This window comes from Antechinus flavipes, chromosome 3 (genome assembly GCF_016432865.1).
Source record: "Antechinus flavipes isolate AdamAnt ecotype Samford, QLD, Australia chromosome 3, AdamAnt_v2, whole genome shotgun sequence".
NCBI classification, from domain to species: domain Eukaryota; kingdom Metazoa; phylum Chordata; class Mammalia; order Dasyuromorphia; family Dasyuridae; genus Antechinus; species Antechinus flavipes.
Genome location: NC_067400.1, coordinates 151,243,406 through 151,315,494, shown reverse-complemented (window position 1 = coordinate 151,315,494; position 72,089 = coordinate 151,243,406). Strand labels below are relative to the sequence as shown.

General features: G+C 35.0%; 1 protein-coding gene across 1 annotated transcript; it reads right to left on the bottom strand.

The window, feature by feature from the left end:
• Positions 1–48,059: 48,059 nt before the first annotated feature.
• LOC127553391 (single-stranded DNA cytosine deaminase-like) lies at positions 48,060–68,655 on the bottom strand. The gene is made up of 4 exons (XM_051984039.1): positions 68,541–68,655; positions 63,757–64,313; positions 62,717–62,768; positions 48,060–49,158 (listed from the first exon to the last, which is right to left on the bottom strand). Exons 2-4 carry the CDS (start codon positions 64,303–64,305, stop codon positions 48,977–48,979), a joined length of 783 nt encoding a protein of 260 aa, XP_051839999.1. The 5' UTR covers positions 64,306–64,313; positions 68,541–68,655; the 3' UTR covers positions 48,060–48,976.
• Between the last annotated feature and the right edge of the window lie 3,434 nt (positions 68,656–72,089).

Here is a 72,089-nt window from a genome sequence, read left to right as displayed (position 1 = left end):
TGTTGTGATCCACACTTAGTCCCCATAGTCCTCTCTCTGGATACAGATGGCTTTTCCCATCACAATACCATTAGAAATACAATAGGTGATTAGAATCACCTCACTGTTGAAAAGAGCCATGTCCATCAGAAGTGATCATTGTATAATCTTGCTGTTGTTGTGGACAATGTTCTCCTAATTCTACTCATTTCACAGCATCAGTTCATGTAAGTCTCTGACATCATCTGGCTGATCGTTTCTTATAGAATAATAATATTCCATAACATTCATATACCATAACTTATTCAGCCATTTCTCAACTGATGAGCATCTACTCAGTTTCCAGTTTCTTGCCAGTACAAAAATAGCTACCACAAACACATGTGGGTCCTTTCCCCTCCTTTATGATTTCTCTAGTTTACAGACCCAGTAGGAACTTTGCTGGTCAAAGGATATGCATAGTTTGATAACCCTTTGGGCATAGTTCCATATTGTTCTCCAGAATGGTTGAATCAGTTCACAACTCCACCAACAATGTATTAGTGTTCCAGTTTTCGCACATTCCTTCCAACATTTATCATTATATTTTCCTGTCATCTTAGCCAATCTGAAAGGTATCTTAATTTGCATTTCTCTGATCAATAGTGATTTAGAGCAATTTTTCATATGATGAGAAATGGTTTTAATTTCTTCATCTGAAAAATTGTCTATTCATATACTTTGACCATTTATCAATTGGAGAATGACTTATATTCTTATAAATTTGAGTCAGTTCTCTATATAGTTTAAAAATGAGGCCTTTATCAGAAACTTTGGATGTAAAGATTTTTCCCAGTTTATTGCTTCCCTTTCCAATCCTATCTGCACTGGTTTTATTTGTACAAAACCTTTTTAATTTAATAGAATCAAAATTATCCATTTTGCATTCAATAATGTACTCTAGTTCTTCTTTTGCCACAAATTCCTTCCTTCTCCATAGATAAGAGAAGTACACTATCCTTTGTTTTTCTAATTTGCTTATAATATCATTATGTCTAAATCATGAACCCATTTCAATCTTACCTTGGTATAGGGTGTTAGGTTGTGGGTCAATGCCTACTTTCTGCCATACTAATTTCCAATTTTCCCAGCAATTTTTGTCAAATAGTGAGTTCCCCCCCCCCCCAGAAGCTGGGGTCTTTGGATTTATCAAACACTAGATTACTATAGTCATTTGCTATTGTGTCTTGTAAACCTAATGTATTCCACTGAATAACTATTCTATTTCTTAGCCAGTAGAGAATAGTTTTGATAACCACTGCTTTATAATATAATTTTAGGCCTGGTGTAGCTAGGCTCCCTTCATTTGCATTTTTTCATTAATTCCCTAATCTTTTGTTCTTCCAGATGAATATTGTTATTATTTTTCTAGCTCTGTAAAATAATTTCTTAGGAGTTTAATTGCTATGGCACTAAGTAGATTTATTTGAGTAGAACTGTCATTTTTATTATATTAGCTTGATCTATCCATAAGCACTTGATATTCTTCCACTGATTTGTCTTCTTAAGTTATCATTACTGCTTTGTCACATGATATAATGAGCACCGAATAAAGTCTAGAGTTCAAATATGGCAATACTACAGTTATGAAAGGGGTAGTTAGGTAGCACAGAGACAGAGTGCTGGACCTAGAGCCAAAAAGACCTAAGTTTTAATATGACTTTAGATACTTACTTTTTATATGACAGCTTCTGTTTGCTTCAATTTCCTCCTTTGTAAAATGGAGGTAATAATAATAATAATGCTAATGTCTTCTATATTTAATGACTTTTAAAAACTTTGTTGTTTTGGAGAGATGTTTTCCCCTACCATTATAAAATTAAAGGAAAATATAGTTAAATTAGTTTTTTTTTATTTTGATATGTGGTTTTTAGGAAGCTTTTAATTCTCTTTTTGTGTTATCTTTATTTGATGTTTGTTCATGTTCATTGATATTAACAGTGGTTACAGATTATACAAATTGTCGATGATTATCAATTAATTAAATAATATTTAAATCAATAAAAAATTAAATCAATATCTGTTGATGTCACAATTTAGAGAGGCTAAGAATTAATACCATTAGGTAAATGGATTTGTAACCATTCATTCTTTGAAGAAATAATATAAATATATGAGGGGGTGCCCAGATTATAAAATTAATAATTGTTAGAGAGGGTATTTGAACTGATATTCTCTAACTCCAGAACAGAAAATTTTCCAGTATCACAGTGGATAATCATAACTACAAAACTCAGATTAAAATTATGAGACATTGACATACTTGTTAAAATAAAGCACATAGCCTTCCAGTCTTTTAACAAATTGTAAATATTGTAACAGAAATATAGAGTTCAATGTCCAGTTGGTCACAATCACTCCTTTGTATTGTTTTGCTTAACTTTTTATTTTCTAGAAATAGTAATTTGTTTCTTGTCTGTATTTACTGAATTCTTGTTTGTTTAGTTAAAACAAAATAACAATTACAATATTGCATATTCTTTAACTCTGAAGTGAGAAAACAGAATATAGTTTGCCACTATTTTTAAAGGAGTATTTTAATTAGCTAGTTGATTTTATAATTTGTGGATGATTTCTCTAACGTAGAAATTTCATTAGGGTGACAAGGAGGAACAAGACTTACATCCCCTTTCCCAAGCCGAGATAAGCATACCTTAGTGATGGAACTACTGCTGATGTAAATCTCCTCAAGCTTTGCAAAGTACCCTAAGATTAAGGATTCAGAATTTGAGTGAGATTCAGCCAAGTCAATTTGATTTGGCTATGAAAAATAAACATTCCTAGACTGCTTGGTGGACAATTTGAACATAGATAAGATTATATTTCAGTTAATAATGCTTCGAGATTATTAAATGGAAGAAGACTTTAGAAACAATCCAGAATCAGTCTGATATAAGTTTTCAGTGGAGCATAAAGAACACATAAGACTAAGAGAAGTAACACACGTTGGGGGGGAGGGAGAGAGGGAAGGAAAGAGAAAAAGAGAAAGAAGGGGTGGGGGGAGGAGGTTGAGATCTGTTGCTAGGGAGAAGTGGGACAAAGCACAATGGCTTTTCAGGATTCTTCAGCCAGCACAACCGCTGCTATTTTCAAAGAACAGAGGGGCTGAGGGAGTGAGCTGAAAACCATTTCTTGAGACCAGGGTCCCTAAAAAGGTTTTATTCCCTTTCCATTTGAGGAAGCAAACTCTGGGGAAATTTCCTTTAGATAGGGTGTTTGAAAGCTCTACCAACTCAAATGGTTTTCTATGATTGGAAACAATTGAATTACTTGGGAAACTGTAGAAAATAAAATAAGGAAAAAATCCATCAGTGTAACTATGTATGTCATTTGAATTTACTTCTCTGTGTACATGTCTGCTTTTCCCAAGCCTCCCCCCACCCCCCAAGTGTGATGTAAATTGCTTGACTGCAGGGATTATTTCCCCTTTGTCTCTTTGCAGCACTGAACACTGTGTCTGCCACATTGTAGAGCTTTAATAAATGTTAGTTAAATTGAATTGAAACAATTCTAAGAGGAGTTCAAAAGGCAGCTTAGGCTTCTGTCCCTCCTGATACAGTCTAGCTAAGAGGAGAATTTCAAGGCCAATAATTGAGATTGGCTGAGAAAACCAAAGAAAATTTCATAGTTGTTAAATGAAGAAAACTTAGTAATTATTGGCTGTTATTTCTGGCTGAAAATGGGAGATTTTTGTTGTTGTTGTTTTCAAGATAGACACTTTCTAATTGTAGCACTCTAGTAGATAGATGACTAGAAAATAGCACCTCAAATGAGGATTATAGTTGAGGCATAAAAAGAGCCTGAAAAAGTGAGCTGACAGAGGCAGGATGAAAGACCCTTAAATGTTTCTGTGTAGCAGAGAAGTGTAGGAACATAGTAATCTTACTCCACCCCAGTGGATGGTAGAAATCAGGGAAAGAGTGGAAATGAAATATCTGACTCTGTCATCAGTTGGTGGGAAACAGGATTATTCAAGAACAGGGGCACTGATATTAGGAGAGGACTTCAGCAACTTTGCACTTGCAGGGGATACCAGGAGTCTCACTTTGGTCCTGGTCATTCATAGTCTCTGCTTGGGTCTTTTCATGCAGGTATCTTGGCCATGTGTGTTACCTATATGTGGATGTTTGACATTAGGGAGGTGATACCATGACATGATCTTAGTCCATTCACTGTGTATATACTTGTTGGAAAAACCAGCTCAAATTGGAGTGTGTATGTGTGTGTGTGTGTGTGTGTGTGTGTGTGTGTGTGTGTGTGTGTGTGAGAGAGAGAGAGAGAGAGAGAGAGAGAGAGAGAGAGAGAGAGAGAGAGAGAGAGAGAGATCTTTTATTGTTAGTTTATTTATATTGCCATTAAATTAAATTACTTTATTATGCTGTAAGTAAATCTTATGGTTGAGTGGTATAAAACATATCCATTGGTATGCTAAAGGTACTATGAATCTGGGAATAAGAAAGGGGAGTAGGACATGGAGCAAGTAGTAGAAAAATGTGGATAGATTCCAAGTTATACTTGATAAAATTTTAGCAAAACAGAAGTTTGGCTATAAGTCACAGGGAAGAAAAACAGCTGAAGAAAAGATAGCTAGGTTTGTCCCTAAAGAGAAAACTTTGTGACCCACAAAATAATTAATCTGGGGTAGTTATTGATTTTTTATAATAGCTTTTTATTTTCAAAATACATGCAAACATAGTTTTCAACATTCACCTTTGCAAAACCTTGAATTTTTCTCCCTCCCTTCCCCTCACTCTCCTCCCCTAGAAAGCAAGCAAACCAATATAGTTAACCTGGGATAGTTAACTTAGGATTTACAAAGGTGGAGTATATACACATAACTGAAAACTTAATTTTCAATAGTGCTGTTCTAGTAGGAGGTTGAAAAGAAAAATTGTACCAGAGAACCTTATTTGATAGCAATAGAATAAAATGACAAGAATAAAAAAATATATATAAAACAAAATATGGAATCAAATTGACATTTGATTATAACCATTATAACTGCCATTTCCAGAATGGCAACACTTGTGTAATTTCAGGGAAGTAACAATACTTTATGCCCTTGTTCTAAAGGAATATATACTTTTCAAAAGGGGGCAGTAGGACAAAAAAGGTGCAGTTACTTTTATCATTTATATCTAAACATGACTGATGTGACCTGGTTGGAAATGTTAAACTTAGAGATTCATAGAATATTTTAAAACCTTGCTCTTAAAGCACCTCCCTATTTCAAGAATTCAGGTCAGACTTACTTTATCACTGAAAGCCTCTGATGTAGGTTTCATCCTTTTCCTGAGCTCAACTTCAGGGTAGTAATGCATTTATATTCTACAGAGCAAAAATTTCACAGGAAAAGGTGAGCAGAAGATATAGGTTGAGCCAATCTAGAGATCAAAGTAAGATTTGGCTTGTTTGATAGGGTAGCCTACGATAGGCTTTATATTGTATTTGCGCATTACTGTGGATAAATGGTAGAAATGAAAATTTACTATAGCTCTAAAAACTACCTTGAAGAGGGATCCAGAAATGATAAAGAAATTTTCCCCAAAAAAGGAGATGGTTTATTTGTGAATATGCCTGTAGAAGGCTAAGAATCTTCACTCTTTAAAGACCCCCTCCCCCAATGTTCTCAAAAAGGGAAAGCTGAGATTTATTTAGTTAAATTTCCTCTTTAGGGGCAAACCTGCCTATCTTTTTTACAGATATTTTTCTTCCCTATGACTAGTAGCCAAGCTTTTGTTTTGCTAAAATTTTATCAAGTATAACTTGGAATCTGTCCACATTTTTCTATTACTTGTTACATGGCCTATTCCCCTTTCTTACCCCCAGACTCATAGTGCCCCTAGCATTTCAGACTCCATCTAGAAGTCAAGATATATCTTAGGGTTTCTGGACTTGCACATTTTTGAGTAATTCACTATAATTTCTTGATGTAGTGAGATTATATAGGCAAGATCTGTTTTTTCCCCAAGTGACAGATCTCTTTCACTACTCCCCACACAGGAGTCAATCACCAATGCTTTTTTCCTCTAAGAGATACACAAACTCAGAAACCTTTTGCTCTCTAGAAACCAGGCTACTGAACTGTCCAATTTGGGGTTACTTCTGAGGTACTGGCACAGACCAAGAAATCTGCTTTTTCCAACAAGAAAGCTAGATATTAGAATCACACAGCCCACTACTGCTTTTCTTTGTCTACAAGGCTAGATTCCAGAAACTTTGAACTTGAAGTTAACCTCAAGGCAACTCCCTACACTTGGCTCACCAGTCTATCTGTCTTTGACTAGCAGACTAAATTCAGAAATCATGTTGCCTAGGAAATTAAATTCTCTCCTGCTCTACATAGTAGATTTGGTTCCAGGAATATTGTCTACTAACTTTTCTTTCAGTCACAGTGGGCTAGCTTCTTCAGGAATCCGAACATTCTTCCAACTTCTGCCATCCCCTAGGCTGGGAAATTCTACTAATCTATTTCAAGTTTCTGACTTGTGTTCTAGTTGTGGGTTAGCTTCCATGAATTTTGGATTTTTGTCCTGAGGCTGCTGCAAACAGTTTCTGGTGGTGGGGAAAGGGAAGGCTCTGTGTATGTATGCACAAGCTTCATTTCTTCCTCCTTACCCAACCTCCCACAGATCTGTCTGCCTTTATTTGTTCTGTTCTTTGAGAAGAAAAAGAAGAAAAAGGCAAAACAGCAAAAAGGGCTCACTTTTATAGCTGGGTACAGAGGTGATTCTTTGGACCAGAAGTACTGCCTGCTGCATCCTAGCCAGCCATTCATTTTAGGGGCCAATCTCAACTCCCATGACATTTTTATGTCATCAGTTGATAGAAGGTACATTTTCCCTGAATGGGTTTTGAGAGAATTATGGAATCCAAGAACAGAAAGAAACTTTAGAAATAATTTAGTTAAAATTTTCACTTCAGTATCAGAATATTTTCTAGAGCATTTCTGAATAGTATCTAACTTCTTCATTCCTATGCTGGGTACAGAAGGAAGCATTATCCATTCTTGAATAACTGGATTTCTTAGAAAGTTCTCTCTGTAACTTTTTTTAAATTTTGATTTATTTAAAAATTATATATTTTTTCAATTGCAAAAGCCTGCTTTCAGACTTAAGTATCTCAACCTCTCCTCCTTGAGACTCAATGAAAAATAAATTCCCTTACAGATGAATGTAGTTAGTAAAAACAAATTTTTACATTGTTCACATATAAAAAAATGTCTCATTCTATACTCCAAATTCTTTGCATCTCTATCAGGAGATGGGTAGCATGTATCATCAGTATTCTGTAATCTTGGTTGGTCCTTTTCTGATGAGTTCAGCATAGTAGTATTCTATCATATTTATATGTCATAGCTTGTTCATTCATCCTTCAGTTTATAGGTATTCCAGATTCCCATTCTTTGCCACCTCAAAAAAAGCTATAAATGTTTATTCTTAGAAGTGTTTTGCTTAGGAATGATCCTTTCCTTACCCTACTCTTCCTCTAATTCCTCCTCTTTCTTTTTCACCCCTTTCTTTCTATTTTTGTACTCAACTGTGTATGTATTCTTTAAACAATTCATATGAAAGTAAGATTGGAGTTTAACTTCTCCCCACCAACCCTCTCTTTCCCTGTTTGTATATTTTATACAAGTCTTTTGGACCCTAGGTTTACTTGTGTACCCTAATTATGTGAAATGATTTTCTCTAAACTTCTTTTCTCTTCAGAGCATTCCTCTTTCCCTCTTTTTCCATTTATCCTAACTGAATTCCTTCTCTGATCCCTAATGATGACACATATATAATTTGTTAGAAAAAATTGTTAGAAAATAATCATTTTATCCTTATTCAGTAAATTATTATTGTTGGGGGGGTTAATGCAATATAGCTCAGTCATGAGATGAATACTTGGACTGGGGTGGTAGACTAAAATGGTGCTAGCATAAGAGTAGAGTCTTATATAAGGACTATATGAATGATATCATGAAGGTAAAATATATATATATATATATATATATATATATATACATATATATATGCAATATATATTGGGTTGGCACCTGATATAATTGGTAATAGATTTTTATGTATACTTACATGTATATATATGTATACATATATATATTATGTGTATGTATTTGTGAGTTTAAATTTATGGGGGATGAAAGAATGTAAATTCTTTCCTCAATAGTAACAGGGAAAGTTTAGGGGTTGAAATATAAGGGATTAGTTTCATTAGGGAAGTCACCAAGCTGTTGAAGTATTTTAAAAGTATCAAAGAAGTATTTCATAACTTCCTACAGTTCCCAAGCTCTAAATCTGGTGTTATTTAGAGTTGCTAAGAACCTGCTCCACCTTTATATTTTTTCAAGCAGTAATGCCAAAAGGTATTAATATAATTAACCACATTCTTTCATGTTCAGAGTATATTACTTAGCTACTAAAAGAGGCACTGAAACTCCTTGTTATAGGGACTTGTAATTATGGCCTTGGTCTTGTTCATAGAACATTACAATGCTATGGAAATTTCAGATTGGTTAATAAACACTTAAATTACCCATTTATATTTTACAATGAAAAAGTGTTTTCTCATATAAAAACCACAAAAAAGAATATCTTTTAAAATAATAATAGCAGCTTTTTATTTTTCAAAATACATGCAAAGATAGATCTCAACATTCACCCTTACAAAATCTCATGTTCCAAATTTTTCTCCCTCTTTCATTTTCACTCCACACTTCCCTAGCCAACAAGCAATCCAATTTCAATATAGGTTAAACATGAGCAGTTCTTTCTGCTCATTTATTTTCACATTTATCATGCTGCACAAGAAAAATGGATCAAAAAGGAAAAAGATAAAGAAAACAAAATGCAAGCAAACAATAATAAAAAAGGTGAAAATACTATTATGTGATCTACATTCAGTTTTCATAGTCCTCTCTTTGTATGCAGATGGCTCTCTGCATCACAAGTCTATTGGAACTGACCTGAATCATTGTTGAAAAGAGCCAAATATATCAGAATTGATCGTCACAAAATCTTCTTGTTACTCTGTACAGAGTACAGAGCTCTACACACTTCACTTAGCATTAGTTCATGTAAGTCTCTCCAGGACTTTCTGAAATTAGCCTGCTGATCTTTTCTTATAGAACAATAATATTCCATTACATCCAAATTCTATAACTTATTCAGCCATTCCTCAACTGTGGGGGATCCACTCAGTTTCCAATTCCTCACCAGTACAAAAAAGGCTGCTACAAATATTTTTTTGCATATATGGGTCCTTTTCCCTAAAAAAAGAAAAACTGGAAAACTGAAATAAAAGCTTCTAGAAGGTAGTTAGATGGTTCCTCAGATAGAGCTCTGGGCCTGGAGTCAGAAAAATCTGAATTTAAATTTGGCCTCAGATCTTAACTAGCTGGCAAAGTCACTGTTCGTTTTAATCCACTGGAGAAGAAAATGGCCAAGAAATCCCATGTACAGTATGATTCATAGTGTCACAAAGAGTTGACTGAAAGAGTAACAACAGTTTACCATTGTAGCCACCACCATAAAGATTAGATCTTTTTAAAACCAACGCAATGTTTGATGGAATTAAAAAAATACCAAGAGTATAGTGGCTTTTGATTTCAGAATAATAATGATTAGTGGTAATTCGAAGTAATACATTTAGTTTAGGTCATGAACTAAAATCTATAACTGGTGAATGCCTTGGCAATGAATTCAGATGAAATTAAATTTATTTGGTCATTTTTTTTCCTGCTGTATAATGACCAAATGAATGAAATTTATTATTAGGCGTTTGATCACACCCTTAAATTATCACGTTATTAAAACATAATACTGAATAATAATGGTAATAATTCATATTTATATAGTGCTATTAGGTTTATAAATCATATTACATACATTATCTCAGTTGATCCTCCCAAAAGCCCTGAAGGTAAGAGAAATTAATGTTTTGGGTGATTTTTATATTTTCAAAATCTGCAACTGCCTAAAGATTAAATTAAGATTTTTAAGATTCCAGTAGTCTTTAAAGAGATGCATAGTTTCAGAGCTAGAAAAGAGCTAACATTCAAGAACAGGATATGCAGAAAAATGTATAGCAGCTATCTCTCCAAAAAAAAGAAGAGTACTCATAATATACTTTTAAATATTATCTAAAATCAAGCCAAACCAAAACAACAAAAAAATTTAATTTGTATTATTAACATTTTCTCCATTATTTTCTTAGGTCCAGACAAATAACAAAACAACAAATAACAAAACAACAAAATTTCCAAGGTATAAATGCCCATACTACAAAAATTAAATCGGTTGTCTTGAACTGACTGTAGCACAGCACTGCTACAGGTGAGACCTCATCTAGTTTAATGCTTTCATTTTACAGGGGAGGAAACTGAGTCCCAGAGACATTCAGCAGCTTGTATAAAATCACAGAAGTGGAAGGCAAAGAAGCTCAGATCATCAAATTTTTTTCTTTATTTTTACTATATCACATTGATAAGCAGGGTTTTTTAAAATTACTTTTAATTATTCTTTTGTGGAAGGTCCATGGTCCTTCCAAATGAGAAGAAAAACTAAGATGTTTACCTTCCTCATTTTAAATATGGAATTAGGCCAAGTCATATATAATGAATAGAATGTAGGTATTTGGAGGGAGAAAAGAGAACTGAGTCAAGTATTTTTCAGTGTGGGTGGTTGTTTTCAAGTTTCTAGCATTATTAAATTCAATTTGAATAAAGAGATCATTGCTGTTAAAGTACATTTTATGTTGTCTTCCAGATGGGCCATCTGTTTCCGTTCATTCACAAACATCTAACTTTGAGACTTTGAAGACTATGTCATTAAAGTAACTCCTTTTCCCATCATATTTTTTAAATTGCCAAAATATGTATAATTTATTATCTATGTTGCCTATATATTCTAAATAGAGGTTCTATCCAAATTGCTAGAGGCTTTTTTTTTGGGGGGGGTCTCTGAAACCGTACTTTCTCTATGATATTTAACCAAACCTTCAATCTCCTGTACTCATTCCTTGCTACTGCCTGTCTCACATCTCTGGAATATATTCCCTTCCTCTCCCTGATGGAGTCTTCCTTTAAGATGCATCTCAAGCACTTCATGAAGCCTTTTCTCATTCCAAATAGCTGTGCTTTATCTTCTAAAATCCCTAGTATTTAAGCCGTTGGTATATTTGTATATGGTATTTATTTATTTTATATTTATACTAGGTGTGTGTGATCTGTAAAAATAGATTTATATATATAGATATTTATATCTACATCTATATCTATCTATGTATCTATGTATCTATATATCTGTGTATCTATCTATCTATCTATTTATCTATCTATCCATATTCTTGTTTCCCTTATTAGAATGTAAACTCATTGTGAGTGCTTAATTCTCAGAACCTGGCCTAGAATCAGCGTTTAATAAAATATTTGTTGATTCATTTAGGTTTTTTTTTTTTTTTATCATTCTAATTCTTTTGAGATTATGGTATTCCATAATTCTCAACACTGGGGCTATTTTTATTAAGAAAAGAGGGAAATAGTTTTGAAAATGTGTAATATTTATGTAGAATTTCTTCTTAAAAATTATTTTATTTTTAATTTATGGAATAAAACTAGCACTTCCATTATGTAACATAATAAAAAGGTGATTGCATATGAAACTGCAAATCTATTATGTACAAATTTGCTGTTTTTAAAAAATATATAATGAAGTTATGTCAATTTCTCCCCCCCCCCTTTTCTTCCCTTTTCCCTGCCTCACCCTAGAGATGCCTGCCATTAGACAAAAATAAGTATATATGTAAAATTATTCTATATATACATCTATTTATCATTTTTCCCCCGGATACAAATAGTATATTTTTTTCAATATGTCCTTTATATTTAATTTTTGTATTTATGATAGTCAAAATGACTTAATTGCTCAAAGTTGTTCTTAAAATAATATTACTGTATACAATGTTCCCCTGGTTCTACTTCATATAGATTTTCACAAAACAGTAAAGAGCGTGAAATGTAAATTCCTACTTTTATAATGAATTTTCTTTTTATATTGTGTTGTTTATATGGAAATGCTCTTTTTTTGTCTTTATGTATGTAATTTCAAAATGAGTTTTTGTTTTGTTTTTTTTTTTTTAAAGAGAGGCTTTTATCACAGTGGATGGACATTGTGAGGTTTTTGAAGATTTTATGCAGTTTTCCAAATGTGGTCAAGTCCCATGTCTTCCTCTCGTTCAATTTCACTTTCTTTGTAGCCCTTGTCCAAGATAGTTTAATCAGGGGTCCTCAAACTTTTTAAATAGGGGGCCAGTTCACTGTCCCTCAGACTATTGGAGGGCTGGACTATAGTAAAAACAAAAACTTTGTTTTGTGGGCCTTTAAATAAAGAAACTTCATAGCCCTGGGTGAGGGGGATAAACGTCCTCAGCTACTGCATCTGGCCCACGGGCCGTAGTTTGAGGACCCCACTAAATGGTCTACAACTATGTATTTAAAAATACTAATATATGTGAAATTCCCTCACACACCTAATGTGGAAAGCCTGGACATTAAGATTTTCATTTTGTATATAAGGAAACAATTTAGTTTGAATCAGAAATGCTTTTCATGTATGTAATATATTCTCTGTAGCATATAAGCAGGGATTTTAGTTTTAGTTCTTAGGTGACAGAGTAGATAGCATGTGGGTACTGAAGTCAGGAAGACTGAGTTTATATATCTGATCTCAGACATTAACTAGCTGTGGCAAGTCACTTAACTACTATATGCCTCAGTTTCCTCATCTGTAAAATGGCTAATTTATCTTCCAGAATTGTTGTGAGGATCAAATGATACCATTATTAAGTGCTTAGTCCAGTTCCTCATGCAGAGTAATATATACCTATACCTATATGCTATATGTAATTATAACATATATGTATATATACTATGTGTAATTTTAGTATGTATGTGTATATACTATATGTAATTTTAGTATGTATGTATATATACTATATGTAATTTTAGTATATATACTTATATATTATAGTATATAATTTATAAACTATAAATGTTAGCTGCTATTATTTTATCAACATCGTCATCACCCAGCACTTATCACAGTTTCTTACACATTGCAGAAGGTTAAAAAATATTTATTGAATTTTGTTGAAAGTCAGTCCATAGGGCAATTAGACAGCAACAGGGGATAGAAAACCAGAAATAGGAAGACCTGAGTTCAAATCCTGCCTCAGACATTTACTGGCTCTATGTCCATGGGCAAATCACTTAACTCCAATTGCCTCCAAAAAAAAAAATCAAAGTTAGCAACCTTCCTATTCATCAGGCACCATGCTGAGTATTGGAGATTTTATACACACACACACACACACATACATATGAAGAAAAGCAAAAATATGATCACTTTACTACAGGAATTCTCATTCTAAGATAACTAAGTAGCACAGTACAAAGCATCTGACCTAGTTAAAGTAGATCTGAGTTCAAATTCTCCTTCAGATAGTGTGAGGAGGCAACATTCAAACAATAATGTCCAATCAAAATATATATAATATTAAATAGAAGATAATTTCCAGAGTGGTTTGTGGATATTAAAGGGCTTTTCAAAAGATGATAATTTTATGGAAAGAAACATTATGCAGATAACATGCAAGATATATATTATGCAATTAGAAGGTAATCCCAGGAGGGGAGAACAGAAGCAGGTCCTTTAAAAAGTGGGAGTTGAGTTGTCTTAAAGAAAATTAGGGAAGTCAGGAAATAGAGGTGAGGAGAGAAAGTTCTAGGAATGGTGGCAGCTAATACAAAGGCATGGATATAGGAAATGGTGTCACATTAACAGTAGCAAGTATGCTAGTGTAACTGGATTATAGAATTCTCATGGAGGAGAGAATATGATGCTTCTTCCTTCATATACTAAAAAATTACTTTTGACTTTAATTCTGTATGATTGATAAAAATCCTAAGGAATGATTTTTCAGGTTTCTGTATGCAGTACACATCAGATTATTGTTGAGCTTTATAAAACTTTATTTATGGCTCAAATTCTTTTCTTTTTAAATTAAATTTTTTTTGTTTCTTTGTAAAAATTTTTATGGATCTGTAATCTCAAACAATTTCTTATTTAATTGATTGCTCTATTTGAGACAAAACAACAGAAAAAAAAATTCTTTAGATGCTCTTCCTATCTGGCCTTGGCTTTCTTACCGCCAGATCACTTTACAGAAGCTGGTTAGGTGTCTTAGTCTGTTCATCCTCTGGGGATTCCCAATCCAACATATCTGAGTTTAGGTGAGAGCATTTGCAGTATGAATGCCTTGGTTATATTTCCACACAAGGTCCTAGGGGTTACTGAAAAATGCCACTAGTAAACCTGCAGCTTACCGCCTTCCCTGTGATATATGTTGGCTGGGCCTTTTAGCCCTTTGAAATTTGAATTAAAGATCACTACTGCCCAATGAGACCTTGACCTTGCTCTGGATGCGGCTAAACAATAGCATTGGGGAGAATGGTGCCGGCACAGCATAGAATTTGCTAAGCTAGTCTCATTCCTAGCTAAGCGAATTTCAAAGCATTCAGCCTATAAGACAATTAGCTGCTGACACTCTCTTAAAATACTACAAAGCCAGGCCAGTAATTATATACCAGAAAGGAACTATGTATAGAAAAGCTGATTAACTTGTGAACAGTACAATTTTCCGAACTGGATGTATTTCAAAACAGGATGGCAGTGCTTATGTTGGCAGGGATGAAAAAGCCAGCTACAAATCTTCAGCTGCCTACTTAGCCGTAACCCATTCTCTACCTCCCCCAACCTTCCCTCCCCCCTTTTATTTAAAGCCTCCATTCTGTCTGCAGTTTATAGGTCAGGAGATTAGAAGGTCATTGCTTTCCCTAGTTTTCCAGCAGATGGCATTGTAAGAGTGGTCAAATGAAATATCTGCCATAACCATACTAGGATTCTAGGAAAATATAGTTTCATGTTTAGAGTTGATGGGGACTTTCAACAGTGATCTAGTTCAACTCCTTCATTTTGTAGTAGAAACTGAGCCTTAGAGAGATGAAGAGGATTTTAAGACATAAGTAGTGTTGAACAAGAATTCAAATATACATTCTCTGATTTGGAATCTGGTGCACCATGTTATTTTCATCATTATAGCTTCATAATCATTCTCCCCATTATTATATCATCATCATCATGGCTTAATATTTATCATATGGAATATGTCATAATCCTCACCCTCATTTTTCCCCATTCCCCATTGTTTCCCACTTCAGACCAATCTGCTCAGAGTCCCATGAAAAATGACATTCTTGTGTTTGCCTCCTTGCTTTTCTTGATATTGATATTGATATTCACTTCTCAAATGTTACCAACAATTCTTGTAATCCCCAGATCCAATGATTTTTTCTCTTTTTTTCCTTTTATTTTGTTCTTATTCAGTTGTTTTCAGTTATTTACATAATTGAAAACTTTTCATGACCCCATTTAGGGATTTCTTGGCAAAGATAATGGAATAATTTGTTAGTTCCTTCATCAACTTATTTGACCCAGGAAACTGAAGTTAACAGGGTTAAATGATTTAATCAAGGGTCATAAAGTTAGTAAGCATAGTAAATGAAGCCAGAGATAAACTCTCTAACTCTAGTTCTGGTTATTCCTTTCTTGAGCAACCTGTAGCTTTTGATTGTTCTGGCCAGCCCCTTCCTATTGGATATTACTTTTCTCTGTTGGCTTTAATCAACACAATTTTTTTTTCAACAGAATCTTTTAAAACTATTCTTTCTTTGTTTCTTTTGTGGTTCTGAAAAAAGGGACCCTGAAACTCTAAAACTCCTTGAAGGAGAAAATCTTCAACTCTGCCTCAGTGAAGGACCCCGCCCTAGGGAAACAAGACAGTTTCATTCTGTTATCTAGAAAGACATTCATTCAATTCAAATTCCAGCTCAAGCTGAAATCCAGGGAGTAGATGAGCCAACTTGGGACTCCACCCATGAGTTCTCTTCAGCTGGTTGCTAAAACTCCTGTTATAAAAGAGCCAATCTAAAATCCTCTCTTTGCAGATCTTCTAAACCTGCCATGCTTGCTATCCCAAGGGTCTCTGCCCACTGGATAATTCTTTTCCAGTGTTACCCTCTCTTTATCCTCACCTATTTTCCTAACCAGACTTTATGCCTCTCTGACAGGATTTCTAACCTTCCCTATTAAAAAACCTCTTTTATCAATCTAGGTTTTCAGGTCTATAAATTCCTTTACAGAGAACCTCTGCGCCGCCAGAAGAGAGTCCCCAAAACTCCCTACCCTTGTGCCGAATCCCAAGGGGTTGCAGGGGAGCCAAACCTCTCCATTTGGTTCTCTGAACTCCAAACCTTCCACTAGACCTTATCATTTAACTGCCTGACAATCAGAAACCCTAATCTCATTTTGGTTCCCTAAATCTAGACCTTATTTGGTCCCCTATTAAAGGGAACCCCAAAACCTAAACCTCATCATATTCTTTACTCTCTTCCTGACTTTTTACTGTAGATATTTTCTAAAGTTATGCCCTTAGCTCTTTATGTTCTTGATAATTTTATTTATTTTACGTGGCTTCAGGAACTACTTCTATGCAGATAACTGGTATGAAGATAATAGATACATGCCTACTCTTAAATCTTCTAAGATCCAAGTGACTATCTCTGCCTCAATATCCTACAACATCTCAAATTCAAATGTATTCAAAGCCAGGCTTGTTGTTTTCTATTATAAACCCATTCTTCCTCTCATTTTACTATTTCTGTTAGTGATACCACTAATTACTCAGGGTCCCATTTAAAAAAAAAATTAGACTCTTCTCATTTCCTTGCTTTTCATATCCAATCAATCTGTGTTCTGTCAATTCTATTTCTGTAACATTTGTCACATTTTTCTTTTTAAAAAAATTTCCCATTGATAACCACCCTCATAGAGCTTCTTATTACTAGGACATTAAAGAAAAGTGACTACTGCCTTTGATACTATCTCTATTACAGTACCTAGGTGCCAGTGTGGGTAGCATGACAGACTTGAAGTTGGAAAGACAGTTTAGTAGACTTACTTGCTGTGTGACTCTCAGCAGATCACTGAAACCTATTGTCTCAGTTTCCTTATTTAAAATGAACTGGGGAAGGAAACGGCAAACCTTGCCAAGAAACCCCAAATAGGATCACAATGAATCAATCCTACATGACTAAGTGACTGAACAGCCACCACCTAATAGATATGGAAAGTGAAGGAGATAGATGAATCTGAAGTTCTGATATTGAATAATTAAAAGTATTGTAGTGTTAGTAACATTGTTGTTCAGTCATTTTCATCTGTTATCTGATTTTGTTATCCTATTTGGGGTTTTCTTAGCAAAGATATTGGAGTGGTTGCCCTTTCTTTCTCCAGCTCATTTTATAGATGAAGAAAACTCAGGCAAGTAGGGTAAATTAATTTGTACAGAGTCACATAGGTAAAAAGTGTCTGAGGCCAGATTTAACTGCCTCTTGTTCTAACTACTGCCCCACCTAGCCACCCAACAAGAAATATAACCTTAGAAAGTCACCTCCATGGATATCAGTTATCTCCTTTGTAAAATGTATGAGCTTGAATTAGACAGCTTTCTGAGGGATCTCCCAAATTAATATCTATGGTCCAATGATTTTATGATCTAATGTTATCTAACCTGTCAAGTCTCTTCTCACATTATTCCCACCCACCTATTCAGGTAGCCAAGGCTTCAGTGAAAATGGATTAATTTACTATGAATTACACTCTCACAACTCCTTTACCTTTACTCACCCGATTCTCTATACCTAGAACACCCCAACCCCCTGATAACTAAACTTATAACCCAATCTTTAAAGCCCTTCTCAGATGTTACCTTGCCAGGAAGTTTTCCTCAGCCCCTTCCAGGTGTTAACAACTTTCCCCTATGATGTCACAAAGCATTTGGTTTTGAAATGCTGTGCTGTTCTTACTTAGTACTTCATAATGTAGTTGTGTTTTTCCTCTCAGATCATGAGATAAATAGTCATTAGATAGGTCTAACAACTTTTCTAAATGAGAATGAACATTTATGAACATCTTTCTAGAGCCAGAAGCCTAGATTTCTTACTGTCCTTCAAATGGGGCTGGCAGCAGTAACTTAGGATGGGGCTGATACATACCTGAGCCCCAGTTAAGAAAAATTCAGGCTAACTCATGGATTGTTATTTTGTGATTCTGAATTATACTAGGTAGTTTCTGAGGTTCTTTTGACTTTGAATTCTATGGTTCTATGAAGTAAAATTTTCTACCCAAATAAACCAATTATATAGAAAAAGACACATATATGTCATATATGTATATATGTATATATATATATATAATATTTATATATAAATACTTTGCAAGACTTAATGCACTATATAAATGTTATCCATTAAGAATAGTTGTCCTTTCCGTATTGTGACTTTTCCCATCACAGTTTCAATATATCATAGACTGGCACCAGAAATTAAATGGGAATTTTGGGGGAGTTTTATGGAAGCTGCAGATGATATACAAAGACCAACAGATGATAGGAAAAATTTAGAAACTCAGAAATGCATAATACACACACATATATTATTGTATAATATCAACATATTTTATCTTTTAATGCCATAATAATTCAGGCTTCTTCTCTGTACAAAGAGAAGGCCAGAAAATTTTACATGGATCTTCCAGATAATGGGAATCCTGGAATCCCCATAATGTAGAAGGAATAATTGTAATTATAATTTTACTACTAGTAGTACTATTAGTACTAATACTACTACTGTTACTATCTTGTTTACAGCTTGACATACCTATCCATCCATCTATCCGTTTATCCATCCATCTATCTATTGTTTATCTATCTATCTGTCTGTCTGTCTATATTTCTCTTTACATGTTGTCTTCCCTAGTAGATCGTAAGCTCTTTGAAGCCATGGATGGTCTTTTGATTCTTTTTGTATCCTCAGTGCTTACAATAGGGCCTGCCACATAGTAGGTCCCTCATAAATGTTAATTGATTGATTGTTCAGGGATGTGTGTGTGTGTGTGTTTAAAGGTGATAGTTGAAGGTATGGGAATCAATTAGTTAACTCAGGGAGGACAGAGAGAAGGAAGAGGGTAAAATTCAAAATTTTCAAAGAATATCTCCCTCCCAGCCCCCATTAATAAGTCCAGAAAAGAGTAAGAAACATTGGAAAGAGGGGAAAAAAAGTATTTGGAACATATAGGTGGATAACTAAGAGAATGTGAAGTCCCTGAAGCCATGGAAAAGGTGCTAGGACAATCAAAAATTAAAGGGGAACCTCAGAGACCCTCTTGTCTAATATTTATTATAAATAAGGAAACTGAGTTCCAATAAGATTAGACTATTTATTCAAGGCCACAGGTAGTTGACATCAGAAACAGAATTTGTAACCCAGGTTCTTTGATTCCAGGGCCATTGTACTTTTTTGACTACCTTCAAGAATTTACATATATACCTATATATTTGCGTGTGTGTGTGTGTGTGTGTGTGTGTGTGTTGCTCCTTCAGTAGAAGAAAAAGATAGCTTCTGTCTGTCCATCATTCTCTCTTTTTTTTTTATATCCCCACAGTCTTGCACATTTCTTAGAATATATTGACACTTAAATGCTGACTGATAGAAGGTGTTAATTAATCTTTGATCTCTTTGACTGGATGTTCTTTCCATTGAAACAGATCACAATTTATCTGTGGCTACCCTATTCTACTCTAGTTCATGTTTTCTTATCAGTTTGCCACAGAGGGTCTATTCAAGATGTTTGAAGCCAGAATTACTTGCCTGTCATTTCTTATCCTCTCATCATAACCAGTCCATTTCAATTTATTTCTACATTTGTTTATGTTTGCCTGATGACATTTATTCCCATTCTTCTAAATTCCTTTTTTTATATGTTACAATTTATTATTATTATTATTTTTTATATATTGCAACCTGCCTACATTTGCCTCCTGATGTCATTGGTTCTCTTTAACAACAAGAAACACAAACAATTCACTAGATATCTCACCATTGCCATTAATTTTTCAATCTTTTGAAGACTATTGTTGTATTCATTGGCATGTAACTATTTAACAATATTGGTAGGATAACGTGCATTTTTCTTTAAATTTCCTCTCATTTTCCCAACATTGCTCATTGAATAATAATCCTTTTTCTCATATGACAAAATAAATTTGTCGTATGTTAACTTTTTAAATGTAATCTGGTCCATTTATGTAACTTCTACTGATCTGCCTTTAGCATGTATCAAGTAGTTTTGATGATTCTGAATTTATATGCTTTAAAGTCAGGAAGAAACCCTTGGACTATTTTTTTTTTTTTGCCTGTTTGTTTTTCTCTATAAATTTCACAAACATTTATTCTAATTATATGAAATTATCCATTGATATTTTTAGTCAGCATTAAGTTGAATAATTTCTTTTCCTGGAATTAAAAATTCTAATGGCTTTAAAATTATTTATCTTTCAGGAAAAAAAAAAGTATAGTTTTCCTGTTCATTTTCTAGTACAGACACACTTTGGAGATTTCTGTTCCAGACTACCTGAAATAAAGTGAGTCACATGAACCGTTTGGTTTCCCAGTACATAAAAAGTTATGTTTATATTATATTGTAGTCTATTAAGTGTCCAATGTGTATTATGTCTAAAAAACGTACAAACCTAAATTTAAAAATACCTTATTGCTAAAAAAAATTGCTATTGTCTGAACCTTTGCAAGTTATAATCTTTTTGCTGGTGGAGAATCTTGACTTGATATTGATGGCTTACTGACTGATCAGGGTAGTGACTTCTGTAGGTTGGGGTGGTTGTGGCAATTTCTTAAAATAAGAAAACAATGAATTTTGCAGCAATGATTGGTTCTTCCTTTCATTTGAACAGTTAATGACCAAGGCAGGATTATTAATAGGCCTAATTTCAATATTGGTGTGTCTGGGAATAGGGAGGCTGGAGGAGAGGGAGAGAAGAAAAAAAACTGCTAGTTGATGGAATAGGCAGAAAATCCACAACATTTATCAATTAATTTTACTGTTTTATATAGGCACTATTTTCATTAAATTAAATTAAATCTTATATGGGGTAATCCCTCAAAATAATTATGCAGTCATATAAAAGAACACAAATCACCATAACATATATGATAATAATAAAATTAGAAATATTGCAAGAGTTACCAAAATGTGACACAGATAGATAATGTGAGCATATGCTGTTGAAATAATGGCGCTGATAGAATTGCTTGATGTAGGGTTGCTGCGAATCTTTAATTTGTAAACAAACAAAAGAACCCCACAATATCTGCCGAAATACCATAATGTAAAGCATAATAAAATAAGGTAACCTGTACAAAGAACTAAAATACTATTATAATAATGTGATTATATAAATAAGAGACACATTTTCCATAGGTATGTACATAGTCGATTTTTATATTATCAGTATCTGGAAGAGGAATTTTCTGAATAAGAAATCAATTGTCACGCTTGAAGTGACCATTTTTCAACCACTGTTCACAGCATTTTTCTTAATACAGTCCCTTGGGGAAAATGTTTTAGCAAGTTAAAGAATGAGTACATAGTATGTATACTTTCCCTAGTGGGGAAAATGACCCTAACAATTGAGATCAGGAAAGGTAGTGCCTAGTATTGAATGTGAAGATACAGATAGTGAGTGAGGCAACAGTGAGTGAATTTTACTCTGATTTAAAGAATCATAATTGTAGATGAAAAAACTGGGAGCTAATAAAAAATCGAGTCTAATTTAATTATAAAAAAAAAAACCTTAAAAGAATCTTAATAGTCAGTGCATACTCATTTAGTATTTTAAGACAAGTGAATTCAACCACTGTTCACAGCATTTTTCTTAATACAGTCCCTTGGGGAAAATGTCTTAGCAAGTTGAAGAATGAATACATAGTATATTAATGTATTCTTTCCCTAGTGGGGAAAATGACCCTAACAATTAAGATCAGGAAAGGTAGTGCCTAGTATTGAATGTGAAGATACAGATAGTGAGTGAGGCAACAGTGAGTGAATTTTACTCTGATTTAAAGAATCATAATAATTGTAGATGAAAAAAACTGGGAGCTAATAAAAAATTGAGTCTAATTTAATTATCTAAAAAACTTAAAAGAATTCTAATAGGACATACTCATTTAGTATTTTAAGACAAGTGAATTTTGTTTTGTGAAACTTGTTTTTTTCTAGTCAAACAGAGCTTAATGCAAACAAAAGAGTGCTTTATTCTAGAAGTGTCAGAACATTTTGAGTCCACAAATCTCAAGTTCACAGTCATACCCTCTTGGAGGCCTTTATTCTAAACTAAGGTCAAGGTGAGAGCATCATTAAACCTGCCCTTTTCCAATTGGTGGCTATGGTTATACAAATGTGGCAAATTGACTTATTAAAAGATAGGTACCTTTCTTTTTAGATTGATTTTTTTATTATTACTCCTCTCTCACTCAGAGTTCCAGTCAAACTGGTTTACTTAGTTATCTCTGGCTGAGCTGTAACTAGAGCAGGTCCATAGAGCCTTGGCTATAGTCCTGGAACTTGCCCAAAGGTGGGAAATATGCCCTATGGCAAGAGATTTAAAGGCCAGCTGAATGCAGGTTGCATTCCTCTAAGGAAAAAAGGAGGAGAAGGGGAGAGAAGGGACTCTAGTGAGGGAAAGGTTTGGAGCTATTGGCAGAGATGGTGTGTAATAAGTGTAATACTGGAGAAACTGAGCAAGACAGAGATTAGAGACCAATTTAATAGTTTATTAAATGAAGAGATATACTGGGACCAAATAGATCCATGTGGATCTCAGGGCTGGACGAGACTATCATCTCAAAGAATCCAGCCCTAAGTATCATTCAGCAAGCTTTTTTATAGGATAACAAGAACAATGACATAATGGGGGAGATACCTGGATGGGAATAACCTAAGGGGGGAGGCACCTGGGATGACATAATGGGAGATACTGGAGAGGCTCCTGATATTCTAATGATATCTACAATGGATAAAGACCTTTATCCCATTAAACATTAAGAGGGAATAAGTATAGCCTAAAGTTTAAGATATAAGACCTTTATCCTATCAAACATTAAGAGGGAATGGTTATAACCTGAGGCAGAGTAACTAAATCAAACGTTAAGAGGGAAAGGTTATAACCTGAGGCAGATAGGACAGTGACCTCCCGGTCAGGACATCAAAGGGGAACTATGGCACAACAATAAGGTGTACACTTTTACACCTTTAATCCTAAAATTGTAGGATTAAGAGGGCTACCATTTTCTATCAAGGTCTTGAAGATTTTTTTGTCTACTTGAAGAAACTGGTAGAATCCAACCTTTGTTATAGTCCAGACACAGGAAGAAGACTTATTGAAGACCAATTATTGTATCTACGAAAAGGGCCTTTTCTTTGGCTAGAAGCACTTAACAGACTCATCCAGCTACAGTCCCTACGGTATCCTTAGCATGCCAGGTTTCTTAGTATGCTTTTGCCCAGAAACTATCTTCAACTAGAAAGAGTTCCTCTTTCCTCTCCCCATTTCCTCCTGGGAGCCTTTAGGTGGGGGTCTAGGCAGGGAAGTAAAAAAAAATGTTTCAGGGTGGGCAGAAAGACAAAGGAATCAAGGTTTTCTTAATCACTTATTTTGTGTTAAGCACCATTAGAGACTACTTATATTTTGCTTTCGATCCTCATAAGAACCTTCTGAGGTAATCTGTTATTCCCATTTTACAGCTGAGGAACATAAATCCAGACAGAGGATAAGTCACTTGCTCAAGGTCATTAAATAGTTGGATTTGAACTCAGGTATTCCTGAGAGAGACAATTCCTTTTTGAAGTTTCCTTTGCCTAATTCAACCTAAGAACCTTTGTCTTTCCCCATGATTTTGCCCTTTCTGCCTTCTTAAACTCTTTGAATATGGAGAGAATGGGGTGGGGTGGGGTTAGGGCAAAAGTTTAAGAGGTTTAATGCTATTTCTCTACCTCTCAACCTGATCTGTCCTTAGATTAGGTATGAGGGTAATTGTGGTGTTAAACAAAGGGCCAGGCAAAGGAAGAAGGCAACCCATGGGTCCCTAAGCTAGAATAGGGGCGCTGGGGTGGTGAGTTTGGGGCCAGGAGCAGTTAAAAGACTTTAAGGGTCCCCTCTGCTAAGTGGCTTATTCTGAGCTATGATGCTTTGGTAGTTCAAAGGATAGGGCTACGAGTGGCACATCGAACTGGGATTCAGACAGTCCTACATAGGCCTTTTGAATAAGCCTTACTTTGTTTTTAGGAAGCTTGCTTGGGACAATCACTGGTAATGTGACTCTAGACAATCCCTCTCAGCCTCAGTTTCATCATTTGTAAAATAGGGTGGAAACAATAACACTTGATTTAGTTGTTATGAGGATCAAATGAACTAATACGTGTGAAGTGCTGTGAAAATCTTAAAGTGCTATATAAATGGAAGCTAATATAATTGTGAGACCAGCTGTTATGGAAAGGCTAGTGGAAATTTGAAAACCAAATTTCAACAACTCAGCTAAAAGTTTTGGCCCGAAAGTGGATTCCTGAGATGGGGATTCTTGTCCTTGTCAAATGAGATGCATAGACAAAGTGATATTTACTTCCTTCCATCTTCAAAAATCTGAGTCTATTTGGGTTCAGTTGCCAAAACCTCAGCTCAGCTTTACTTTCAGTATGAGTTGAGAAAAATGATTATCAATAATCAATGATATGAGGAGATTTGGAGTTTCTCTTTTTTCTATAGTCTTCATTTCAAAGTTCACTCTCTAGAAGAACATTAATGATAATGAACTAAATGAACTTTCCTCAATTTTAGTTGGACTCCACCCAACCTTCTACTCTGGTTTGAATGGAAGTAAATTCTTTGAATAGATTGCCTCAGGCTGGGAGTAACTTTTAGAAGTAAATGACTTAACCAAAGTTCATTAGAATAGGTCCATTATAATATTAATTTTCTCATTAGTTGTTAACCAATCAGAGCTGATTGCCATCTTTAAGAACACTTACTCCAAGGACATATGAGCTGTTAGTCTGCCATCACAATGGTCTGTGGCAATCAAGAGTACCACTCATCTCTTTTTATTAAAATACTGGCATTTTTAATACAATGACTAATTACCCAGAAATTATGTATCTTGAACTCTTTAAACTACAGAGTTGGATAAGCCTTGTTTTGTCACCTTGCCCAAGTCAATTCCATTTTCTAGATCTTAGTTTACTCTTCTGCAAAATTTGAAAGTTGGCATAACTGAGTGATTGCCTCAATTCTCTCATGGGATACTGAGTGATTTTGTTATGTTTTAGTGGACTGAGTTGGTTTAACCTTCCCCAAAGCATTTGTTAGTTGAAAGGGTACCCCTCTATCCTTCTTAGTAATCAGACCAAGTGCAGAAAAAGAAAATTGATTTTAGTACCTACTTACTCAGAAGACGGATAGATTTCACTGATATAAGGACATCTTGGATGAGAAAACTATTTCCACTAGTATAGTCTATACAATTTAGGGCATGTAGTTTTTGTGTTTTGTTTAGGGTCACATGGCCAGTATGTGTCAGGGGTTGGACTTGAACTGGGGTATTCTTGTCTAATATAGATCTAAATCCTTTTTCTAGTATCCTAATTTTTCTTAATTTTCTAGTAAGAGGTTGCCTCATATCCATAATAATTTGTGTGTGTGTGTGTGTGTGTGTGTGTGTGTGTTGGGAGTGGAGGAGGATGGACAGTTTTGGGACATGGAACTAAGAACAGGGAAACGAGAACTGAGTCCAATAAACACATGCATGAATCTCTGTCTATTGCCAACTCCTGTTGCTTGGGGGATCAGCTTCAAGAACAGTGGAATGATTAACCCTTCAGAGAATACATTTATTATGTACCTTTACTATTGGGCTTTTTGAGTGATAATGCAAAGCTTTTTTTGTCCTTAGGCTGTGTTGTGGTGTGAGAAATGAGGAGTGAGAAACACCTTAATAGCAATGAGGTCCCCAGGCCAGTGTTGCAGGTTTTTTGCAAAAGAATTCGCCATCCCAATCTGCAGACAAGGTTTTTGGCCAAAAAAAAAAAAAAAAAAAAAAAAAGGATTTATTACACTAGGAAACAATTTCCCAAAGGGCCAGTTCCATAAAGGAAAGGTAGGTTTTGGCAAAGATGGGTTTACATTGAGAAACAACTTCGCAGTGGCCAAATTCTGACAGAAAATTAGCAAAGGTTTAGGGTACAGAGTCATTTTTTATTAGCTTTCTATGGTTTGGGCATTAGGGAATGATTAAGAGCTAATTTTCAATTCAATTAAGAGTGGTGATTGTTTCCCAGACCAAAGTGATTATCAGATCATTTGGGAGTGGGAGATTCCCATGGGAACCAGATAGCTTTCCCAGGGGAGATTCAGGAGAGTGGGGATCATTTTTAGTAATTTCCCTTGGTCAGGTGGCCCACCCTTCACAAAGATCTGGGAGACATGTGAACTGGACTGGGTGTGATCATAAAAAGCATGAAAAACAGGCAAAATCTCTCTTTTCCTGATAGTGATCTGAACCAGGACTGCTACAAATCACTTGGGTTAGAGAGGAGGTATAGCCACTGGCTATTCTCCCCTTGTGTACTGATAAGAAACCACAAATGAGAACATGGTGCAACTAACTTTCAATCTCTGGTTTTCATTCTTTTTCGTGGTTGAATGAGTGCTGGGGATGAAATAGGCTAGGCTACAGCCTTGTGAAGTTTAAAAGGGATTTCCTATGGGAAGTCTAGTGACTAGACTTCACATCAGAATTTGCTGGTAGCTGAGCTCATTGGGGAGCATGGCCAGCTCTGAGAAGCAGAGCTTGACCGTGCTAGTGGATTGATGAGATGCTGCAAGGAAGTGACAGCCTGGAATAGGATGTGGTAAGACTGATGATTAGTAAGTGACCATCCAGGTCTGAGGAGGTAGAGGGGAGAGTGTTCCCAATTGACCTTCTTACTCTATCTTCTCAGTAAGTTGTTTTTCTTGTTTGCCCTCCCTTCTCAAAAAAGACCATGACATCAAAAAGGTGATGCTAGTACATGCAAGTGAATTAGATTTAAGTGAGGGAGGGCTGTGCAAGGTCACCTGCCTCTTTCCCCTCCAGAGCCATCTGGGTCCAGTAGCAAGATATAGATCAGGACCACTAGAGATGACCCTGGATGCATGTGAAACCTTGGCCTTGGTAAGCTAAGAGCTTCCACAGATCTGTTTGACTGAGGCTGCTCCCATTCAATGATTAAGGGTGGGTAGCAATTGAAGCAAAGAATGGCTTCTTTCACTTAGTAAACAAACAAACAAACAAACAAAAATAAATAAATGAATGACTCTGGGAGGGGAAGACCCTGAGGCTTTCTGGCCAAAATAGAAATTATTGCTATTTGCATTCTCTTTGAGTCAATCTGCTGAACAGGATCATATTCCCTAATCAATGTTGTATTTATAGATGATATTGAGGATATATCAAATGACTAAATGATATGGAAGGTGTGAAGACCAAGTTAGCACCCTGGATATCTTAGAATCAGCCCAGGATAAGCAAAAGTCCTTGATTTTTATTCTTGGTCTTTAGGGGTAGAAGCGAACAGGATGGATGCAGAACTTTTCTTTTCTTCCTCTACCGCCAAAGTGACCTGGCTTGTATTATTTCACCCCCTAATCCTTCCCACAATTCTCTGTATACACCAGTTATGGAGCCAGCACAGAATAGTGGGAAGGGCCATTTTCCAAGCATAAGCTAATAGAGTATTAACCAATCGGTAGTTAGCCTTACGTGCTTGGTTGTCTGACCTCAGTGCATCAACTCAGAGTTCTAACCCTTCACAGGAAGGGATAATTATTGGCACTGGTCAAAATTATATTGGGGCAATTGATATTGGGCAGAACACTAGAATGAGGGTGTTAAGATAGATGTCCCAAACTGTCAAGGTTATCATTAGAACCCTTAGGAAGACTTGTAGCCAGCTGAATTCTGGGAATCCAAACTGCTAATAAGTATGAGTTAGGGAATTAAGTTGAGAGTCTTATTCTATATAGGTGAATTCTATATAGGAAGATGCAAAATGACCCAGTTTTTCTGTAGGTAGTGGTTGATATGGTGGAGGGAGAGCAGCTTCCCCAGAAATAGTGACATCATGGTTTCTTAAATTATCTGTCTTCAACCTCTCCTCCACATATTCTTTACTCAGGGTACTTTTAGTAATGCTTATTTAGTAGTGCTTAGTTTTCACACAAATTGTTTCATTTCCTTCTTCTTGAACAGATTACTTCCCTTGTCTAAAAAGCTTTCTCTTTACCTTTGCATCTTGGGATCCTTTGTTTCTTTTAAGTCTTAATTGTCATTTTCTATATGATTTATTTCCTGATACCTTCACCTGTCAGTATTTTCCTCCCCACCTTTGTATATATATTTTCTACCTATTTATCTGCATTTATCTCATTTCTCCCTAGTCAAATTAAACTTCTTGAGGGCAAGAGATATTTTGTCTTTGCAACTTGCCTATGACAATACTTAGCATAGAGTAGTTACTTAATTAACACTTGTTGAATTAAACACCTTGTCAAGACAGCATTGAGAATCAGGCATAAATATTTTTCTGGTTTCACATACAGTCCTAGAGTTGGAAGGCATTTTAGAAGTCACCTAGTCCTTGAAGGATGAATTTTCCCTACAACATCCCCAGCAAATATTCCTCTGATTTCTGTTTGAAAGCTTTGACTGCGCCTTACATCATGAGATAGATTATATCATTTTCATATGATTATAATTAATATTAGGAAGCTCTTCTTTATATTGAATTAAAATCTGCTTTTCCTTAACTTCTACCTATTTGATCTGTCGTCAGAGGGCAGCTGACTGCTAGAGTTGATAGACTCTAGCCTTAGAGTCAGGAAGACGTATCTTCCTCAGTTCGAATGCAGCTTCAGATTTTTCCTAGCTGTGTGACCCTGGGCAAGTCATCTAACTCTGTTTACCATAGTTTCCTTATCTGTAAAATGAGCTGAAGAAGGAAATGGCAAGTCCCTATGATTTCCTTGCCAAGAAAATCCCAAATGGGGTCATGAAAAGTTAGATATGACTGAACAACAATGTCTTCTGAGGTCCAAAGCAGAGAAAGTTTACTCTCTTTTCTACATTTCACCCTTCAACTATTTGAAGACTGAAGGTATTTTCAAAAGGTGGTGTATAGTATATGTGTTGAGCATTGGACCAAGTAGCTGGAATATTTCAATTCAATTACTGCTTTAGGTATTTAATAGCTGTCACTTAAGTCTCAGTCTCAGTTTCCTCATCTGTAAAAAGGGGATAATAATAGCATCTACTTTACAGGATTGTTGTGAGGATCAAATGAGATAATATGTACAAAATAATTTTCAAACCTTAAAATGCTCTATAAATATTCTGTCCCTTTGAGTAAAGGACAGAGTCACGAGTCTCCTAAACCTTTATTTAGTTAATTAATGTGACAATACTCCTTCTACCTTCTTGTTCATTTTCCTCTGGATAAGGTTCAGGGAGTCAGTAGCCCACATAAAGCTTGGTATTCATAAAGGTACAATGTGTGCATTCCTATGTTTTTTTTTTCCTGGCACTGCTCATTGGCCTCTCTTGTACTCACACAATGCCCAAGCCTTATTGTATATTTAGCAGTATAAGGACTGTGAGTACTATAGAAATAGAGAATATATCCCTGCTTCTGCCCTCCCCCTCCACCCCAAAGCTTACATTATGGGAACAGGAAGTTGTACCTATAAAAAGACAATTCAAGGAAATATAAAATTCACATGTGAAATTGTTTAAGATAGATCCTGTGTACCACAGGATACAAGTCAAATCAATAAACATTTTTTAAGCACCTGTTACATAGCAGACACTCGGGTTCCAAAAAGAAGCAAAAGATAGTTGTTGCCCTTGAGAAATTTCCAATTTAATGGAAGAGAAAACACATCTATATGCAAACGAGCCATATGCAGGATAAATAGGAAAATAATTAATGGAGGGAAGGCACAAGAATTAAGAGAGCTTCAAAAAAGCTTCCTGTAGAACATAGAATTTTTATTTGAGACTTAAGAGACACCCAGGAAGTTCTATAGGCAGAAATAAGGAGGAAGAACATTCCAGTTATGGGAGATGGCCAGAGAAAATAGCCCAGGACTTGAAATGTCACATTCTCAGAAAGGCGCCTGAAATGTTCTTGCTTCTTATCTTTGCCATTTAGAATTTTGGCTTCCATAGCTAGAAACTGGAAAATGAATGGATGCCCACCAATTGGAGAATGGTTGGGTAAATTGTGGTATATGAATGTTATGGAATATTATTGTTCTATAAGAAATGACCAGCAGGATGAATACAGAGAGGCTTGGAAAGACTCACATGAACTGATGCTGAATGAAATGAGCAGATCCAGGAGATCATTATTCACTTCAACAACAATACTGTATGAGGATGTATTCTGATGGAAGTGGATATCTTCAACAAAGAGAAGATCTAATTCAGTTCCAATTGATCAATGATGGACAGAATCAGCTACACCCAGGGAAGGAACACTGGGAAATAAGTTTAAACTGTTTGCATTTTTGTTTTTCTTCCCAGATTATTTTTACTTTCTGAATCCGATTTTTCTTGTGCAACAAGAGAACTGTATGGTTCTGCACACATATATTGTATCTAGGATATACTATAACATATGTAACATGTATAAGATTGCCTGCCATCTAGGGGAGGGGGTGGAGAGAGGGAATGGAAAAGTCAGAACAGAAGTGAGTGCAAGGGATAATGTTGTAAAAAATTACCCATGCATATGTTCTATCAATAACAAGTTATAATTTAAAAAAAAAGAAAAAAAAAGAATTTTGGCTTCCTTCTTTACTTGTCTCAAATGCCATCTTTTGTAAGAGATCTTTCCAGATTACCCCAGATACTAGAATCTAAGGCTACCTTCCATTTTCTTTGAATATGTCCTCTATTTAGCTAAATATTTACACATTGCTTCAGTTATTAAAAAGTAAGCTTCATGAAGAACAGGGACTTTTTGTCTATTTTCCTCCCCCCCAACATTTAGCACAATATAGTAGCTGACATATAGTACTTGCTGATAGAATATATCAAGACATGATTATGAGATCTGAAAAGCCTTCATGTATCCAGTTGTGTCATACTGCATTTTACTGGCTTAACTGGTAATTGTCATACTTGATAATTGTCCTTTTTTTTTTAACACTTGAAATATATATATACATCAAATATTGCATGTATATGTATATAATATATACTGTAAATTTCTATGTGTGTGTATATATATATATATACATACACATATGTATATATACCAAATATTGCATATATACTCACAATATTTGGTATCCATATCAAATATATATTATGTTTATATTGTATATTTAATGTATCATATGTATGATTATATAACACATGTTTGATATACCATAGGTATGATTATATATTACATATTTGATAGCTCCCCCCCGCCCAAGATAGCCTGACTTGATGATATCAAAACATATAAGAGTGAAAGCATTTATACTGAATTATTTTCTACCATCAAGGCAATTATAACCTATACCATAAATAGAGTACCCATAACAACAGTTACATAGTTGTTATTTACCAATTGCCCCTCTGGTCATCCTCCCTCCCCTCCCTGCTTAGTTCATATTATAGCTTTGACTAGTGCCCTTTGGAGCACAGCAGAGACAGATGAGCAAGCATCCTACCCATCCACCTTCTTTTCATTTTGTATGGATGGCTCAGAATGAGTCTCTTAGGATGGGCAGGCCTAAATGGGTCATAATCTCCATGGAAGATCTATTATATTACCTTTCCATTCTGACTCATCTCTCTTCTAAATTTCTCTCTCAAAAGTTCATCACCATCCTTCTAGCTACCCAGTCTTGCAAATTTGTTGTCATCCTTATCATCTCGTTTTTGCTCACCTCACATATGTGAGAAGTTGCTAAATCTTGTTTCTATCTCTATGACTTTTCAAATTTATTTTCTTTTCTCTACTTGCATAATTTACAAATTTAGTTTAGGATCTCATTACCCGTACAATTGGACTTCCTAATTGGCCTCCCAGATTCAATTCTTTCCTCACTCTACTACTACAACTTCCACAGACCTGCCAACATTCTAGTGACTCCCTTTTACCTCTAGGATCAAGTATTAGTGCTTCGGTTTGTCACTTAAAGTATTCACAACTCAATTCCTACCTTAGTATACATCATTTCCTTTCTTCCTTTCTATGAACTAATCAAATTGATTTTTTTGCTGTTCCTCACATATATAAAAACATGACTAAAATATCCAAATGTGAGTAGGAAATTATGTGTGATACTATCCATTAAGCAGAATCACATAAAGAAAGAGTAATGAATTGCTATTGAAAAATTTCTCCTAAGTGGATATCAGATGATTCGTTTTTGCTTTTTATCCCTTTTGGTATTGCTGATGAATATCAACACACAGATAAATATGGTTCCTGCTAAAAAACCATGGTCATTAACAATTAGCTCTATTATTTGATTGCTATATGTTTTATTTTTGAATTAAGAGTATCTGGAAAAAAAATCCACCTGTTTAGCTACATCAATAGAATTGATCAAATTAGTTGAATAATTACTAACAAATATTATTTATAAATCTTCTCTATATATGCTTATCAAATCTGAATAGTATGCTTGCCATACCAGGAAACTGATTTGCTTTCATTTGAATTGTCTTGGGAAGATTCTGAAGATCACCTGGCAGGATAAGATACCAGACACTGAGATCCTTCCTTAAAATAAGCTGCCAAGCATTCAAACTTACTGCAAAGAGTGCAACTCTGTTGGGCTGGGGTGGTCAGAAAAAGTGATTCAAAGACACTTTCAAGGTCTCTCTTAAGAACTTTAGAATTGACTGTATGACATAGAAGATACTGCACAATTCCATCCAGCATAGCATGCCCTCAACAGAGAAGGTGCTGTGCTCTTTGAGCAAAACAGAATTGAATTAGCCCAGAAGAAACACAAAATACGCAGGTAGAGAATCTACCTCCAAAGTTCATAGGAACTATTTGTATCTACCCTGTGGCAGAGTACTCCTCATATTGGTCTGATCAGCCACAGTTAGACACAGTGTAACTCAACTTTAACGTAGATATAAAAGTGTCATTTTGAAACTCTTCAAGAACTAAGGACAACAACCAATTATCCCTCAGTACACACATAGAGACTTTAAAAAAAATAATGAAGTATAATCAATCACATTTGCTTTCAAAGCAAAAATCTTATTATTCCATTAATAAATAAAATTTTAAAATAGTTCATTTTAGTCTGATTCCTTTAAAATTTTTCTTTTTGTATGTATCTTATAAGGCACAGATTATATTAGCACAATAGTTCATGCAAATAATTTATAAATATACCTATGTTAGAAGTTCAGACATATATTAAAAAATGTTTAGAGAAGACTCCTGTAAAAAATTATCATAGGAAATGTGTTCTCTTTACTGTATGTCAGCAACTTGAAGCAAATCCCTAGCTAGATCATCAAAGTCTGGGTAAAAACATCTCAGCATATAGAACCCCAGGTCCCTCTTACATATTCTCCTGAGCAAGACTAAGCTGCTTATGGCTTACCCTCATTTCACACTTATTGTCCAACTGATCTGACCAAAGCATCTTTTTTCTTCCAACTGCTTCACTCTTTCAGGATAATGAGTCATTGAATTTAAGATTGACTCTATTTCTGCTGAAGGTGGATCCCATAGACTGAAATATGTTTTTAAAAAACATGATCAGAAATGAAAGTACTTCCAGGGATCTATTTAGGAGTAGATATAGGGCTAGCACTGATCAATCAGTGGTTGAGAGTGTACTTGGAAGCATTGGATATAGGCATTGTGCAAGGGGAGGAAGAGATTGTAATGACACTTGATATTATAGATTGTGGTTAGACTGAGAGCAAGACAGTTGTGTGTTTGGGGATTGACTCCTATGGTAATGGATATTCGGGGGTGTATATGGTAGAGTGAAAAAGTGAGTAAGTCAAGGAGTGCTGGGGTGAGAACTGAATTTGGGAGCCCCAATATTTTTTAGACTGGGTGTAAGAATGTGTTAAGGTAGTGGTGTTGAACTCAGAAATCATCCCTATTTGTACATTGTTGGTTGTCCTTCCTTTTTGAAATCTCTTGATTCATATGTAAATCAGATTTAAGTGAGGCAGAATTAAGTAAAGTCTTCAGTTTCATTCTTCTCCCAGAGTCATTCAAATCCAGTGGCAGGACAAAAGTCAAGATGGCAGGTGATAGCCTGGGATGCAGTGGATGACCTTGGAGTGTTTGATGTCTAAGTCATCCACAGTGCTTGCTTCAGCTATCTATATGGCCACTGGAATGAATTATTCTCACCTGTTCTACTGGGCAAAGTCTTCACATGCTTAGGGTGGACATTTTCCTAACTCATCTATCTGATTGAAAGATCAAATAATAGAGGTCAGTAATATTCTGAGCTACAATCTGAAAGCTAAGTGAGCAAGGGAATAACAACTTACTTCTTCCAGTCATCTCTTTGAAGTAGCAAATGGCAGTGGAAGTTCTGAGGTCTCCTCCCAGATCCAATAGGAGATTTCTTCTGGCATCATTCTGTTTCTGGGCTCTCAGATCTCTGTGAGCTTTTTTTTCACTGGTCTAAAGCAAGGTTTCTTCCTTGAGATAACTCGCTTCTATTTTATCATAATGGATCAAAATCAGTAATTCTTTTATAACTAGATAATATACATTTGTCTCAAAGTCATACTGTTCATAGCTATTACTTTCAAAGTTCTTCTAGGCAACCATATGCAAATCATATGCTAGGAAAACTTTGGCCATCTACCCTGAATAAATGAATACCTTTCCTCCGTATGTTTTATCAATGACTATTTTTCTCCTTTTCAGTGACTGAAATTACTCACATCTGAAAAGGGTTCTCTTTATATTCTTGTATATACTTACTAATATATTCATATACCTAAAATATAATAGCAACACTTGCCATATATTGGTGGAATTTGGAGATAATTTTCTGCTCCCAGCTCATAAGATGGATTCCTTAAGGCAATGTTTCTTTCTTTCTTTCTTTCTTTTTATTTTTTTATTTTTTTTGTGGAGGCAAGTGGATTAAGTGACTTACCCAAGATCACATAGCGAGGAAGTATTAAGTGTCTGAGGCTGCATTTGAACTCAGATCTTCCTGACTTCAGAGCTGGTACTCTATCTACTGTGCCATCTAGCTGCCCTGGCAAAGTTTCTTAAACTGTGGGTCATAAGATCATGTACTTGAATGTGGGGTTCACGAAAAATTTGACAACAGTAAAATGTATCAAATATTCTGCCCAAATTTAACTCTTTATGTAAAAATAAGTGCACCCATCTCATTAGTATGCAAATTTGCTTTTATCTTTAATAAATAATAAAATTATCTATATATATATATATATACCAAAAATTATGTTAAATATGTTTATGATTTATTATGAGTAAATGTTTTATTTGTATACTTATTTTATATACCTATATGCTTGGGAGTCATGTAAAAATTTCTTGGGCAAAAAGGGGTCATGAGTGGGAAAAGTTTAAGAAGTCTTGCCTTAGGGAATGACTACCCAGAATTCTAGGCACTCTAAAAACTTACATTCCATAAAACCATAGCTTATGAGCTCCTCCTGATATGTTTACATTTTGATAATTAGACCAAGGATATAATTAATTTAATTGAAGAAAGTACCATAATAAGAAAAGAAACAACAAAACATTTTCCCAAGCTACCTTGTATGCCTCAATGCATATGTTAGTATGAAGAATGGACACATGTGGGGAACATATATGTCTGGGGTGCACACAGGGGGTGCACATGTAGGAAATATGTGGTCAGGGAGGACTACACATGTAGTTAACATGTGTATCCAGTGTTATAGGACCATTAATGCAACAAGTTGCAAAGACAAAATATCTCTTGCCCTCAAGAAGTTTAATTTGACGAGGGAGAAATGAGATAAATGCAGATAAATAGGTAGAAAATATATATACAAAGGTGGGGAGGAAAATACTGACAGGTGAAGGTATCAGGAAATAAATCATATAGAAAATGACAATTAAGACTTAAAAAAAACAAAGGATCCCAAGATGCAAAGGTAAAGAGAAAGCTTTTTAGACATGGGAACTAATCTGTTCAAGAAGAAGGAAATGAAACAATTTGTGTGAAAACTAAGCACTATTAAGTAAGCATTACTAAAAGTACCCTGAGTAAAGAATATGTGGAGGAGAGGTTGAAGACAGACAATTTAAGAAACCATGATGTCACTATTTCTGGGGAAGCTGCTCTCCCTCCACCATATCAACCACTACCTACAGAGGAACTGGGTCATTTTGCATTTTCCTATATAGAATTCACCTATATAGAATAGGACTCTCAACTTAATTCCCTAATTCATGCTTATTAGCAGTTTGGATTCCCAGAATTCAGCTGGCTACAAGTCTTCCTAAGGGTTCTAATGATAACCTTGAAAGTTTGGGACAGCTATCTTAACACCCTCATTCTAGTGTTCTGCCCAATATCAATTGCCCCAATATAATTTTGACCAGTGCCAATAATTATCCCTTCCTGTAAAGGGCTGGAACTCTGAGTTGATGCACTGAGGTCAGACAACCAAGCACTTAAGGCTAACTACAGATTGGTCAATACTCTATTAGCTTATGCTTGGAAAATGGCCCTTCCCACTATTCTGTGCTGGCTCCATAACTGGTGTATACAGAGAATTGTGGGAAGGATTAGGGGGTGAAATAATACAAGCCAGGTCACTTTGGAGTAGAGGAAGAAAAGAAAGGTTCTGCATCCATCCTGTTTGCTTCTACCCCTAAAGACCAAGAATAAAGATCAAGGACTTTTGCTTATCCTGGGCTGATTCTAAGGTATCCAGGGTGCTAACTTGGTCTTCACACCTTCCATATCATTTAGTCATTTGATATATCCTCAATATAATTTATAAATACAACATTGATTAGGGAATATGATCCTGTTCAGCAGATTGACTCAAAGAGAATGCAAATAGCAATAATTTCTGTTAGGGGCCAAATCGGGGTACAAACGGCAAAAGCAGGTCTCCTTCCTCCACAATCTAAGCCCGCCCACCTCGGACTCAGCTTCGGGCGTCCCCGGATCCCTTAAAAGGGAAATGACTAGACAGGGAGCCCGATTTTTACTGCAACTATTTATTTAAGCAAATGGAGGGAAAAAAAAAAGTCTGTTCCGTCTGCAAGTCCTGCTTCTTTCTTTTTATCTCTCAAGGCTTCTCTTCGATGACTCCTCCTAGATCCTCCCCGAAGGTGGAGCTATGCTCCTCTTGTGCCCTCCCACCGCCCTCGGCTTAGCCACGCAAGCTTTAGCCAACGAGGCAATACCAAGTAGGCAGGGACAGACACGGAACCGCTCACTTCCCGTTCTGGAGGTCTATTCTGGAGCCCCTCACAAATTTCTATTTTGGCCAGAAAGCCTCAGGTCTTCCCCTCCCAGAGTCATTCATTTATTTTTGTTTGTTTGTTTGTTTGTTTACTAAGTGAAAGAAGCTATATATAATTCAGAAATAAATATATTTATGTTTGATATTACATAAATATATTTATTTCTGAATCATAGAACAAGATTCACATGAAATAAATATACTATATATGTACACAGGTATATATGTATCTAGTATGTGTATATCTGAATTATATAAACAGACCTAAATTTATTTTATATTGTATGAATATAATAATTGTTATATAAGACATCTATGTATATCTTACACATGGCATAAAAACATATATAACTATATTATATAATAATAATAGCTAGCATTTATATAGTGCTTTAAGGTTTGCAAAGTGCTTTATCTTCACAACTTGGGAGGCAGGTATTAGATAGACAGAGAGAACAGCTAGTGTCTAAAACCAGATTTAAACTCTGGTCTTCCTGACTCTACTTCTAGTACTCTTATCTACTGCACCACCTAGCTAGATTCATATGTATATACATGTTTATATATTTGCCAGACTGGAACTTGCACCTCTAAATGTATATATATATATATATATATATATATATGTACACACACACGAATATATAAATATATGTTTTATAGGGTATATATTGACATATACAAGATCCACAATGACTAAGGTTTGTGTATACTTTATATATGTCTCATTCATATCTAAAATAATTTAGGGATTCTCTCTCTCTTTTAATGTTTATATATTCTTAAAAATAATAAAATTCTACTCAAAACATATACCCTCCTACATTTCTGCAACACATATTTGCCATATTAGTGTATCATTGTCGAATAAATATGAATCTTTCCCCCCAAATGAAAAAGTCTTGACATTTGTCATATTTTAAAGTACAGAGGAATTTCTGGTGATTTTAGGAAACTGAAAGGATCTACAAAGATTTTGCTAGTAATGAATGAATGTACCTAGCATATTTTAGGAAATACTGTAAGATAAAATTTAGTGATAAAATAGATGTGTTCATAACCACATAGAAATGATGAGGGCTTTATAAACCTGCCCCCACCCCAATCTCTGAATTATTGTAGATATATACATTTTGTATACACGCATATTCTGATGAACAAATACTTCAGTGAAAAACTTCATTTGAATAAATCATTCACATGTGAGGAAATGCTAGTTTCCTTGAAAAGCTAGTGCAGATATGTTGTTGTTATTGTTCATTCATTTCAGTCATGTTTGATACTTTGTCACCCTGTTTGGAGTTTTCTTAGTGAAGATATTGAAGTGATTTGTCATTTCCTTCTCCAGCTCATTTTACAGAGGAAGAAACTAAGGTGAACAGCGTTATGTGACTCACCCAGGATCATATGGTTAAAAAAGTAAGTGAGATAGGAACTCAGGAAGATGAATCTTTCTGGCTTGAGGCTGGAAAGCTATACACTGTATCACATCACTGCCTCTAGGCAACCATAAAAACACTAAGTAAATGCTAGCAGAGCATTTATTATTATTTATTATTCTATAATAAGGAGGAGGGCCACTGCCTCAAGTCAGGTAGGGATACCTTTGATGGAAGGAAAATGCATGCCAGGGGCGCAGGCAGAGAAGCTGCTGAAGGTTGAGACAGCTGGACCCTGCCCTTGCGAGAATAGCAGGAGGATCACTCAGTGGTAGTCTTGTTTCAAGAGGCATAAGCTGTCCTTAATGCAGCAAAGGAAGCTGTTTTTCTAGCAAGAACACAGCTCACAGGAGGTGGTGGCCCCCCAACTGTTAGTCCAGGAGCTCTCAAATAAGACTCGAATTTAAGAGGCAGAGTCCTCAATGGTTGTTAGGTCATTCAGGTTATTTTAGGAAGGTCATATCATCCTTGCATTGTCAGCCCCAGTCACTGGGGGAGGTTTCAAGCAGAACTGAAATATGAAAGACATTACAGAAAAGGCAAAATACAGACACAACAAACAATTCTCATGGCTAGGAGAGACATGTTTAAATCTAGGGTATCTCCCAGGGAGCCCAAAGAATGTAGCTATACCTTGAGGAAAGCCCAGAGGCTTAGCTGCCTCTGTCTCTCTGTCTCTGTGTTTCTTTGTCTCAGTGAAAACAGCTGAATCTGCCAGCGAGTTTGCACTCTAACACTGGCAGCAGATATGACTCCACCTTTTCTTTCAGTCTTCTAATATAAACTGTCTCTATTTATCAGATCTGTGAAGCCATGTAAAATAGTGGTTAGTACCAGTCACAGGTTATTGTAGCTTTGTGCTGATGTATAAAAGACCATCATAAAAATAACTGCAGCTTATGTTACAGAGGAGGAAGAGGCTGAGAAATTTTATTAAAAACTCCACACACCTTCCAAATTAAATCACTATATACTTTGGAATTCAATGTAAAGGTGAAAAATAGGAGAGAGTGGTTAGAAATATAGTAGGAAATATAGATTAGATATGAGGATTAAGAAATGAAAAAGATTAAAAATAGCATAGGTCTGTGATTACATATTGTTGTATAATTATGTCCATATATAATAAATATAATGACATATAATAATATAACACATAATATAACATAATATAATAATATAACTCATGCTCACATGAATGTGTTATAATGCCTATGAAAAACACATATACATATGTGCACACAGCACATATACATGATACATGTATACATTAGCACATACCTATATACTGATATATATGTACACACCCATACATGTGTGTACAATGTCTATACAATTATATATACATATATGTATATGTACACATATATACACTATATACAAATATATACATTATGTGTACAAAGTATATACAACACAATACACATAAACATAAATACACACATAAATATATCCATATCCATATGTACATATAACTATAAAATACATATATACATACACATATAAATATAAAATATATATACAAATATATAAAAACATATATAATAATATATAAATATATACACACACACGAACACATAAATAAATATATAAAAAGAAGTAAATTAAAAAACTATATACCATCCTTTCTGGAAAGTATGCTTGGGATTAAGCCCCATCTGGTAACAGAATTGCTGTGGTGGAGCTAATGAAATAGTGGATAAAATGCTAGATTTGTAATGGGGAAGTCCTGAGTTTACATATGGCCTCAGACATTATCCAGACTTTAGGTAAGTCACTCAGTCACTATTTCATTTTCCTTAGTGGTAAAACAGGTATAGTAATAGCACCCAATTCCCAGGTTGTAAAGAGCAAGTTATGTGAAATTGGTGGAATGCTTAACCCAGTGCCTTTTCACATACTAGGTGTTTAATAAATGTTTGTTTTCTTCCCTTCCTTCTTCCTCCTTTCCCCTTTCCCCTTTTCCTTTCCCCTCTCTTCCATCTTTCTCCCTCCTTTCTTCTTTTATTAAATGACACGCAAACAGAAGGTTCTGATTGTTTTCTATTTGCCACCTTTTCCCATTTTTCTTTGTTAGGATTTTAGGGACTAAATTAAAGAGAATTGGCACCTGAACAGCAGGAGCTGCCTGCTTGATAGATTTAAAAGGGAGACATTTTCTGTATTTAGAAGAGACTCTTCTTTCTTTCTTCTGAATATGTGACTTGGCATTTAGACACATTTCCCTCTGCCTCCATCCAATCCTCCTGGCAAACTGAAAGCATGAAAATATGTACTTGTCTAAGCCTGAAGCTGGATCTCAAAATCCCTAGCTGCCTTTTCTGTTTTGTGTTTGTTTATTTTTTCCTGAGCACCTGCGATCAGTGATCTTGGGAGGTGAATGGTTTGAGCTTGATAGATAGATAGATGCCTCTGGTATTTGAGGTTCTGGTTCCTTAGTTAGTGACAGATTAGAGGGAAAAGTGATTTCCTGAGAGGATGAGCCCAAGTCATGCCTTGGCTTACTGGGAGATATAGACCTTGTAAGAGTAATTCAGATGATGCAGTGACCAAGTGAAGGGGAAATACCTGTTTAACTGTACCATAAAATATGTCATATTTTAATGTTAATTATATTTTAACAGATAGGAAATGATTCATTACCATCGTGGGTGTCATTTTTGAATCAGCCATCTCTTTTCAGTCAGACCACAAACTTGTTGGGGCAAAGATAATAAATGAATGCAAAGGTAGAAGTAAGAATAAGTGAGAAAAAAATTATGCAGTTGTTATGATTCAATCTTGACTTATTCAAATAAGTTAATGTTAATTAAAATGGGTAATGGACAGAAGAAAGGATATTGACTATAATAACAATAATTTCATAAGAAATTTAAATGACATAAATTAATGAATCTAACAAGGAAACTAAAAATGGCTCGAAACATTTAATTTGCAAATATTTAACTTATTTTCTATCAGATGGAAGCTGAAGATAATATTGATTTTGAATTCATAGAAAAAAAAGAAATCTATGAGGAATATCTATTGTACTCATCATAACACATAATTAGATATACCAGCTCTAAAACTTGTCTGTCAGTATGATATCCAGGACACAATGTAAGTAGACTGAGCCTAAAACAAACTGAGCTTAAAATTAAACAGAAAGTGAAGGGTAAGATATATTGCCTTCAAGAAATTGCAAAAATCCTGTTATAACCCCAAGCTTCTCCCAGAAACAAAGCCTCAACTTTTTAATGTCAGTAATCTACTGTTATTATATGACTCTGAGATACTGAACATTTCTATCTTTGAAAAATTAAAAATTAATATGACATAGAAATCAATGGAAAAGACCTTGGAGATGTGAGAATGATGCAATGTATAATAAATAAAGGGAAATGAAGTTAAGGAAATCATAAGTGTTTACTCTGAGCAAAAAGAAGGTCATCACATAACAAGAACAAAAGGTAGCAGACATCCCAAGCATTTTGTTGGTATCTTTGGAATTTCAACAGATAAAAAGAAGACGTTCAACCATCCTATCATATTGGGTGGATCCTTATAAAGAACTTGTGGGTGAGAAGTTTTTGGGAAGATACATAAGAATACTAACAATCATGAGTCAAGGAGATTTTTATCTACGGTATACAAAGATGAGGCATTCTAGTAAGTGGTTGCCTTATCTTACAGTCCCATGGGCACATAATGCTAAGGCATATGGTATACCCTGAGTGAGAACCCAGATCTCCTGGATCTCTGCCCTCATAGCTGATTGTTCTTGCTGGGCAGATCCAGAGAGAATGAAAGTGAGGAAGACTTTCAGATCACATAGCATGTGATTTGCACTGCAACACCCCTTTTATCATTCATAAGGGCATTGTGATTATTTGATAATTTAATAACTTTGCATACATGGATTAAATGAAGTTTGCTAAGTATTCATAAGCTTCAATGAATCCATGACCATACCAGTTGTTAGACATACAGGATTTTCCCAACATATAGGCAGGTCAATCAGGGTCAGATATGGAGTTCCTTCTGTCAGGGTTTAGCAATAAGCCAGCTCTCACAATCCAATGGGACAGCCAAAGGGAGTAGACAACAATTGCATAGGAGCAGCTGGTGTAGATAGATTGCAGTCTAGATCATTAAGGAACATTCAAATCTATGAGATCATAGAATTATGAAATTTGAGAATTGCCTTCATGGAAGGGCAACCCATTACCTCTTTGAAGCAAGTGACTGCACTTTTTGACAGCTGTAGTTATTAGAAATATTTTTTCCTACTATAATATATCTCTTAGCAATATCTTGCTCATAGCTCCTGTTTCTACTCTCTAAGGTCAAGCAAATAGCTATAATTTCTCCTCACAAACCTATTATTTGACTATTAACTTTGCAATAAAAATTTTAAAGTATTAAAAGTGCTCTTTATTATTATTGTTATTAATACAATCTTTTGCATATCAGAGGTATTTAATAAACATTCATTGAATAAATCTTGAAATAAATAATAATTAGTTTGTTTTTCTTATGGATAAAGTTAGTATGTATGATTTCTCTGGTTGTGTTTAGTCATAGTACTTGTATTTATAGAAATATCTTTGTCTTCCTCATGCCTCTAGTACAAGAAATTAAGGGGCTTCTCTCTTTTTTCTGGACAACTGTTATATAATGGAGAATGGGTCAATCTTGGAGTTAGAAATTCCAGAGTTCAAATCATACTTCTCCTTGATGGGTCATCATGGGTAAGTTATTTAACTTCTCAAAACTCTGACAACTCTTTAAAGTCTTTAAACATTTTGCTGATATTCCTTGGTAGAAGTTGAACAAATCCCTACACCAGATCTGAAACGTTTCTCCTTCTTCTGTCTCCACCTCCTAAAAAAATAAATCTTAACTTTATGATTTTTGACTGTCTCCTAAGTTTTGTAGGAAAGGAAGACGTGTTCATTATATGCTATATTGTATTACATATTTTCTGTATAATATATAAGATTTTTGAGGGCAAAGGCTACTACAATTTTTGTTTTTCTATATCTTATTTACTTAGTATAGTTTCTAGCATATAGAAAACATTTGATATATATTGTGTTTAAATAAATAAATGTTGATTAATTGCTAAATGAATCTAATCAATTTTCAAGTACTTGTATTGGTGAATATGTATTGCTGTAGATATAATGACTATTTCTGAGTTTTTTTTTTCTTAAAAGGGAGAATTCTGTTCCTTCCATGTCAGTAGTATAACTGTTTAGCCCTCACTTTATCTGGATCATATAGGAAACTATGTAACATCTCCAGAATTATGATTCTAGGGTCACAGATGAAGGACCAGTATGTCCTCTCTATACTACTTCTATTTTTTTTTTTTTTCTTAAGGAAACACAGAAAAAACATTGTGGAGATTATCTTTTACCTGGAATAAAATCAGTGGAAGAATTTACAAGTGGAAGACCAGCTAGGTTCTTGCTCCTTAAAAAAGTCACAGGATGAATCTAAAGAGGAAGCTATTAATTCCCCAATCAAACAATGAAAAAAAAAGTTTATTGGCACTAAGGGGTGTATATATATATATATATAATTTCTTGCTAGTGGTAAGTCTATCTATCAACTGTAAAATATGCATGTATTATTAAGTCAGCCTATTGTGTCTACTCAAGTCCACCTCCAGCCCATATTCAACTGAATCTTCCTCAAGTGAAAGAATTAAGAAATAGGAGTTATGGCACCACAGGGAGCAAGCTTGGGAGAATTGAATTGATGGATGACTATCAGGAGAATGCACTTCCTTTCTCTTACCCTTACGCAAGCATTTAGGGAGTCACCTTGCCACAGTTATGGCTCTACAGAAAGCTGATGGATGTTGGAATATAGGTCACTGACCATAGGTCTGGGATTCTGGATGAGATATAAATATAATATCTCCTTGGAGTTAGAAGTGGGTAAATGTTAAGAATGTTCTGTTTTCATCAGTCCATTTCCAGGGAAGTGCTCATGAGAATCCTGTTTAGATGTAAATAAAGGATAAACCAAACTATAGCCTTTTTGGGTAGTAGATAGAGTATTGGACTCAGAGACAAAAAAATCTGGGTTTGAATTCTGCCTTAGATACTTGTTAGTTAGGAAAAGTACAGCTACTAAGTGTCTGATTCCCAACACTCTCACTGTGACACCTTAGATACTTGATCCTGGGTAAACCACTTATGTTCTCTTAGCTTCATTTTCCCCTTCTGCAAAAATGAGGGGGTTGGATTTATTGATTGTGAAGTCCCTTGTAGCTCTTAATGTATGGTCCTCTGAACAAGAGGGAAATATCTGTAATATACAATTCACACAGTTGTGGTAAGATCTATATGCAAAATGTTTTATGAACTTTGAAACACTAGATAAATATTACTTGCAATTATTTCTTCCATATTTCCTGTATGGTATTGGACAAATCACTTAATTTTTTGTGAACTTATTTTTTTCTCATCTATAAAATGTGGAAGCTGGACTAGAGAAAAATCTAAAGTCCCCTCCAGCTCCAAATCTATTATCCAATATGAAGAATGACTACTTCTCTATAAATACATTCAATGAGAAATCATGGAAAAAACACTTGTCTTGGAAATAGAGAACATAGGTTTTGAATTCCAGTTTTGACACTTGCCAACTGCCTGATTTTAAGTAAATCAGGAGACATCTTAAGACTTCAGTTTCTTCTTCTATATCATGATGTATCAGAATTGTTGTTCTTTGTCCTTCATCTTCGAAGAGCACCAATGACATCAGGAAGGTAATGTCTTAACTTGCAAGTGAATTATATTTAAGTGAGGCAGGGCTGTGTGAAGGAAGAAAGGAAGTGATCATTGTCCAACTGGAAGTAGTCAGTTGGGTCCCCAGTGGGCAGCAATTACTACTCATAGATTTTCTGAAGAAACTTTAACCAGGAGTATTATAAGGCTGAAATAAGATAATAGATATAAAAGCACTTTGTAAGGGTTAAAATGGAACAGCTAAGTGGTGTAGTGGATAGAGAGAGCAGGGCCTGGAGTCAGGAAGACTCACATTTTGGAGTTCAAATCTGGCCTCAGATAATTATTAGCTGTGTGACCCTGGGCACAGCAGTTAGCCCCCTTTGCCTTAGTTTCCTCATTTGTAAAATGATCTAGAGTGGGAATGGCCAGCCATTCCAGTAATAAAAAAAAGACAAATTCCAAATGAGGTCATGAAAAGTCAGCACAACCTGAACACGAACTTTAAAGTGATATATATATATATATATATGTCCAATTATTATTATTATTAGCCTATGGTTACTGGGCTTCCAGTCTAATGATAACTTTATCCTACACTCTTGCTTAGATCAAGCAGTATTTATAGAGCAATACAAAGGTGTGGTAGTAAACACTTAATAATTAGGGTACATTTTTATGTGTTGGAGCTGAAAGGAGAGGATTGTGTGAACACACATTTTTGTTTAATCTGATTTATTAAGACTTAAAGATTTGGACAATTAGCAAAACAATAAATCAAGCCTTGGGTCAGCTAAATGAAACCCATAGAGTTTAGGGCCTGGAGTCAGGAGGATCTGAGTTAAAATCTGACCTCAGATATTTACTAGCTGTGTGACTTTGGGCAAATCACTTAACACCTTTTGCCTCAGATTCCTTATCTGGAATGAGTTGGGAAAGAATGTGACAAATCACTCAGTATGTTTGCTAAGAAAACTCCAAATGGGATCACAAAAAGTCAGACATGACTTAAATGATGAACAACAAAAAAAATCAAACTTTGATTTGTAGAGATTGCTGATTTCTGAAGTATAAATCCTCACACTTAAAATTTAACAATGACCTTTGACAAATTAGAATTGGCTCTACCACACCCTTGATTCCAATTAATTTTTCTAATAAAGCACTGCATTTATCTATATATGTAATATATTACAATATAGCATATATGTATATGTAGTATTGTATATATCTATGTCTCCACCTCTTTAACGTAATTACACAACACTGAGTTTGAGAAATTCTTGAATGAGTAAATGTTTAAGAAGAAGACTTAATGTCTTGAAAAAATATGAAAAAATTTGTCCTATGTGGCTCTTTTCAATAATGACATAATTCAGGACAGTTCCAATAGTCTTGTGATAAAGAAAACCATCTGCACCAAGAGAGAGTACTGTAAGAACTGAGTTTGGATTATACATAGTATTTTCACTCTTTTTGTTATTGTTTGCTTGCATTTTGTTTTCTTTCTCATTTTTTTTTTTTTTTGCCTTTTCAATCTGATTTTTTTGTGGGGCATGATAAATGTGGAAATATGTATAGAAGAACTGCACATGTTTAACATATATTGGATAACTTGCCAGTTGAGGGAGGGAAAGGGAGGGAAAAAATTGAAACACTAAGTTTTGGAAGGATGAATGTTGAGAGTTATCTATGCATATGTTTTGAAAATAAAAAGTTTTAATTAAAAAAAAAAAGAAAAAATTTGTCCCCAAATTTATTAAATCACAAAAAGAGCTTTCTCCAAGATGTTTTTGTTTCTAAGGTAGAGGATAACTTTCACCTTCATGGTGCCTTGGTAATCAACCTGTGACTACTTAAATGAAATGAAGGAAATATTCAAAATCAATGGTAATCAGAAAGGGTGTTAACATGTGGTTTGCAAACTAGTTTTAAAAAATATTTTGATGATTGAATTTCAATGTAATTAGTTTCCTTTATAATACTATGTATTTTATTTTATCTCTATGAAAACATTTTTCTGAGAAAAAAACTTTGAAATGAGTCTATGACACAAAAAAGATTAGGAACTAAATTATAATAATATAGAATTTTATACAGCAGAAATAATAGAAAAGATATTTTTTGACTTGAAGCATAGAACATTAACTAAAAATTTGAATTTTAATCCAACAATTATAAATTTAAAATATAAATTCTTCAAAACATAATTTCTCTATATGTGTCACAAGTCTAATAAGATGCTAATTGTTTCTACTATACCAATCCAATAGCACATTGTCTCAAAGTTTGGGTTTGAACTAAAAGAAAAAAGTCAACACACCATTTATTTGGTTGATCAAAGATATTCATTGGCAAGATTACTCAAAAGAAACATGTGGTTTACATCAACATAATTATGTCTAGTCCTCAGAATTCCCAAACACTGGGTCTCTGGAGAATCTACTTTGGATGATAACTAAGTGTCCCACGTAGTGGAAAAATATCAAGAGATAAGGCACTATTATAACTTTCAGGAATGTTACAGTTGAATTCAGAGTTTGCTGGTGTAAGAGTTCTTCTTGTCCTTGCCAGAGACTGGAACTGCTTTTCAAAATAAGATTATGCAAGAGGATGGCAAAATGTATAGGTATTAATATAGTTTTTAATATTATGAATTAGCAAAAGTCACAGCCCCCACCAATCAGCTTCTAGCATTACAGAGTAATGCAGTCTTAAGCAAAGCCCTGCAGAGCATCCTAATCTTAGGCAGTCATTATTAAATTCATTACTAAATTATCAGGCAATCAGTACTAAATTACTATATAGGATCTCTCAAATAAGGCTATACTTTTTAATCATGTTATGATTCATGTTAATTCCATTAGAGCCTAAAACAAATGCAAGGAAGGGGAATTGTATCCAGAATCAATTGCCTTGGGAATCTTATCTGGATCATATAGGAAATGCAAGAAAAAGAAACTAATTCCAAGAATAGGCAGGATGGGTTGCCAGGAGTTGGAGTATGATAAGGTTGAAAGAGAAAAAGTTTGAGTAATGTATATATCAAAGGTTACATAATTCTGTAATGTTTAGATCTCTTTGATTGTCACAATTTCAAATAAAACATTACATATAATTAACCAAGTGAGGAAATGATGTAGTTACAAGTAAATTATAAAACGGATTTAAAAACATTGAGTGACATGTTTGTATAAGTGCTTGGGGAGAAATGGTAAAAAAAAAAAAGTGGTTCCACTTGTTCAAAAGAGTTTTCTTTTGACTTCTTTCCCATGTTCACTTGTTCTCTGGGGAAAACAAGTTTTTTGTGGAGTTCTTATGTCTGATAACTCATCTTTCTTATCTGGTGTCTTGTTAGGATCTCCTGGTGGAATCTTGTCGACCAAGACTTGGCTTTCAAAATCAGATGCTGAGATAGCGTGAACTAGAAAGAATTAAAAAAAAATGATTAGAATCTTGACCATATTCTCAAGTGAAATTTTAACATATTCAAAATCAAGTTTTGCTCTTTTCAGACAGAACTTCTTTCCCTGAGCAAAATGTTCCAGGTAAACCATTAGTAACAATCACTGAATCCACTGACTTAATCAGACAAATGGTGAAAGATTGATCTGCCTTATAAAGAATTAAAGTAGAATGACCAAATCAATTAGTCAACATTGACTTAGTAACTTAGACTAGTGCAAATTATCCATCACATCTCTTACTTTTACTACATGACCATGTTGGTTTTTTTTCTGGATATATAAGTCCTTGATAGAATCTTTTAGACCTCTTCTCATACAAAGTATTTCAATATTTTTAATAGTTTATTTCTTTAGCATCTAGAAGCATATGTGAAATGTACAAAGAATTGGAGCAAGAATTTAAGAGTATCAGATGTGTCTTCTAGAAGATTTATAGAAAGACATAACCAAGTAATATAAAATATGTGAAAGTATGGGCTTGAATGGGCTCTGGAGTATGTCATTGAAAGTACTGACCACATTGATAAGATCACTGTTCATTAAAGTATTGTGATTTAACTTGAAATTGGAATATTTTGTGTTTGTGTGTATGTGTGTGTGTGTGTGTGTGTGTATGTTTTAACATTGCCCAGTGTCTGTTGTTCAGGCTTAAATAAAATAAAATATAATCCTAATTCTAATTTAGTTAGGTTACTACTAAGTGCCATCTTATTACCTTTTTCAGTAACTTGTATTTGAAGCAGGTTATGATTCTATAGTTATGCATAATTAAAATTTTTTTAAAAAGAGATGATAAAAATCTGACAAAATAAGATTACTATCCATACTATTAAAAAGCAAGAATGACTGAAAATATATATTCTTTCATCTTACTAAAGAATATTTGTTTTTTGTAGTTCCAGCATCATTAAGTAGAGACAGACATTCAGGACTCAAGAAGTTACAGTTCTTTAGCTCACATTGATAATCCTAATGTTTGCCTTCTGTAGCTGATTATGGTAAAGCCATTGGATTAATTGGGCATGAATAACTGGTGAGAGCAATCATCATTGTAGGATAAGGCTTATTGTTTTCTGGGGGAAACCCCCTCTCCTCTGCCACACCTTGACAGCAGTCTACTCTTAGAAATACAACATTTTTTTGTTCCTTTAGCATGTTCTTTTCTGTGGAAGGGGATATCTATATCTATATCTATATCTCTATATCTCTATATATCTCTATCTACTTAAGGATATTGTTGATTTAAACTTTTTCCAAGGAACACCTACCATGTTTTATCACTACCATCTTTTATTATTTAAATGGAAAAATTAAAGCAATTATTTTCTTTGCTCTTCAGAAATCTCACTGAAACTTCACCTCTTTTTTTTGAAACTTCCCTCTTAATGTCATGTTTGTACTCCATGTAACCTTATATTGCAATGAAATCTTTTTGAAACTTCTGAACTTATTATATGTTTTTTCTCTTCATGCATCTCTATATTCAGCCTAACTTGTTTCTTCCTGTTCCTTATGTTGAATATTCTATTTTTCTTTCCATGTCTTTTTGCACAGGTTATCCCCAAAGTCTAGAATATCCTTGCCTTTTAGATTTTAGAATCTCTAGCTTAGCTCACGTGCTACCTTATACCACTAGAGGTCTCTCCTTATTTTCCCGGTTGCAGTTTAGCCCTTGCCCCTGCAATTTATTTTGTACCAATTTATGTATGATCTTCCTTGATAATAATCAACAAACATTTAATAAATATTGCTATAAGCTGGACCTAATGTTAGGCATTTTAAAGTATATAAAGAAAATGCAAAAAATAAAAAATACAATAAAAGTCCTTGCCCTCAAGGATTAATGGGGAGACAATATGTACTTTAAAATAGTTATGTACAATTCACACAGAGAGGAGATGAAAGATAATTTTAGTTGGAAAGGGATAGACAGCTGGAGGAGGTGGGCAGGAAAGGCTGCAGAAAGTAGCATTTTATCATGTAGTGGATACAGAGCACGTCTGGGAATCAGCAAGTTAAAATCTCTCCCTAGACACTTAGTAGCTCTGTGAACTTAGGCAAGTCATTACCCATTCCTGTTTGTCTCAGTTTCCTCATCTGTTAATTGAGCTAGAGAAAAAAGGGAAAACCACTTTGCCAAAAAAGCCTCAAATGGGATCAGGAAGTGTTGGATATGACTGAGATGAATGAAACAACAAAGCATTTTATTATTGTCTTGAAGAAAACTGAGTGTTCTCTGAGGCTGAGGGGATGAAGGAGAACTATATCATACACATGGTTAAGTGCAAAAGTATAGAATCCAATGTGGGGCATCCTGTGTGAGAACAGTATGGCTAGATTGCAGAGTGGGTGGAAGTAGAATGTAAACTTCTTGGGGGCAGAGGCTGTTTCATTTGGTCTTTGTATCCCTAGTTCCTGGCTGGCACATAGTAGGCATACTTAATGTATGTTATATTCTCTAACAAAGACTCTAGAACTATCTTCCTTAGCATAATAATATAAAGGGAAAAAATAGACTGGGAGTCAGGAGATCGGGATTCTATTCTCATTAAAGTATGAATACCTCGAAGCGAGGGACTGATTTTATTTTGTTTCTTCAGTGCCTAGTTCAATGGCTGGCACATAGTAGGTACTTAAAGAAATTTTCACTTATTGATTGGATCCTGACTGCTATAAGAGCTGAATCCAGATGGTCAATATTCATAATTCTTCTGAGAGACAAGGCATTTTATAACTTATAGGTGCTGCAATTTGTTCTTAATATTAACAAAAATAGTTCAAATATGAATTATTATGAATACAACAATGATCATTATCCTATTCTACCCCTGTAGTTATAAAGTTAAAACAAAACTGTAGTTATTGCATTAGGAAGAGCACAGTTAAAAGAAGATAGAAAGGGAACCCAGTTCTTTTTTTTTTTTCCTTCTAATTTGAGAAAGTTTATGTTGCAGAAAGAAAAACAGCCAGGAGCAGCTAGATAGTGTAGTGGATAGAGCATAGATCCTAGAGTCAGGAGGATCTGAGTTCAAATTCAGCCTCAGACACATAATTCTTACTAGTGGTGTGACCCTGGGCGAGTCACTTAACCCCAATGGCCTCAGCAAAAAAAAAGAAAGGGGAAAAAAAAAGAAAAAGAGCCAGTTAGCTAGATAAAAAGATGGAGAGAGACAGATAGATAGACAAATAGACAGTATGGGACCTGGTGTGTGTGTGTGTATGTGTGTGTGTGTGTGTGTGTGTATTTTTTTTTTTTTGAGGCAATTGGGGTGACTTTTCCACAGTCACACAGCTAGAACAAAGAAAAATATTTATGCAAAAAAAAATCCTACCTGATATAGTGACCCTTTCTGATAATCTCTCCTAGTAGGTATTTATGGATACTTTGATACAGAAGTAGAGGCTTCTATGGAAGTCTACTCTGTTTCAGGGGACTTACCAGGACAGAAAGTTGAGGCTATTTCAGATTATTTCAATGCTGTGACTCTCTGGGAGGAGAGGCATGGACATAGCTGCTTCCCTTACTTAACTTGTTTAAGGTTGGCTCTAGTATAGTACATTTAAATAAATCAACCTGTCAAGGACCCTGTGTCCTTCTACATTTGGCAAATACACCACATTACATTTTCAACTGTGTCAAAATGCCCTGTCTGTATGTTGGGAGTGGAGGGAGGAGGAGACTGAATAACTACCTATTTTGGTGATGGCTTGGTTAGCTCTGGGTTTTTGAGGACACAGCGGTCCCAGCATAGGCCCAATTTCAAAGATAGCTCAGGGCGTCCAGAAGAAAGGTAGGTCAGATCAGATTTTTCCTGGGCTTTTAAAAACAACTGAAATAATTTTATCTCTCAATGTCCCAACAGTAGCTTTTAACTTTAAGCTCTGAGCCTCTCTAAAAGCATTTTTTTAAATTCTAGATTTTTTCCCAAATTTTTATAGATGTAGGTATTATCATGTTAAAAGAAATCATAACAACAGGTAGACTTCATCTGTTGACTACTCAGAAATCGATTGTCACTGAAATCTCCCAGTACTACTGATTGCTACATCATATTACATTATGAAACCTAGCTTATTCAGAGCACTTTGGATCTATGGAATGACAGGCATTTGCAATGAAATTTCATTTAACAGTTCGTTCTCTGGATAGAGGCAGTGTTTTCCTTATTATGGCCTTTGTAGCTGAAGTCAGATTTGAACTCAGACACTTCTGACTCCAAGGGCAGTAGTTTATCCACTGCATTACCTAGCTGCCTCTTCTGCTGAGTCTTTTTGAAATTTTTATTTATTCTTTATAGTTGTAGCCATTTACACACAATATGTTTTAAGAACAGGGTTCTCTCTTCTTATAATAAGTTAAATACCCCACTTCAATTTTTTCAAGTAGTCCAGAAAAGTTGTTATAAATTTTGAATTAATGTCATCTCTAATTGAATAATAAGTATTAGAAGAATGGAATAATGCATGTTTTTGAAAACTGAATCATCACTGAAATTTACTCTGCAATAGAAAATTTTAGGACTTGGTTTTGATATAGTGTATCTAACACACAATCAGGTTCCTACTTAATTTATTTAAAAGCACCTGCTAAGAGAAATTCTACTAATAGAAAATTGATTTTAAAATAATATAACAGGGTTTATTCCTCATAATTTAAATCTGGGAATAATTACTTGGGGTAACTAGAATGCTGAACCTGGAGTCAGGAAAACTCATTTTCTTGAATTTAAATCTGGCCTCAGATACTTATTAGCTGTGTGATTCTGGTCAAGTCATTTGACTCTGTTTGCCTCAGTTTCCTAATTTGTAAAATGAGCTAGAAAAGGAAATGGTAAAAACCACTGTAATATCTTTGCCAAGAAAACTCCAAATGGGGTCCCAAAGAGTGAGGCATAATTGAAAAATAACTGGACTATAATAATTGCTTATTTTTTCAATAACCACCTAATGGACAAGCATTTATTAAATACGTACTGTTTTCCAAGCACTATGCTAGGTTTTAGGGAGTTAATAAATATTAAAATATATACCCTAATTAAAATATACCTCATCGAATGGTGTGAGGAGCTTAGGGAAAATCATTGTGAATTTCATTCCTTTTCAATATTTTTATATAGTTAAAAACAAATGAAAATGAACAAAAATGAAATTTTAAGGGGGAAATAAGGCCACAACTCATAAGGACTGAGTAGTGCTTAAGAGAGGTAAACAGCTAAGAGTTCTTTCCACTTTGCCTTGATAACAGAGGGCAAAGGATATAGATTGTATTTAACAACTACCCCATATTTGTGCAAATGTGAGCTTCAGATTTCCTGTAGGTGATAGAGTAACCTTCTCTAATGCTTCTAAAAAGGGGTCTTTGGGAAATTGATGCTTAAGTTTCCATTAATGCAAATTACTTTTTAGTTAAAATAATGTTTGATTTGTGTAAGGGTCCCATGGAGCTTAATTGTGAGCTCTAGGAAGGCAGGGGCAGTTTTTCTTTTTGTCTTAAGATCTTTGGTGTGTAAGAAATAATTCGTTTGGATTTCTATTCTCTTCCAATCAGTAGTAATCAGTTTGATATTTTACATAGATCATATAGAGATAATTAGATAAGATGGGTTCTTAAAGTAGGCCTCAAAGTTTAATATAATGTTCATTGCTTGTTTGCCAGTTATAAAGCTCACTTGTGTAGACACAAGAATGCTGACAGAGATATTTCCATCCTGTTTTACTCAAATTCTCTGTTCAAACCCAGCCTGGATGATCTCCAGTGATTCTTGCTTTGCCCAAATAAATTCTTGGCCCCCAATATCAAGATCTATCAACCAATGATATTCTGTATTTTATCATTTTTTGTATATTTGGGTATTGAATCCTAGAAAAATGAGGTCCTAGTGACCAGAAACATCTCAGATCATGAGGGAGATCTGAGGTCCACTTCATTAGATAGACCATGGACCTTTTAATAAGGTGCTATTGACTCAGATCCTCCTCAGCTTCTTTTATTGTAGAATGGGCAATTTAAAACTCCACAGGTGCCTAGGAATGTCATGTACATAGAGGCTGCTTAACAAATGCTTGTTAGATTGAAAATAGTTTCTGCTGTTTGCTGAAAAAATGAAGCAAACAATATTATGGCTAAAGGAAAACAGGTCCCTTTCTGGGTGGCTGTGGCTTTATAGTGATACTTTCTTCTCTTATTGCTAAAGCTAAATTTCTAATACAATAGTGAATAGTAATGGTGATCGGGGGCAACTGTGTTTCACTCCTGATCTTACTGGGAATGCTTCTAGTTTATCCCCAATACATATGATGTTTGATCATGGTTTTAGATAGATTTTAGTAATACTTTCAAAAGCAGATAGATGGCAAGCAGAATTCACAGAAACTGAAATATGCCACGATTAAATACCTCCTAGTTAACTGGTTCAATATGGCTTTCCAAAGACACTGAGCTAGCCAATCATTGCCCATCTTTGTGTTCCAAGGTTCTGATCTTCTACTTCTCATTTATTGCTTCTCATAGGATCACAGACTTAGAGTTGGGAGGACATTTTCAGGTCATTTTTCAGATTGGACCAGATATGCTACTTTTCTCAGGTGCCCCAGGCAGTTATCATCAGATCTGGGATTCAAATCCATGTCTTCTGACTCTAAATCCACCATCCTTCCCATTGTACCCTATTGCCTTATTAATGTTCTGCCATTTTTAAAATTTGAAATTAGCTCTTTCCATGGTTAATTTCTCCTACTTCTTCTCTTCCTCCATGATTAGGCAGCATGGGGAAGCATAGAGAGAGCCAGCTTCAGAGTCTGTGGACAAGTCCTACCTTTGACACATGTAACTGTGTAATGTTCTTCCAGATAACTCTTTATAGACTATAAATTGAACCCTCATTGTAGAGCTGTATTGATAGAGGGAGGGTTGTTTGTTTGTTTGTTTGTTTGTTTTAATAATAGTTTCCTATACCAATGAAACACAGATCAGGAACAAAAGAATTTTTTTTTCCAGACAAAGGTATCTTCTATTTCTTATTCATTTAGTATTAGGCCATATCTGGGTAATTAGTTGGTGGCTGAGGCCTAAGGAAAATCACCATGGTTTGTTTTCCTTTCCTTTCTTTGTAGAGAACAAGGTAGATTATTAATTTTTTTTCAAGTTTAAATTAGACAACATTAATTGGCAACTTTGCATTTCTATTTGTACAGATTCAGGCCTTCTTTAGCTATGTATAATAGTAAAAAGATAATAATATTCACTACTCCAATATTATTCTTCTCACTATTATTATTAGTTTATTTTCACAAAACACTATCCTTTGAATATTTTTTTATCTCATTTACTTCTATTCAAGTCATTATTAGTAATTAATGGCAGCCTATTCATATGCTTCACCCTATCTTTTCAATTCTCTTCAGTAAAGTTTTGATTTTTATTATTATAGGCTAGTATTTATATAGTGGTTCATGGTTTCCAAAGTATTCATTTATTCTCATGATGACCTTATATATGTGCTATTATCATCACTCCCATTTTGCAGATGAGGAAATTGAGACAAATGTGAGATGATTTGTCCTGGATCACATAATTAGTGTCTGAGGTGGATTTAAGCTTTGGACTTTCCTGGCTCCAAATCCAGTATTCTACCCACTCCACCACCTAACTTCCCTGTTTAAAATTAGAACAATTGAACATAACATTTTCTAGTCACGTGTGATTCTAACTTAATACCATACTTTTTGAGCAAAACAACTAACATATTTATAATGTAAACACATTGGAATGACCATAGAGCCCTTTTCTATTTAGAAGGAAAATTCATGCTTTATAAATCAGTCCTGTTTTGGACTCAGTCTAAGGGAACTCTGTTACCTAAATAGCAAAAGGGTTTTTGGTATTTAGGTACCATGTCCCAAGGCATGAATTTCCAATGATAGAAGTTTTATACATGTGATACTGAGACATTTTATCCATATTTAAATTCAAATAAATGAGGATAAGAAGAACACTATCTTGAAGAATTATTGGGGAGATCTAATGAGATAATATTTGGAAAGTGCTTAGTATAGGCCTGGCACATAGTAACTTCCTAATAAATGCTTAATTCTTTCCTTGTTTCTTCCATCCCTCCTCCCGTCTTTCCCTTCCTTCCTTCCTTCTTTACTTCCTTCCTTCCTTCTTTCCTTCTTTACTTCCTTCCTTCCCTCCTTCCCTTCCCTTCTTCCTTCTGTCCTTCCTTTCTTCCTCCCTCCCTCCCTTTCTTCCTTTCTCCCTCCTTTTCTTTCTTCCTTAATTCCTTCCTTCCTTCCCTCCTTCCGTCCTTCCTTCTTTTCTTCCTTCATTCCTTCCATTTTCCCTCCCTTCCTCCCTCCCTTCCTTCCTTCCTTTCTTTCTTCCCTTCATCCCTCCTTCTTTCTTTCCCTCTCTCCCTCCCTCCCTCCTTGCCTTAATAGTGGCTAATATCCATAGTGGGGAGAACAAATAGAAAATACCATTATTGTGAAGGATAAAGCTGTTATTAATCTTACTACAGGAAGATGTTAACTGGGCTTGGGTTCTTTCTATGAAATGCAAAATATATGTGTACTCTAATATGCTTGTGGGAATTCAAACACTTTATTATCTTTTATTTCTGGCAGTAATGACTTGAGTAAAGTCATAACCTATTTAAATCAAATGGTTGGTTTTAATAATATAAGTATTAAAAAAAAAAAAAAACAAAACTAAGTAATGTTCTACTTCTTCCCTAGTGATTTTAACACTTAAGATTTCAGTTTTTAGCTTGTCTTTTTAATTGTTTTATACATTAATGGGCCACTTAGTACTTCTGTATTATAATTTAAAGTCCTCTAGTGAGGCTATATGTGTATGAATCAGGAAGCACTTTGATTTTAAAAACATTAAAATTTTCTGTGTACCAAAGGGAAATCCAGGAAAGGTTTAAGTAGGCTACAGCCAATTACTAACAAAGACTTGAATGGAAGAAGCATAAATGAAATCAAGAGATTGTATGTAAAGTTTTTTTTCAGGATCAAAGTACTATAAAATGGGTAATACTATTAAATGGCTTAAAAATATCATCTGGAAAGTAGATATAATACGTAGTGAAGATGAAAAATGATTGATAGGTGTGATGACCGCGTATTTAAAATCAGCTGCAGTCAGAAATTCAGGTTAAGGGAAAAATCTTCAATCTTTATTCTCAGTAGAGATGAAGAAGGATTGCCATAGCACTATGGGCAGCTGCGACAGGAAGCCAGCTAACAGAGGTGAAGGGGGATTGCAGGTGAAAAGGGGATCTGAGGTGAAAGGTGGTCCCGATAGCAATGTGAGCAGCTGTGTCAAGATGCCAGCCAGCAGTCTCTCTTTCCGCTTCCTCTTCCACTCCCCTGCCTCCACCCACCAAAATCGTCATTTCCTATACAACACATCAGGACTTGCACAAAGAGTGGGCGGGGGCCATTCTTTCTCTAAGCATATATATTATATTACTATTTAGCCTCACGTGCTTGGGACCTCAATGCATCAACTCAAGCCTCAGTCCATTAAATCTCCTGCTTTCTTTTGTTTTAGAACACAGGTGGTCATGCCATCCCTGACTCCTCAGGGAGGTCAGAGCCCCCAAGGGGAGGTGATCATATCCTCCCTGACTTCTCAGGAAAGAAGGTGAAAGCACTGAAAAGAAGGTGATCATGACCCCCCCTGACTTCCCAGGAAGGGAGGTAAAAGCACTAAAATGGAGATGATCATGCCCTTCCTGACATCTCAGGAAGGGAGATGAAAAGCACCAAAGAGAAGTGGGGATTGCTAGCGGGTTTCTGGGCTGAAGGGTCTTATTATACACAAACCCATCAGCATAGGAGGCATTACACAAGGACATAGCAATAACGCAGAGGCTATTAGTGATGACTCTCCCCACAGTCAGTGCAGGCTCAATGTGGTGTAACAAACATGAATTGTACATGCAAGTAGCGGTATAGCAAACAATATAAATCAAGATGGTGTTGTAAAAGATTGCCAGAAGTCCTAGAAGGAGAGTATGTGAACAGCAGTCACACATACGCCTTCTTCAGCAGCCAAGAGATAGTCCAAAACCAATCTATTGTCCATTGCTTCACATGTCAGGGAATCCAATGATCCCCCCAAGTTTTTGAGCAAGTGAGAAAGCATCCAGGTAAGATTTATTTTTTGCATATCCACTCTCATAGTGGACTTCCAAGTCCCATTTTTGATGGTAATTCAAAGGCAGATAGCCTTCTAACTATGTTGGTCAATACTCCTTTATTCCAAGAAGCCCAGGCATCTCATTATAAATACCATCAGGCTGCTCGAGCTTTACGTTTACAATTTGGAATAACAAGAGAGGAAGCTAGGAGCATAGTAAAAGCCTGTACAGCTTGCCTTCCTTTTCACACTCCTACACTGCCTCCAGGGAAGAAGCCTTGTAGTTTGAGACCCAGTGAAATCTGGCAAATGGATGTGACTCATTATAAATCTTTTGGTCGTCTGTCTTTTATCCATGTTGTGGTAGACACCTTTTCAGGATTCGCTTTTGCAATACCAGCAGTAAAAGAGACAGCCTGAGTGGTCACTGAATTCCTCATACAAGCATTTGCTATTATGGGTGTGCCACAAGCAATAAAAACAGACAATGGTCCTACACATACTTCCAAACATTTTGCACGCTTTTGTGCACAGTATAATATTTTACACACCACTGGCATATCTTTTAATCCTCAAGGACAGGCAATAGTAGAGAGGTGAAACAGAGACATTAAGACGTTGCTCCAAAAACAAAAAAAAAGGGGGAGCCACAGGTAATCTAGAGAACTTCTAAATCTAGCCCTTTATACTATTAATTTCTTGATTTTTGACAAAGATGCACTGGCTCCGGCAGACAGGTTTTATAACCTACCAGAAGGGCAGTTCCCAGTGTGAGCAGCTCTACTATCTTTAGATAATCGCCAGGTGATGTGGAGAGACCCAGAAAGTGGTGAATGGAAGGGACCAGATAGGCTAACTGCTTGGGGGAGAGGGTTTGCTTGTATCTCTACAGGTGGAGAAGGAATCAAATTGGTGCCAATGAGCCGTGTTCGCCTTATCCATCGCAGAGAGACAAAGCAGACCCTTAAAACAAAGGAGAAGACCCAAGAAATATTGGGTGGTTCTGTTGCTGATTGAGCTCACCATTGAAAAAGCGTGGCAGTTATGGTGTTTGACTCATGGACATAGAAAATTGTTGGATTTCAAAACCCTCAGGAATCATTGGATTCTCTGAGACATGATAAGATTGTTGTAGAACTTGAAAACCCTCAGGAATCATTGGATTCTCTGAAACATAAGATTGTTGTTGGACTTGAAAACCCTCAGGAATCATTGGATTCTCTGAGACATAAGACTTGAAAGCCCTCAGAAATCATTGGATTTTCTGATAAATGATAAGACTGTTACAGGACTTCAAAGTCTGCTGGAATCATTGGATTCCCTAACACATAAAAAGACTTTTGAGGACTTCAAAAACTTGGGGGGATTATTGGATTCCCTAACATGTAAAGCAATGGACAATAGATTGGTTTTGGACTATCTTTTGGCAGCTGAAGAAGGCATATTTTGCTGTTTACATACCCTCCTTCTAGGACTTCTGGCAATCTTTTACAACACCATGTTGATTTATGTTGTTTGTTATATTATTACTTGTGTGTACAATTCATGTTTGTTACACCACATCAAGCCTGCACTGACTGTGGGAAGGCTCATCACTAATAGCCTCTGCGTTATTGCTGTGTGCTTGTATAATATCTCCCATGCTGATGGGTTTGTGTATAATAAGACCCTTCAGCCCAGAAACCTGCTAGCAACCCCCACTTCCCTTTGGTGCTTTTCATCTCCTTTCCTGAGATTATCTCCTTTTTAGTGCTTTCACCTCCCTTCCTGAGAAATCAGGGGCATAGTGATCACTTCCTTTTTGGTGCTTTCATCTCCTTTCCTGAGAAGTCAGGGAGGGTGTGATCATCTCCCCTTGGGGGCTCTGACCTTCCTGAGGAGTCAGGGATGACATGACCACCTGTGTTCTAAAACAAAAGAAAGTGGGAGATGTAATGGGCTGAGGCTTGAGTTGATGCACTGAGGTCCCAAGCACATGAGGCTAAATAGTAATTGGACCATACTCTATTAATATATATACTTGGAGAAAGAATGGCCCCTGCCCACTCTTTGTGCAAGTTCTGATGTGTTGTATAGGAAATGACGATTTTGGTGGGTGGAGGCAGGGGAGTGGAAGAGGAAGCGGAAAGAGAGACTGCTGGCTGGCATCTTGACATAGCTGCTCACATTGCTATTGGGACTGCCCTTCACCTCTGATTCCCTTTTCACCTGCAATCCCCCTTCACCTCTGCTAGCTGGCTTCCTATCGCAGCTGTGCATATTGCTATGGCAATCCTTCTTCATCTCTACTGAGAATAAAGATTGAAGATTTTTCCCTTAACCTGAATTCCTGACTGCAGCTGATTTTAAATATGCAGCCATCACAGATGGGCACTATGATATGCCTAAAATATGAAATGTTTAAGAGAAAGTCATCTAGTAGTAGATCCTTTAGGGCAGGGTTTCATAACCTGGGGATCCATGACTTTGCTTTTGATATTTCAATATAATTGACTTCCTTTGTAATCCTTCATATTTTAGTTAATGTATTATAAACCATTGTTTTAATTATTCCATAAGCTTTATCACACTGCCACAAGTGTCCTTTTCTCTCTTTCTCAATCTCTCTCTCTCTTTCTCTCTCTCTCTCTCTCTCTCTCTCTCTCTCTCTCTCTCTCTCTCACACACACACACACACACACACACACACACACACGTATTAGAATCTTTGCTCTAGGGAGAATTGCAGAATATTATAGACTAAAATTGCTTAGAGCAAGAAAACATGAAAAAGTTGTAGCTTCACCATTGGAGAAATGGCTACATAGATGAATCACAGATTAATTTAAATATTTAAGAAAATGTTACCACTTCCTTTTGTATGATCTTTAAAGAAAGAATCACCTATTTGTCTCAAACATTATCATTGTTATACATATGCTTCCTCTCTCATCTTTTCTAAATTATAGAAGACATTTTGCATGAATAATTCTACTTTTTGGTTTTTAGTGCTCTTGAAACTCTTCAGGAATGGATAGGATTATTCATATTAATTACAAATATATGAGGGATGCTATAGGCAAGAGACATCATTGTTTATATAGTTAGTATCAGAAATATTTACTTTCAATAGGTATTTACAATTCTATCAGCCTTACATATCATGTCAATTTTATTTGTTATTATTCTCTAGGAATCTACACTGCTATATAGCTATCTTCTGGAACACAGGATATATATATTTTAAAAAATATATCAATCACATATCTGGGGGAAATTCCACTTTAACTTTGAGTGAATTGCAGCTTCCCATTATGATTAGGGCACATTTTCTCTTTTAAATTTTCTTCTGTATATATTGTGGATTGTTAGTTTTTTGACCTTACCTGGAAAAGAATCATCAGTTGGAAATGAATGATTATCTAATCTGTCATCCTCCTGAAAAGAAAAAATTAAGAATTGTTAAGAAAATATGCTAGGTGTTGCAATGGATTGAGCAGCCCTAGGGGTAAGAGGACCCGAGTTCAAATGTGACCTCACACAATTGATACTAGCTGTGTAACTCTAGGAAAAGCAGTTAACCTCATTGCCTCATACCACCCCCATCCCCCAAAAAAGAAAACAAAGAAAAAAGAAAATATGCATAATTTAAAAACATAGCAACTGAAGGAACAAAGAGTAGCTAATTACCTTACTCTATACAATCTGCCATTATTCTGTCTTCTCTTTTCTGTTCTAACTGATTCTAAGCCCTTTTATATTTCTCCATATGTTTTAATTTCCTTTTTTCAAAAAAAAGTTTTACTGATGTGTTTTGTTTTTACATTACATATATTTACAGATTACTTCTACTTCATGAGAGGTCTCTAGTAACAAAATAAGAGTTAAGTAAAACTAATAATACTATGATCTTATTTAAAAGTGTACACAATATTCCACATCTTTAATATCTGCCTCATTTCTCTAGTAAGAAAATTATAGAAATCTATTTTTTCTCTTTCCCGCCTCATCCCTTATCCCAGTGAAGAAAAAAAAGAAAAAGAAAAAGAATTTTTTGTAACAAATATACATAGTCAAGCAAAAACATTCCTTCAGTAGCTGCGTGTGAGCTATACTAATAGAATAAGTTTCCACAGTGGAAGTTCCTCATTTTAATGAAATCACAAGTTTGGAAAAAGTGTGTGTGTATGTATAAAATCTTTTTTATTAGATGATGAGCCCCAGGAGGTCAGAGATGCTTTTTGTCTCTCCTCTTTACCCCTTTCCCCATACCTACAAAGTACAAAGATCTACAAAGATCTCTCTCTTAACCTACTATATTTTTTTGTTGGAGTTGTTTTGTAAATCAGACAATTTTAATGTTTTAAAAATCAAAATATTCCATGATTCACAAAAGATATCCCTTATCTCATAATATGAAATATACCTTGGAGAATAAATGATGAAATATCATTTTATTGGCTATACTTTGCACTTCTAAATCTGGCCATGCAGTGAACTTGGTACAAGGATCCACAAATAAGTACAAACATTCTTCATAGTCAAAGAATTCCATCATCTTGATCAGAACTCCCAGTCTTTTGAGCATTTTTAAACCTTTCTGATTTTGATCATTGTCAAAATAATATGGCCTTGCTGCTTTGATGTTAAATTCAATTTTGATTTGAAACTTCATTAAAAATTTGGTTATTTCATCACAACAACAATGGCAGGGACTATAGGAAAGAAACCAGGTAATGGTGTACTTTGTAGCATTGAGAATATTTGCCATTAGATAGTCTTCAATTTCCCTTAAAACTAGAATTTCAGCGTGGTATTGGCCTGGGTTATTATAAGCATGGCCCCATAATTTCCAAAGTGTTTTGTCATCTTCTTTCAGACTAAAGCAGAGCAAAGTTTGGTGGGATGTTTTTATATTGCAAAAATGTTCATAGAATTCCTCTTCAGATATTTCTTTCTTTAATCTCAGAGGCATCTTTTAGCCTAAACAGTTGAGAAAAAAAAAAAAGGCAAAAAGAACACATTGAGTATCAGATACATCATGTCCCACTAAATATATCCTTTTCTTCTAGGAAAGATTTTAAAGATGTTTCCCTGATATTTAAATTTTTACTATAAGAGACATTTTATGAGACTGAGAAGTCATATGAATGCAAATAAATCCTTTTAGTTTGAATTTTTAGCCAAAAAAAGATTTCTAATTGTTGATACTTCTTAATAACTGTATGACCTTGAGCATGTCCCTTTACTTCTCTTTTGTTGTTCACTCATTTCAGGGCTTTGGTTTTTCTTGAAAAGAATACTGGAGTGATTTGCCCTTTCTTTTCCTTCTCCAACCATTTTACAGATAAGGAAACTGAAGCAAATCGGATTAAGTGATTTGCTTAGGGTCACACATCTAGTAAGTGTCTGAGGCTAGATTTGAACTCAGAAGAGTGAGATTCCTGATTCCAAGTCCAGTTCATCTATTGCATCACCTTGTTCCTTTACTTGTCTGGACCTTCATTTTTCCTCACTTATAAAATGAGTGGTTTCAGATTAATTGATTTCTAAGGTTCTTTAAATTCAAAATCCCATGCTTTTTTAAAAATAGTTTTTATTTTTAAATGACAAATTTAACTTTAAAGTGTAAAGCTTTTTAATCTGTCTTTTCAGCTATTTTTGATCCATGGAAAATTCCAAAGTGAAGAATATCAAAAACTCTAATATCTTTGCTGTGGAAATTTCTTAAGTTTATTTTTGAATTTTATAAGAAATATAAACATATATATTTTATAAGATAATAGCATTTATGTATATGTATACATATAATGTATATAATAAACTGAGAATAATCAATGAAAAGCTTAGTATTTATACTGAGAGGGCTAAATCTAATAAGAGGAAATTTACTTTGGTACAAGAAATCAATATAACAAGTACAAGATAGGGAAGGCATACTTGGATATATAGCTTGTTTGAAAACAATTAGAGGTTTTTGATAGATTACAAATTCAATATGAAAAATGAATATATGATAGTTCTAAAATCTAATATAATTTTGGGCTGCATTAGCTTTCAGGAATAAGGAGTTATATAATATAGTCTTCTAACAGGAATAATATAATCTTAAAGTAGACCTCAGCTAGATGGTACAGTTGATGATAAATAGCATTATATTAGAAGTCATCAGGAAGACTCATTTTCCTGAATTCAAATCTGGCCTCAAACACTTAATAGCTGCTTGACCTTGGTCAAGTCACATAATCCTGATTATTTTTGCTTCCTCATCAGTAAAATGAACTGGGGAAGAAAATGATAAATTACTTCAGTGTCTTTACCATACATTGTTTTCATAACAGTCCAGCTTTTCTTTATTTTCTTGTAGGTTTTTCCTTTGTTTTCTTCTGTGCACTTTTCACTTTGTTTTCCTTCTTCCCTCCCCCAGCTCCCCAAAAGGCTATAATTAGGAGTGTGTGTATAAATATTACATATGTACACATATAAACAAACCTATACACATACATATATATTTATCAATAAATATGCAGACATACACATATATACACTCATACCCACATATGTAAGATCATACTATGCTTGTTTTTATTTGTCATCTATTTCTGGGGAGGTGTATAACATCTTTCATATTTCCAAGTCTTTTCATCTTTTTCTAAATCAATCAACTCATCATTTCTTAGACCCTAGCAATATTCCAACACAATCACATCCTGTTTGAAAGATTGTTTATAAAAGTTCCCTCCTCCCTTCTCCCCCTTTTCCACATTCTTTCTATTCTTGGCTGCATAGGCTTTATTTATATGAGAAAATTTTAATTTAAATTAATCAGAATTAGCTATTTTATACTTCCACAATGCTCTTACCTTATACTTTAGTATCTCTGTCAAGAAAACCCAAATGGATCATGAAAAATCAGACATAACTGAAAATGACTGAACAGGAAGAAGTCCTACTGCACTCTCATCAGACTTGCTGGAGTATTATGTTCAGGTATGGGAATGACAATTGATAAATGAGGCCCTCCAGAGGAGGGTAACCCATTGTTATGAAAAGCTTTGTCCTCTTGTCATATGGGGATCAGTTGAAGGAACTGAGGATCCTTAACTTGAATAAGAAATGAATCTTCAACTCTCCAAGTATACACATTACATAGAATTATGGATTTTTTTTCCAGAGGAGCAAGTATCTATTGGGAGTTCCCTACGTTGACAAAATTACAAATTTTAATTCTTCCTCCTCTACACTCTTATTATTACTTACTGTTTATTTACTACTATTTATATTTTTTATTTACCTCTATAGACTACTCTCATTTTATATTATGATGTAAAAGTTCATTTATAAATTTTCTCTTTGGAACTTGGAACACATTTTCTTGTAGAATTAGTGTTTTATGTGGTGGTTAGCTTCTAAGACTTGCCTGCAAAAATTCATTTGACCACTCATGTGTTCTAAGTATAGAACCATTAATATGATATCCTCCACTATGGCCCAAGATGGGTATAGAAATGAATAGAGGTATTTAAAAAACCACTTATCTAAGCTCATTCCTCAACCTATGTGTATTGACACAAGATAGATAAAGATGGTGGTATTAATTAGAAGCACAGTGCAGGGGTTATATTATGTAAAGGAAAAAGTCCTGGATTTGGAGTTAGAAAATGTATGTTTGAGTCCGAGCTCTGATTAGTCACTAGTTGTGTGATTTTGAGCAAATCATCCAACATCTTTGAGCCTCAATTTGCTAATCTATAAAATGGAGGAACTACTTCATAAGATTTTTCTGAGAAAAGTGCTTTATTAACCATAAAGTGCTCTATAAACATGACTTATGTAATTTCATTATAAGGATTTTACATAAGAATGCAAAGGCAATTATGGTAAGAGGGCCCAGTAGTTGACAAAGCTGGATTGATGGGAAATAAAGGAATATGAAGGAGATATGGCATTCATCATTTCACAGATAGGTATGGGTGATTCTGCTTTTTCATTGGCAAAATCAATTATAGTCAGAATTTATATACAAGCTGGATAAGTAGTAAGGGCGTGGGAATACTAGGATATAATAAATTGAAACTAAATCACGAATGCATATATTGAATCGTTTTGTCTAATCACCATGAGAATATTATTAATTTTGGTTAGGATGACTGCCCAGATTTAAGGGACAGAAGAGAAAAAAGGTAAATTCACTTGAGTTTCCTTCTCTACTCAAGAGATAAGATGGGTGAACAATATAAAATTAGATTTAAAAATTGCTAATGTTAGATTACTGTAATATCCCACTAATTGGGAACAATCAGAGAAGGAAGGGAGAAGGAACTTCTGACAATGTTAAAAGTGAAGTAAACAAATTCAGGGAACACAGGGGAAAATATTCTGATTATAATGTCACCATGCAAAGAGATCATTCTTATTTTGGAATGAACTGTTTTCTGTTCTAAACTCCTTCAATTCAGGGAACATTTCCTTCTACCAAAACTTAATCCTTAGTCCTATTTTCTCACAGTTCTTAAAACAAGGAGAATGGCAAGAGAACTATAAGAAATGTCACAATGTGGCAGCTTGGGAGTGGCCAACAGCTGTAGTGTCAGAGTAAAAGGAAGTACTTCCTCACTCCTGGATAAATGTAGATCTTATGCAGCCCTTCTTTTATCTTGCAGCAGCATCGGTTGTTAAAAAATTCCCCCTTATCCTAGGTCTCTTCCTATCTAGGTCCTCATTCTACCTTCTGGGCTTTGCTAAAAACGATTTTTCCTGAAGGCATTTGATCTTTAGGTATCCATTCCATGACTGGCTTCCCCTTTCTTTGGAATATATCTGTTTTACTTTCAAACTCTGATATGCCACTAAGACAGGCCTCCTCTCTACAAAACCCCCCAAGTGGTCATCTAACTTTCTCCCAGAATCTTCCATGACAAAGGCAGCTCAATCCACTTTTGGAAATGCTAATTATTAGGAAGTTTTCTTTATTTTTGTCAGAAAATGTGGAAATTTGTATCCCTTATTTCTTATTCTGCTTTCTGAGGTAAAGATAACATTTTAATTCTTCTTCCATTTGCTAGTTACTTAAATTCAAACCCAGCTATTATATTCCCCTATGTCTTTTTTCTTTCTCTCTTAGCTAAGAACCCTCAGTTCCTTCGAAATCATTTTTTCTTGGTTACTCTCTTGAACAAAATCAATGAACCATTGTTTTACAAAACTGACCTTTTAGATCATGACGATTCTTCTTTCACCTGTGGCTTCTTGAAATTAACTAGCATAGCTAGATGTTCAGTTCTACTTCCGAAATGAAAGAAAAACTTGGCCAATTTTTGCTTTCAGTTTCTTTTGACAGGAAAAATGGCCAACAAATGGAAAGTTTCATTATATCCCCATCTAGTGGCTAATACTATATGTAGAGAATTTATAACTAAAAGGGAGCTTAGGGGAAAAAAAGGGAATGTCAAAGACCGGTGTTGAAATTGGAAGGAAGCTTGATTTTATTGAAGGAACAATGGATTGGAAGTTAGAGGACCCAAGTTCAAATTCTTACTATCACTATCTGTCTGAACTTGAACAAGTTAATTGATCTAAGAAGGGTTGAGGGAGGAAAAGGGTAAATTAAGGACTATCCTCCCTCTTAAAAATAACTTGGGAAATGATATTTGTTTGGAATTTATCATGTTCCTAGATCAATAATATTTGAGAGTGCAGAGAGTTATAAATCTAGCCCAATATTCTTCTTGGAGAGAAGTCAGAAAAAAGACCAAACTCCCAATCACAACCCTTTTTTTTTTGTCCCTTTCAAGGAGGAATTCAAAGTCTCTCCTGGAGAAGAGTGGATTGTATTCCAGAGATACCCATCTATGTCACCTTTATACCAATCTACCTGGAAATACTTATTTTACATGACACACATAAATAACTATTACTAAATTCTCAAAACATTGTTAATTGTAATTCATTTTAATTTAAAAACTAGAACTTTTTGGAAGATAGGATAGGATGGAAGGTAAATATGAAAATGTTACAAAATAATAGAACAAATTATCACAATTCCAAAATAGTTTAAAATCATTGTATGAAATCCAAAAAAAAATCTGTGGAAATTGGGGAGGTACTTGTCCTTGTCTAAATCCAGGAAGTATTTATATAGGAACTAATTTAACAGTTTAGAAATTTGGGATTGAAATAATATAAAGTTTTTTTTTTTAACCAAATACCAAAAGTATTTAAAAATCCAGTAGGATTTTCTTTTGGGATTTAAGTGTATAAACTGTAGCCTTGCTTTTGTGATGGAATCTGTAAAAGCAGAACTAGTTCAGGGTTCATAAAGAGAGAGAAAAAGAGAGAGAGAGAGAGAGAGAGAGAGAGAGAGAGAGAGAGAGAGAGAGAGAGAGAGAGAGAAAATTGTATTGGAAGAAAAACAAAATCTGAGCAAATATAGCTACCAAATTTTACCAATGTTTTGCAAAGCCCTCTGGGATTTGTAGTTCTTTGCAGTTTTAGAAGAAATGAAATTAAGAAAACATCAATTTTTGAAGAGAAGAGAAGCAGAATTCTCTGTGAGGTGGTGGGATGTAAAGCCCTGACACTTGCAGTTCCTTTTTATTTTTATTTTTCAGAGTTTTGAGAAGTGGACTTGGCGTGAACAACCCAAAAATTGTGCGTCTATGGCATGCTACTCATTCCGCAAATAGAAACGCTGAGAGAAAACCATACTCAGCCCCTACTGATTCGCATGTTCTAAAAAATTGTTAGAAGACTACGTTTGTTGGATATTTAATATTAATTTTGTTAAAACTCTCTGATTGATATTGTCTTTAAGTTGCTTGGTGTGCTTTATTTGGAAGAGGAAGTCATGGGAGTACAAAAGGGAGTTCCTTAAGAAAGAGCAACTTTTTTTTTTTTTTTTTTTTTTTTTAGTACATCGGAAGCCAAAACTCCAGCCCATTGTTAGAGACATCTGTTTTTTTAATTGGGAGCATAAACATTAAGTTCAAAATAGCTATAAATCCTAGTCTTATTGCATATATTTACCTTATAGACATGAATGAATGAAGGTTGTAAACGACGGGTAAGTCAGTCTTGTATGTGACAGAAGAGCAAAAAGTATACTCCTTTATGGGAGATTTGAGGTAAAGAAAGGAATGTTTGTGCATGACCAAATATAATATACAAGAAATGTGTTTGCTGAATTTTGTAAAAGACCTTGATATGAAGTGACACACGACATAGAATATATATATTTAAACCTTTTATGGTGTCATAGATCTCTTTGGACATCTGGTGAAATCTGTGGACCTTATTTAGGATAATGATTTTGAATAATTGAAAAAAAGTGCCAAGTTTTACTTAGAGGATAGGGGAAATAAAAGATATAGCTTTTTTCTTATCCTAGTTTATGATCTTGCTAAAATCTATCCAGTGACTCCATGGAGGCTTGTAAACTAGATTTAAACATAGATATGTACATATGAGATAAAGGAGAGGGCTCCTAAATCCCCTACAGATGTGGCATCTGTATTTGTGGTGTATGAGATAACCTACAACCTACCATGAATTCCTGGTCAGGTCAACCCTCTTTTTACCTCCTCAACTAAAGGAAATGATCCAAAGCTCCAGGGTATAGAACCCTTCAGGCATAAACTTTCAGAGACCCAGTAGATTGCAGTACTTGATTGTGGTATGACAGACCTGGGAGGTATTTCTCCAAGATGGAGATTGAACTGACACATTATTGTTGTTCATCCTTCATTGTCAAAGAAAACCCAAGACATCAGGAGGGTAGTATCTAGACTTGCAAGTGAATTGGATTTAAGTGAGGCAGGGCTGTGTGAGTTATCAGTCTCATTTTCTTAACTTGCAAGTGAATTGGATTTAAGTGAGGCAGTACTGTGGAGTTATCATTCTCATTTTTTTAACTTGCAAGTGAATTGGATTTAAGTGAGGCAGGACTGTGGAGTTATCAGTCTCATTTTCTTAACTTGCAAGTGAATTGGATTTAAGTGAGGCAGGACGGTGGAGTTATCAGTCTCATTTTCTCCTTCAGAACCATCTGGGTCCAGTGGCAGATATGGATCAGGATGATGGAGATGGTCCTGGATGCAATAGGAGACCTTACCTTTTTTAAGCTGAGGTCTTTCCTAGGTCTCAGTTTGTCTGAAGTAGAAATGGTACATAGGAAGTAGACCAAAAAAAAACATGTCAAACTGACTGATGAGCTAGTTATGTTTTCTTGTGAGGCTCACTCAAGTAGAGACAAAGGCATGTTCATGTACAAAAGCAAGCACAACATCTTACTCTTTTAGAGATCTTGAAGATGAGAGGAACTGAGTACATTTGCTTATTATATTCAGCCTAGAGAAACCTGGCCTAGAGTTGCTTTGACATCTAGTTGCTGTAAAAAGTTTCTTTGCCAAACCAAAATAGTCATGAAGGATAACAGCTGAATGCCTGAGTTGAATTGCCCACAAGTCCAAAATTCTGTATTGAATTATTCTGGATTGCTTGTATGATCATATGCTTATGTCTTCTGCTTAGATTTCTATTTCCCAAAACTTAGCTTTTCCCAGGTACTTGCCTTTTGCAGGTATCTTGTACCAAATTAGCTGAAGAGGCTTTCATCTGGAAACAACTGTCAACATCAAGGAAGGACCCTCTACCAGCAAAAATATTACAGCTCCCTGATGGATCAGATGATGGTTAGCTTTTTTAAAAGCAATAACATTTTAAAAATTAAGACATGTACATTATTTATAGACATGCTTAATA

Coding starts and splice junctions, on each gene's coding strand:
- LOC127553391 (XM_051984039.1), bottom strand. CDS start 64,305: ATGCCTCTGAGATTAAAGAAAGAAATATCTGAAGAGGAATTCTATGAA. Junction 62,769..63,756: donor TTCATCATTTATTCTCCAAG/GTATATTTCATA, acceptor TTTTCTTTTCAG/GAGGATGACAGATTAGATAA. Junction 49,159..62,716: donor AACTGATGATTCTTTTCCAG/GTAAGGTCAAAA, acceptor AATTCTTTCTAG/TTCACGCTATCTCAGCATCT.